Source organism: Pinus tabuliformis, chromosome 5_1, assembly GCF_031772625.1.
Source record: "Pinus tabuliformis cultivar Carrire ecotype Pingquan chromosome 5_1, CPIR1, whole genome shotgun sequence".
In the NCBI taxonomy this organism is placed as follows: domain Eukaryota; kingdom Viridiplantae; phylum Streptophyta; class Pinopsida; order Pinales; family Pinaceae; genus Pinus; species Pinus tabuliformis.
Genome location: NC_142305.1, coordinates 742,704,652 through 742,776,740, shown reverse-complemented (window position 1 = coordinate 742,776,740; position 72,089 = coordinate 742,704,652).

Sequence of the window (72,089 nt, the reverse complement as noted above, 5' to 3'; positions counted from 1 at the left end):
TTTTTCCAATTAGTAAGGCTAGGTCAAGAGAGATTCTTGACCTAAGACATTCAAATGTGGATAGACTTATGACTTCATTATTAGGCAACACTTATTATGTTTTATATATTGAGGATTCCTCATGGAATATTGAAGGATAACACACTAGAAGAAGCATTTACAAATGTGATTGTAAATATCACGTTTCTGTGTCATTAGTTGTCCTATATATATTTGTATTTATGAGGAGAAAAGAACTAAGGTGGAATTTTTCAATTTAAAGAGTACAACAAGACTTCTTAGGATTACAAAATTCACATTTTGTCTCTAGATAAAGATAATTGTAACTCAGATGTCAAGTTTGATGAGGATGTTGGGTCCCGTAAGTCTCAAAACCCTCCATCAAAGATTGAGGAGGTTGAAAAACTTGTGACCCAAATTCTAATCCTCAGATTCATGGGAAATTGAAGTAAGATCAATGAGATTTTGGTGCATGCATAAAGAGCATTTTTCCTTCCACTTTAGTAAGAAGGCCTAAATGGTTTACCTAGATAGTACGAGAAGCATAAGGATAAGTAGGAGAGCCTAAGATTTCTTTTGAAATTAGTCACCCTACCAAGAAGTTTCCTAATTCTGGTGCTTGGTATCTTCTATTATTAATGTAGAGCCTTTTAGTTTTGAGGTGGTAGCAGGTGAGAGAGTATGGTAGGATACCATGGCAGAGGACTACAAATTCATTCTAAAGAATGATGTTAGTTAGATGGTATTGAGACTAGTAGAGAAGCCAATGATTGATTCCAAGTGGTGATTGAATACACTAAACCTAACCCTAGGTCCCTGCTAATGATATTTAAAGAGGTCCCCACCCTCCATTTCACTCATACAATTCATTGAGGAATTTGGAATTTTTGAGTTGAGCCTTGGGTTGATTTGGAGTGTTTTTTGAACTCTTGAAGGGTTGTTTTGAAGAATTTGTTGGGCTGATTTGGAGAGTTTTTGAGCTGAGTTTCTTGGGCTGATTTGGACCTGATTGTGGGGTTTATTTTAGAATTTCCTGGGCTAGTTTGGAGGTGATTCAAGGGTTTATTTTCATAATTTCTTGGACTATTATGAAGATGTTTTTCCTGTTGTTAGGAGGTGTTAATTACTATATAGTCATGTTGAAGATGTAGATGATGAGAATTCAGATGATTCTCTCCTATGATTAGATTGTACAGTCTAGAGTATATACTATATTTGATATTTATTAATTAATACTATTTTTATTTATGGACTCTAGAGGCCATTCAAAGCCTCTTTGTTGTTGTATTCTGGTTCAGATTGGATTTCTCTTAGTGTTATATTGGTTATATGCACCCGCGCTATATACTCGAAAAACTTTGCATATTTGTATATAATGGTTTGGATTCACATGGATTCACATGGATGCTTATTAGATGCTACCATCATTAAATCATTATTACATGCATTCATATAAGGAGGAGAGCTTCACAATTTTGTCTCTTCCCACTGTAATTAAAAATATCATATGTAGAATTTGATTGGGATTGTAAATAGAATATAGAGGGTGTGCACAATGCTAGGAGACTACAATGATAGGATATTTTTTATCAGTGCCCTTCCCACACTCTACAATTTTGAGACCGATATGAAATGATGAACCTTTATTTGTTGATGAAGAAACCTTTACTCTGTCTTTTAAGCAACATGTGACCATGAGGCCCTGCTGTAGGATGAAGTGATACCCTTCCTAATTATTCTCCTACTGTAAGAGGTTCATACTTGCTGAAATAGGAATTCATGTAACAGATGATGAATTTCTCAACTGTTGGACTACTCTTACATTACAAGTATTCAATGATTGTTTTGAAGAGAGTTCCACTGAGTATTGATTTAAAGTCTACTTCTCATACTTAACAGAACTTCTTTAGGTGACATGGCACATATGTAATCTTTATCAATCTAGTGGTAGGCTTGGCTGGGACTTCAAGTATGCATATAAGACACCTACAGTTAATCCAATTCCATGCATATTCTAGAAGAATTTGGCAATTTGAGCACTGATTCAAGTGTTGTTCTTAAACTTTGACCATGTCCACAGAAATTATACGACTCAAACAAACCTCAATATTGCCAAATTCAAATAGGAGCTAGTTGTCTATAGGAAGGCCTTGAATGCCCTACAAAACTAGAACAGTCCCTAGGAGACTACAATGATAGGATATTTTTTATCAGTGCCCTTCCCACACTCTACAATTTTGAGACCAATATGAAATGATGAACCTTTATTTGTTGATGAAGAAACCTTTACTCTGTCTTTTAAGCAACGTGTGACCATGAGGCCCTGTTGTAGGATGAAGAGATACCCTTCCTAATTATTCTCCTACTGTAAGAGGTTCATACTTGCTGAAATAGGAATTCATGTAACAGATGATGAATTTCTCCACTATTGGACTGCTCTTACATTACAAGTACTTAATGATTGTTTTGAAGAGAGTTCCACTGAGTATTGATTTAAAGTCTACTCCTCATACTTAACAGAACTTCTTTAGGTGACATGACACATATGTAATCTTTATTAATCTAGTGGTAGGCTTGGCTGGGACTTCAAGTATGCATATAAGCCACCTACAGTTAATCCAATTCCATGCATATTCTAGAAGAATTTGGCAATTTGAGCACTGATTCAAGTGTTGTTCTTCAACTTTGACCAAGTCCACAGAAATTATACAACTCAAACAAACCTCAATATTTCCATATCCAAATAGGAGCTAGTTGCCTATAAGAAGGCCTTGAATGCCCTACAAAACTAGAACCCTAGGAGACTACAATGATAGGATATTTTTTATCAGTGCCCTTCCCAACTCTACAATTCAGTTTCTTGCAAAACTCAAATCCTGGTCTAGTCTCAAATTTGGCTGTGTCTATCCATATTGATTCAGATATCATTTTTGGACTATTTTTTCTTATTCCATCATCCAAAACCCCATAAATCTAATGAATGCATATAAAGGTAAGGTAAAATTTGATCTATTGTCAATATTATTTTTCTAAAGAGAATCTAGAAGTATACATCAAAAAAAGACAAAAAAAGTGTGAGATGCAATTCTAAACTTTGTTAAAGCATGCCATGATACTATGGTCACCCTTTCATAGATATTCTAGTTTTTATCTAAGAATCCCTTTGTAGAGGAAAAACTAGTGCAAGATTTGGAGGAAGTGGAGTGGTCACATGGGAGATTTAGCATAATAGACCATCATGATGGATGTGATTTCTTGGAGAAATATTGACATTTCCTAACTTATGACACACTGAGCATGAGCAAGATTTGCTTTGATTTAAAAAGACTAGGTCCTTACTGTCATGATAAATCCACAAGCACAAGATCCGAAATACAGAGAAGTCAAGCCAAAATAGAGTTGTGATCTGGGAAAACTATTGGGATGAAATCCAAGGTGGAGATGGGAAGAGTGACTGGGTGATTGAGAAATAATAGTGTTATTAAGAATAAATTCCTTATAAACATAGTAAACAAACCTTTCATCATTGATCAACAACCAATGAACAAATCACATAGCATATCAATATCTCTCCAGAAACAAAGATCTGAGAAGGTGTTTGGAAGGATCAGACAACACCATGATGTATTAATGATAATCACAAAACCATGAACCAATTACTTTTCTCAAAATACATTTGTCCATGTGTTAGCGCTTGAATTTGCCTCAGGCTGAGGAAGGCAGAATCCAAGGCAACATCAAACCACTTAGCCTCGTACCTAGCCCTACGGGGACAGGAGAGGGCTCTCTCCGGGTCTATCTCAGCAAAAGGTATTCAAAGGGCTGAGATGACCAATAAAGAACACTGATTTTAGGCTAGTAAACTGATAGGGAAAATTTGATTTTAAATTTTTAGGGTTTTGTTGGAAAAATGAGCACAACAATTTTGGGTGCGGGGATGAGACACAGTTTTTGCAGAGGTCTTTTTGGGGCAAGGTAGGAGATTGTCTTGATGCCTTTGAAATAAGTGAATGGATAGATATGACCGGTGAGGAGTTAAGGAGAGCAAGAAACCATCGAGAGTTCTCCTTAAACAGATGAAAACATAGATATTAAGCAAACTTAAAGGCAGAGCATAGAAACCATGAATTCTACCTTAACACTTCATTTACTTAATTTGCAGAAGAGAAGAGTAGGAAAATGGTACACATAACAAACTTACAAGTACATGAGAGAAACACACCATCAACACAAATCACCATAGGAATCCCAAATAGTGCTGCAAAACCCTGGTCTTTCCTTTGCCAAAATTGCAGAGATACAAAGAGTAATACAGTCTAAGCTTATCCCTCAAAAGTCCAACCTCTCCAAACATGAAAATGATTTAGAAAATACATAATATAGACCATGCCAACCCATTCCCTAGCCTCTAGGGGTCGAGCTCATCATCCTAGGAGCTGTTTCAACCAATTCTAAACTGAGCACTACAATCTAGGCAATCAAAACAACTTGCCTCTGTAAGTTAGGAAACCAATTCATTCATTAATTTTTTGCCATTTTATGAATGAATCTTCTAGAATAGGTTAAAAAGTGTCATGTCAACATGAAATTACATCAATTACATCAAAGAGGATGAAAAATCCCACCAAAAAGTCAAAACTAGTCAATGTTGCGTTTTCCTGAGCTGAAGGTGCAAAACTGGCAAATTTTCCAAACGCGTAGCACGCCATTTCTCAATGCATAGCGCGCCTTTTAGGCCACTTTTGAGGCACTTACCGACATCCAAATGAGGCACAAGTGGGCTTGTTGGAAAGGTCTGGATGTCTACTCTCTCTCTCAAGTGGAATTTCTCAATTTGGTGGCCATTTGCCCCTCCAAAATTGCAATCTCCTAAGACTGCTTCCTGTGTGTCCAAAAAGTGGCAGAAAGTCATTTTTTGCTTGTTTTTTGACCTTTTGGGGGCTCAAATCTCCATGAAATGTCTTGGCAGTGGCTGAGCAAGTGTAATTTGTCATGAAAAATCCAAAAATGCTGAGTTTTCATGAAATGGACCTCCCCAACTTAAGGGTAGCGCGCGGCGCGCTACGCGTTGAGGGCAAAAACCTGTTTTTTAGTGCAAAAATTCCAAAATGTCAAAAATTTCTCCAAATTTCTTGAAATTTGGACTGTAGGTTCTTCATCAAGGGCAATGATGAGCCAAGGATGCCTCAGCCAATATCTAGAGTCCTTCATCCACTTTTTGCCTCCTTGAAGCTCTCTTTACCTTTGCTTTCAAACTTCTGATTCTCGCTTTGTACACCAAGTTTCGGGACAAGTAATGATATTTCTGCCACCTCTATGAAGCCTCATGAGTGCATGTGAGTGACTTTGGGTTTCCACTTCATAATCGGATGAATGACTAGATGACATAACTGTTGTTGCACGACTGCCTTGGATGAATGCTGATATGTGAAATTGTTGTATGACTTTTCAAATGCTGCAATGTGCTTGAGAGAAAAATCGATTTGATGGCTTGCTGGCAGTCTGTTGAGTAGAAAACCCAACACGTAGCGCACCTTTCCCAACGCGTAGCGCCCCTCTGACGCGTAGCGCACGTGCAAAATAACACTGAGAAAAGCTCCCTGACACGTAGCGCGCCCTTCCTGACGCATAGCGCGCCTTTCAGATGCTTTTTGGAGGCCTTCCTAGTGTCCAAATTGGTCACAGGATAGCTTGTTGGAAAGGTCTCTGAGTCTACTTTCCAACACAACTAGAATTTTTCAATTTGGAGTTCATTTGCCCTAAAAAAAATCAAATCTCCCAAGACTGGTCAAAATGTGCCAAATGAGGCTGCCTCAAGGCAGAGTGCTATTGCAGTCAACTTTTTAATGCCTTCCTCAACTCAAAATTGAGCTCATAATAGCTCATTGGAAAGATATTTGTGTCTAGTTATCATTTGGCTCATCACGAAAGTCATTTGGCAAACAAAGCTAGGAGAAAACTTGATTTTCCCAAGGTCACTTCAGAGGTGCATTCGATTCTCCTGAGGCAACGATATTTTTGACATTTCTCTAAAACCATGACACCTGTGTAAAACGTGAAGGAGGTTTTTCTTACTTGGCATGTTGTGGACAAAAACCTCTCTCATTTTTCCAAAATTCATCTTTTATTGCTCTGAAACATCTTTTGAATGAAACTTATCCCGATGTGTGGAACAAGGGATTTTGTCGAAATGAAGCGAAATGAAGGGGATAGGGGGCTTCTAAATTCTTGAGAAAATTTTTGGAAGTAGGGAGGGATGTTAAGAAGCAGGGGAAAGTGGAATCTCAGAGATTGAGTGAGGGGAAGGGGTCCAAAAGGGCAAAACACAGCCCAACCCTAGAAAATTGCCAGGTTGTAGCAAGAAACTAGGGTTTGTGGAAAAATGAAGAATTTGGGGGATCTCAGTGATGGGAAGCATTTGATAAGGTACATGAAGGATAGGGGAAGGTGTATGAACATCTGGATACAAGTTTTGTTGATGATTTGACCATCCAAGAGAAATTAGCTTTCAAAACCCTAGGAGAGGGAAATGACCTTGCCTAGGTGCAACTGAAGCATGAACAATGTGTAAAATGACTCATTAGACACTGATATGATAATGAAAACCCTATGAATGATGATAGACTCAGCAGAATGATGACATGGACCGACATTTGGACAACTTTAGAAGGAGTGAAAGCAAACCCTAGACCTAATGCCTAGTGACCAAATTTTGCTTGAAGACTCTTTGAAATGACAAAATTTGACCTTGACACTCTAAGACCACTTTGTAAGAGCATATTTGATCACTGGAGGAAGGCTGGAAAGACTGACACTAACATTGGCTCCAATGGGGATGGTAGCTCCTTGGAGGTGCCAAGAACGACAGATCTTTGGGAGAGCAGACCAGCGCCTTATCCATTGGGCAATGGAGTCAAAAACTCAAACTAAAATGCATGACTGAAAACTGATGACTCGGATGACACAAATTGACTCTCACTCAACTAAAAACTGACTCAATACTTAAACACAACCAACAAACTGGAAATGATGCTCAAAGTGGAGCTTATTCATCAAAACCTACTCTAACAGTTTCATTCATCACCTGATCAAGTGAAATGAAACAACCAATGCAACCAAGTAAGTATTCCGTCTGCTGTTTGAATTCTCCGCAAGTGCTCACTTATGAACAACAAGAGAGAACTAATGAACTGCAACTCCCATGATAGCTTAGAAACAGATTCGTTGAATGATATGAATTCTCGATCCGCCTCCAAAAACACTACATAAGGATCTTGAAATTCATGCACACTGGGACTTAGCTCATCCAATGGATTACTTCTCTTCTCCTCATACCATGAATGCAAACTTTGATCTGAGCCTTGTGATGAGACCTCTGCTAAAAATGACAAAGAAACCGGCTGCCGGATCAAGTTCATATTAACACATGTTTCAAGCTCACATATAGACAATGGAGAAAAACTTTGACTGCAAACCTCATCCAAAACATCAACTATTGGATCATGAAAAACTTGAAAAGACTGTTGCAACCTATTTTCTATTGGTTCCAATGTTATTACATGATTGCCTACATGCTGCTCATTCTTCACTGAAGATGTACTATGCAAATTTCCCTTCAAAAACTGAAATGATTCGAAACAAAATGGTATGGAATCATCTTGCTGAACATATGTTTCAGCTTCCAAGTCTTTATTTGCAACTTGACAATCAAGGGCATTCGAGGACTGCAAATCTGGATATGAGAAGTCTTGAACAAGGTTTTCATTGCCCTCAAGATGGTCCAAATCAAGACTTGGCGAAAGCTGATTTCTGATTGCATGGAAGTTGTCTCTGATGAACTGACATGAATCAAAACAAAAAGGCAAAGATCCTTCACTTACTTCAAAATTTGTTGCACTTTCCTCGTCGCTGTCATAGCTGATATGTGATGGCTGAACATTGTATTCCAGCTACTGAAAATGAACTTCTTCCTCGCACAAACTAGCTGCTTGTTTGATTGCAAGATTAGCTTCTGTTTGGAGAACATAATCATCATCATACTGATCAAACTGAGGCAAATCATTGGTATAAAACATATCATCAAGCATGCAGGTCATATCACCAGATCTCTCTTCTCCAAGGTGATCTACAAAACAATCATTATCAGATCTATGACAACTAGGATAAGAAACAAAATGTTTTGGATCAGCAACTTGTTCTTCTTCAATCAACGAGCCATGAGCTTTAACATCATAATCATTCCTTGTGGTGACCTTCTGCATCATCTCTTCTACTGCACTGACCAAAATGTCAAGCTTCACCTCTAGAGATGTTGATTCGACCGGATCTATGTTTTTCATCTCTTCTTCTTTCAACCTTGCCCTTCAGATCAGCAGTTGGACCTCTACATTTACTGCACTGTTTTGCATCTCATGAAGCGTTGCAATATCCCTTTCTCTCAGCTGAAACTCCATCTCCGGATCAAAGGCACCCGGATAGTGCAAGAGAGCAGATCTAGGAGTAGGCCTTATATCAACTGGCATCGAATAATAAACTTGGTTAAATCTGGCTGAAAACTATTGTACTATCTCCCCTGGCAACCTTTTCAGCTGGTTATACTCTTCTACAATCAAGAAAAGGTTCTGTCCGATCATCCACCTGTCGAGAAAAACTTTGACAAACTGCTGGAAATCTGAAATGCTTGCATCAGGCAGGGCTTTGAACCAACTCTTCACTTTGGTTTGCAAAGAAAGAGCAAAAAGCCTTATACTAACATCTTCGCTATCAACTTCAAAAAGGTCAAGAAAAGACTCAAAATTCTGCACATGTTGCTCAGCGTTGACATTCTTACATTCACCATCAAACCTCGGCAGGTATAGATCATAATTTTTGGGGAAAGCATGGAGAACAGAAGGTAAAACAAGAGGTTTATACCGATCTGGAATTTTACAAGGTGTAGGGGTATGTACAGCAGGTATAGAATCAGTCTTGGTCTCTTGAGATTCATCAATTTGAATATGGTCATCACAAAATTCGGAAAAATGATCTTGATCAAGCTCAAAGGCATGCAAATCTTTGGTATTCACGATCTTCAAAGGGAAAGAATCAACTGTAGGCCGAGGATCTCTTCTCAAATACAATATACTTTGCAAAGCCTTCTTGACATTCTTGGGAAAAGAGAAGAAATAATTTATGACAAAGAACAAAATGTCTTGGATGAAATTCCAACTTGAATACCTGATCTGTCCATGTTGTCCTTTCATGTTTTTGCTGGTCGGGATCATCCTCCAGTGGAGTCTTTGGATCTGATCTCGAAAATGATTTAGAATCACCAGGTGAATGATTTTAGCCTTGCCAGTGTCTGATTGTTGTCCACCATCAACAATCAGATCTGAACTTGATACATGTACTGGGGTAATTAACAAGTTAAATGTCACGTTTACAAGCTAGACCGGAGATTGACTGAAGCAGCGTTTATCTACTTCCGCTAATGCAAAGCAAAAGCGTTTCGAAGGCTACCTGGCATAACTTCAAGCTCCGTCTGTAGCTTATAAAACAAATGACATCAACCAGCAAACCATTTGTTCTTCCCCAGTATGGTCGCCAATATGTTAGCGCTTGAATTTGCCTCAGGCTGAGGAAGGCAGAATCCAAGGCAACATCAAACCACTTAGCCTCGTAGCTAGCCCTATGGGGACAGGAGAGGGCTCTCTCCGGGTCTATCTCGGCAAAAGGTCTTCAAAGGGCTGAGATGACCAATAAAGAACACTGATTTTAGGCTAGTAAACTGATAGGGAAAATTTGATTTTAAATTTTTAGGATTTTGTTGGAAAAATGAGCACAACAATTTTGGGTGCGGGGATGAGACACAGTTTTTGCAGAGGTCTTTTTGGGGCAAGGTAGGAGATTATCTTAATGCCTTTGAAATAAGTGAATGGATAGATATGACCGGTGAGGAGTTAAGGAGAGCAAGAAACCATCGAGAGTTCTCCTTAAACAGATGAAAACATAGATATTAAGCAAACTTAAAGGCAGAGCATAGAAACCATGAATTCTACCTTAACACTTCATTTACTTAATTTTCAGAAGAGAAGAGTAGGAAAATGGTACACATAACAAACTTACAAGTACATGAGAGAAACACACCATCAACACAAATCACCACAGGAATCCCAAATAGTGCTGCAAAACCCTGGTCTTTCCTTTGCCAAAATTGCAGAGATACAAAGAGTAATACAGTCTAAACTTATCCCTCAAAAGTCCAACCTCTCCAAACATGAAAATGATTTAGAAAATACATAATATAGACCATGCCAACCCATTCCCTAGCCTCTAGGGGTCGAGCTCATCATCCTAGGAGCTATTTCAACCAATTCTAAACTGAGCACTACAATCTAGGCAATCAAAACAACTTGCCTCTGTAAGTTAGGAAACCAATTCATTCATTAATTTTTTGCCATTTTATGAATGAATCTTCTAGAATAGGTAAAAGAGTGTCATGTCAACATGAAATTACATCAATTACATCAAAGAGGATGAAAAATCCCACCAAAAAGTCAAAACTAGTCAATGCTGTGTTTTCCTGACCTGAAGGTGCAAAACTGGCAAATTTTCCCAACGCGTAGCGCACCTTTCAGGCCACATTTGAGGCACTTCTCGGCATCCAAATGAGGCAAAAGTGGGCTTGTTGGAAAGTTATGGATGTCAACTCTCCAGCCCAAGTGGAATTTCTCAATTTTGTGGCCATTTGCCCCTCCAAAATTTCAATCTCCCAAGACTGCTTCCTGTGTGTCCAAAAAGTGGCAGAAAGTCATTTTTTGCTTGTTTTTTGACCTTTTGGGGGCTCAAATCTTCATGAAATGTCTTGGCAGTGGCTGAGCAAGTGTAATTTGTCATGACAAATCCAAAAATGCTGAATTTTCATGAAATGGACCTCCCCAACTTAAGGGTAGCGCGCGGCGCGCTAGGCGTTGAGGGCAAAACCCTGTTTTTTAGTGCAAAAATTCCAAAATGTCAAAAATTTCTCCAAATTTCTTGAAATTTGGACTGTAGGTTCTTCATCAAAGGAAATGATGAGCCAAGGATGCCTCAGCCAATATCTAGAGTCCTTCATCCACTTTTTTCCTCCTTGAAGCTCTCTTTACCTTTGCTTTCAAACTTCCGATTCTCGCTTTGTACGCCAAGTTTCGGGACAAGTAATGATATTTCTGCAACCTCTATGAAGCCTCATGAGTGCATGTGAGTCACTTTGGGTTTCCACTTCATAATCGGATGAATGACCGGATGACATAACTGTTGTTGCACGACTGCCTTGGATGAATGCTGATATGTGAAACTGTTGTATGACTTTTCAAATGCTGCAATGTGCTTGAGAGAAAAATCGATTTGATGGCTTGCTGGCAGTCTGTTGAGTAGAAAACCCAACGCGTAGCGCGCCTTGCCCAATGCATAGCGCCCCTCTGACGTGTAGCACACGTGCGAAATAACACTGAGAAAAGCTCCCTGACGCGTAGCGCGCCCTCCCTGACGCGTAGCGCGCCCTTGACGCATAGTGCGCCCTTCCTGACGCGTAGCGCGCCTTTCAGATGCTTTTTGGAGGCCTTCCTGGTGTCCAAATTGGGTGCAGGATAGCTCGTTAGAACGGTCTCCGAGTCTACTTTCCAACACAACTAGAATTTTGCAATTTGGAGTTCATTTGCCCTGTCAAAAATCAAATCTTCCAAGACTAGTCAAAATGTGCCAAATGAGGCTGCCTCAAGGCAGAGTGTTGTTGCAGTCAACTTTTGAATGCCTTCCTCAACTCCCAATTGAGCTCATAATAGCTCATTGGAAAGATATTTGTGTCTAGTTATCATTTGGCTCATCAAGAAAGTCATTTGACCAACCAAGCTAGGAGAAAACTTGATTTTCCGAAGGTCACTTCAGAGGTGCATTCGATTCTCTTGAGGCAACGATATTTTTGACATTTCTCTAAAACCATGACACCTGTGTAAAAAGTGAAGGAGGTTTCTCTTATTTGGCATGTTTTGGACAAAAACCTCTCTCATTTTTTCAAAATTCATCTTTTATTGCTCTGAAACATCTTTTCAGTGAAACTTATCCCGATGTGTGGAACAAGGGATTTTGTCGAAATGAAGCGAAATGAAGGGGATAGGGGGCTTCCAAATTCTTGATAAAATTTTTGGAAGTAGGGAGGGATGTTAGGAAGTAGGGGAAAGTGGAATCTCAGAGATTGAGTGAGGGGAAGGGGTCCAAAAGGGCAAAACACAGGCCAAACCTAGAAAATTGCCAGGTTGTAGCAAGAAACTAGGGTTTGTGGAAAAATAAAGAATTTGGGGGATCTCAGTGATGGGAAGCATTTGATAAGGTACATGAAGGATAGGGGAAGGTGTATGAACATCTGGATACAAGTTTTGTTGATGATTTGACCATCCAAGAGAAATTAGCTTTCAAAACCCTAGGAGAGGGAAATGACCTTGCCTAGGTGCAACTGAAGCATGAACAATGTGTAAAATGATTCATTAGACACTGATATGATAATGACAACCCTATGAATGATGATAGACTCAGCAGAATGATGACATGGACCGACATTTGGACAACTTTAGAAGGAGTGAAAGCAAACCCTAATTTTGCTTGAAGACTCTTTGAAATGACAAAATTTGACCTTGACACTCTAAGACCACTTTGTAAGAGCATATTTGATCACTGGAGGAAGGCTGGAAAGACTGACACTAACATTGGCTCCAATGGGGATGGTAGCTCCTTGGAGGTGCCAAGAACGACAGATCTTTGGGAGAGCAGACCAGCGCTGTATCCATTGGGCAATGGAGTCAAAAACTCAAACTAAAATGCATGACTGAAAACTGATGACTCGGATGACACAAATTGACTCTCACTCAACTAAAAACTGACTCAATACTTAAACACAACCGACAAACTGCAAATTATGCTCAAAGTGGAGCTTATTCATCAAAACCTACTCTAACAGTTTCATTCATCACCTGATCAGGTGAAATGAAACAACCAATGCAACCAAGTAAGTATTTCATCTGCTGTTTGAATTCTCCGCAAGTGCTCACTTATGAACAACAAGAGAGAACTAATGAACGAAAACTCCCATGATAGCTTAGAAACAGATCCGTTGAATGATATGAATTCTCGATCCGCCTCCAAAAACACTACATAAGGATCTTGAAATTCATGCACACTGGGACTTAGCTCATCCAATGGATTACTTCTCTTCTCCTCATACCATGAATGCAAACTTTGATCTGAGCCTTGTGATGAGACCTCTGCTAAAAATGACAAAGAAACCGGCTGCCGGATCAAGTTCATATCAGCACATGTTTCAAGCTCACATATAGACAATGGAGAAAAACTTTGACTGCAAACCTCATCCAAAACATCAGCTATTGGATCATGAAAAACTTGAAAAGACTGTTGCAACCCATTTTCTATTGGTTCCAATGTGATTACATGATTGCCTACATGCTGCTCATTCTTCACTGAAGATGTACTATGCAAATTTCCCTTCAAAAACTGAAATGATTCGAAACAAAATGGTATGGAATCATCTTGCTGAACATATGTTTCAGCTTCCAAGTCTTTATTTGCAACTTGACAATCAAGGACATTTGGGGACTGCAAATCTGGATATGAGAAGTCTTGAACAAGGTTTTCATTTCCCTCAAGATGGTCCAAATCAAGACTTGGCGAAAGCTGATTTCTGATTGCATGGAAGTTGTCTCTGATGAACTGACATGAATCAAAACAAAAAGGAAAAGATCCTTCACTTACTTCAAAATTTGCTGCACTTTCCTCGTCACTGTCATAGCTGATATGTGATGGCTAAACATTGTATTCCAGCTGCTGAAAATGAACTTCTTCCTCACACAAACTAGCTGCTTGTTTGATTGCAATATTAGCTTCTGTTTGGAGAACATAATCATCATCATACTGATCAAACTGAGGCAAATCATCGGTATAAAACATATCATCAAGCATGCAGGTCATATCACCAGATCTCTCTTCTCCAAGGTCATCTACAAAACAATCATTATCAGATCTATGACAACTAGGATAAGAAACAAAATGTTTTGGATCAGCAACTTGTTCTTCTTCAATCAACGAGCCATGAGCTTGAACATCATAATCATTCCTTGTGGTGACCTTCTGCATCATCTCTTCTACTGAATTGACCAAAATGTCAAGCTTCACCTCTAGAGATGTTGATTCGGCTGGATCTATGTTTTTCATCTCTTCTTCTTCCAACCTTGCCCTTCGGATCAGCAGATGAGCCTCTACATTTACTGCACTGTTTTTCATCTCATGAAGTGTTGCAATATCCCTTTCTCTCAGCTGAAACTCCATCTCCGGATCAAAGGCACCCGGATAGTGCAAGAGAGCAGATCTAGGAGTAGGCCTTATATCAACTGGCATCAAATAATAAACTTGGTTAAATCTGGCTGAAAATTGTTGTACTGTCTCCCCTGGCAATCTTTTCAGCTGGTTATACTCTTCTACAATCAAGAAAAGGTTCTGTCTGATCATCCACCTGTTGAGAAAAACTTTGACAAACTGCTGGAAATCTGAAATGCTTGCATCAGGCAGGGCTTTGAACCAACTCTTCACTTTGGCTTGCAAAGAAAGAGCAAAAATCCTTATACTAACATCTTCACTATCAACTTCAAAAAGGTCAAGAAAAGACTCAAAATTATGCACATGTTGCTCAGCGTTGACATTCTTACATTCACCATCAAACCTCGGCAGGTATAGATCATAATTTTTGGGGAAAGCATGGAGAACAGAAGGTAAAACAAGAGGTTTATACCAATCTGGAATTTTACAAGGTGTAGGGGTATGTACAGCAGGTATAGAATCAGTCTTGGTCTCTTGAGATTCATCAATTTGAATATGGTCATCACAAAATTCGGAAAAAGGATCTTGATCGAGCTCAAAGGCATGCAAATCTTTGGTATTCATGATCTTCAAAGGGAAAGAATCAACTGTAGGCCGAGGATCTCTTCTCAAATACAATATACTTTGCAAAGCCTTCTTGACATTCTTGGGAAAAGAGAAGAAATAATTTATGACAAAGAACAAAATGTCTTGGATGAAATTCCAACTTGAATACCTGATCTGTCCATGTTGTCCTTTCATGTTTTTGCTGGTCGGGATCATTCTCCAGTGGAGTCTTTGGATCTGATCTCGAAAATGATTTAGAATCACCAGGTGAATGATTTCAGCCTTGCCAGTGTCTGATCGTTGTCCACCATCAACAATCAGATCTGAACTTGATACATGTACTGGGGTAATTAACAAGTTAAATGTCACGTTTACAAGCTAGACCAGAGATTGACTGAAGCAACGTTTATCTACTTCCGCTAGTGCAAAGCAAAAGCGTTTCGAAGGCTACCTGGCATAACTTCAAGCTCCGTCTGTAGCTTATAAAACAAATGAAATCAACCAGCAAACCATTTGTTCTTCCCCAGTATGGTCGCCAATATGTTAGCGCTTGAATTTTCCTTAGGCTGAGGAAGGCAGAATCCAAGGCAACATCAAACCACTTAGCCTCGTAGCTAGCCCTACGGGGACAGGAGAGGGCTCTCTCCAGGTCTATCTCGGCAAAAGGTCTTCAAAGGGATGAGATGACCAATAAAGAACACTGATTTTAGGCTAGTAAACTGATAGGGAAATTTTGATTTTAAATTTTTAGGGTTTTGTAGGAAAAATGAGCACAGCAATTTTGGGTGCGGGGATGAGACACAGTTTTTGCAGAGGTCTTTTTGGAGCAATGTAGGAGATTGTCTTGATGCCTTTGAAATAAGTGAATGGATAGATATGACCGGTGAGGAGTTAAGGAGAGCAAGAAACCATCGAGAGTTCTCCTTAAACAGATGAAAACATAGATATTAAGCAAACTTAAAGGCAGAGCATAGAAACCATGAATTCTACCTTAACACTTCATTTACTTAATTTGCAGAAGAGAAGAGTAGGGAAATGGTACACATAACAAACTTACAAGTACATGAGAGAAACACACCATCAACACAAATCACCACAGGAATCCCAAATAGTGCTGCAAAACCCTAGTCTTTCCTTTGCCAAAATTGCAAAGATAGAAAGAGTAGTACAGTCTAAGCTTATCCCTCAAAAGTCCAACCTCTCCAAACATGAAAATGATTTAGAAAATACATAATATAGACCATGCCAACCCATTCCCTAGCCTCTAGGGGTCAAGCTCATCATCCTAGGAGCTGTTTCAACCAATTCTAAACTGAGCACTACAATCTAGGCAATCAAAACAACTTGCCTCTATAAGTTAGGAAACCAATTCATTCATTAATTTTTTGCCATTTTATGAATGAATCTTCTAGAATAGGTAAAAAAGTGTCATGTCAACATAAAATTACATCAATTACATCAAAGAGGATGAAAAATCCCACCAAAAAGTCAAAACTAGTCAATGCTGCGTTTTCCTGAGCTGAAGGTGCAAAACTGGCAAATTTTCCCAACGCGTAGCGCGCCATTTCTCAACGTGTAGCGCACCTTTAAGGCCACTTTTGAGGAACTTCCCGGCATCCAAATGAGGCACAAATGGGCTTTTTTTAAAGGTCTGGATGCTTGCTCTCCAGCCCAAGTGGAATTTCTCAATTTGGTGGCCATTTGCCCCTCCAAAATTGCAATCTCCCAAGTCTGCTTCCTGTGTGTCCAAAAAGTGGCAGAAAGTCATTTTTTGCTTGTTTTTTGACCTTTTGGGGGCTCAAATCTCCATGAAATGTCTTGGCAGTGGCTAAGCATGTGTAATTTGTCATGAAAAATCCAAAAATGCTGAGTTTTCGTGAAATGGACCTCCCCAACTTAAGGGTAGCGCGCGGCGCGCTACGCGTTGAGGGCAAAACCTGTTTTTTAATGCAAAAATTCCAAAATGTCAAAAATTTCTCCAAATTTCTTGAAATTTGGACTGTATGTTCTTCATCAAGGGCAATGATGAGCCAAGGATGCCTCAGCCAATATCTAGAGTCCTTCATCCACTTTTTTCCTCCTTGAAGCTCTCTTTACCTTTGCTTTCAAACTTCCGATTCTCGCTTTGTACACCAAGTTTCGGGACAAATAATGATATTTCTGCCACCTCTATGAAGCCTCATGAGTGCATGTGAGTCACTTTGGGTTTCCACTTCATAATCGGATGAATGACCGGATGACATAACTGTTGTTGCACGACTGCCTTGGATGAATGCTGATATGTGAAACTGTTGTATGACTTTTCAAATGCTGCAATGTGCTTGAGAGAAAAATCGATTTGATGGCTTGCTGGCAATCTGTTGAGTAGAAAACCCAACGCGTAGTGCGCCTTTACCAATGCGTAGCGCCCCTCTGACGCATAGCACACGTGAAAAATAACACTGAGAAAAGCTCCCTGACGCGTAGCGCGCCCCTGACGCGTAGCGTGCCCTTCCTGACGCGTAGCGCGCCCCTGACGCGTAGCGCACCCTTTTTGACGCGTAGCGCGCCCTTTTTGACGCGTAGCGCGCCTTTCAGATGTTTTTTGGAGGCCTTCCCTGTGTCCAAATTGGGCACAGGATAGCTCGTTGGAAAGGTATCTGAGTCTACTTTCCAACACAGCTAGAATTTTTCAATTTGGAGTTCATTTTCCCTGTCAAAAATTAAATCTCCCAAGACTGGTCAAAATGTGCCAAATGAGGCTGCCTCAAGGCAGAGTGCTGTTGCAGTCAACTTTTGAATGCCTTCCTCAACTCCAAATTGAGCTCATAATAGCTCATTAGAAATCTATTTGTGTCTAGTTATCATTTGGCTCATCAAGAAAGTCATTTGGCCAACCAAGCTAGGACAAAACTTGATTTTCCCAAGGTCACTTCATAGGTGCATTCGATTATCCTGAGGCAACGATATTTTTGACATTTCTCTAAAACCATGACACCTGTGTAAAAAGTGAAGGAGGTTTTTCTTACTTGGCATGTTGTGGACAAAAACCTCTCTCATTTTTTCAAAATTCATCTTTTATTGCTCTGAAACATCTTTTGAGTGAAACTTATCCCGATGTGTGGAACAAGGGATTTTGTCGAAATGAAGCGAAATGAAGGGGATAGGGGGCTTCTAAATTCTTGAGAAAATTTTTGGAAGTAGGGAGGGATGTTAGGAAGTAGGGGAAAGTGGAATCTCAGAGATTGAGTGAGGGGAAGGGGTCCAAAAGGGCAAAACACAGGCCAAAGCTAGAAAATTGCCAGGTTGTAGCAAGAAACTAGGGTTTGTGGCATGGAAAATTTTAGGGGCTAATGTTCGCCCAGTGGGCTAATTTTCCTTGATTTTTCCAAAAAAAGATTCGCCAATTACCAATTTTTATAAAAGATGATTCGCCCAAATTTTAGAATATAAAATTATTTTACCTCAAAAATCGCCAACATTATATAGAGACTATATATAAAATCATTATAGATTTGAATAATTTTACAAATATATCAATACAAATTTTATAGTTTGCATATTAGGGCTTAGTGAGATTCGCCAATGTTTTTAAACTTCTAATTTTAGGCTAGTAAACTGATAGGGAAAATTTGATTTTAAATTTTTAGGGTTTTGTTGGAAAAATGAGCACAGCAATTTTGTGTGCGGGGATGAGACACAGTTTTTGCAAAAGTCTTTTTGGGGCAAGGTAGGAGATTGTCTTGATGCCTTTGAAATAAGTGAATGGATAGATATGACCGGTGAGGAGTTAAGGAGAGCAAGAAACCATCGAGAGTTCTCCTTAAACAGATGAAAACATAGATATTAAGCAAACTTAAAGGCAGAGCATAGAAACCATGAATTCTACCTTAACACTTCATTTACTTAATTTGCAGAAGAGAAGAGTAGGAAAATCATACACATAACAAACTTACAAGTACATGAGAGAAACACACCATCAACACAAATCACCACAGGAATCCCAAATAGTGTTGCAAAACCCTGGTCTTTCCTTTGCCAAAATTGCAGAGATACAAAGAGTAATACAGTCTAAGCTTATCCCTCAAAAGTCCAACCTCTCCAAACATGAAAATGATTTAGAAAATACATAATATAGACCATGCCAACCCATTCCCTAGCCTCTATGGGTCGAGCTCATCATCCTAGGAGCTATTTCAACCAATTCTAAACTGAGCACTACAATCTAGGCAATCAAAAACAACTTGCCTCTATAAGTTAGGAAACCAATTCATTCATTAATTTTTTGCCATTTTATGAATGAATCTTCTAGAATAGGTTAAAAAGTGTCATGTCAACATGAAATTACATAAATTACATCAAAGAGGATGAAAAATCCCACCAAAAAGTCAAAACTAGTCAATGCTGCGTTTTCCTGAGCTGAAGGTGCAAAACTGGCAAATTTTCCCAACGCGTAGCGCGCCATTTCTCAACGCATAGCGTGCCTTTCAGGCCACTTTTGAGGCACTTACCGGCATCCAAATGAGGCACAAGTGGGCTTGTTGGAAAGGTCTGGATGTCTACTCTCCAGCCCAAGTGGAATTTCTCAATTTGGTGGGCATTTGCCCCTCCAAATTTGTAATCTCCCAAGACTGCTTCCTGTGTGTCCAAAAAGTGGCAGAAAGTCATTTTTTGCTTTTTTTTTTGACCTTTTGGGGGCTCAAATCTCCATGAAATGTCTTGGAAGTGGCTGAGAAAGTGTAATTTGTCATGAAAAATCCAAAAATGCTGAGTTTTCGTGAAATGGACCTCCCCAACTTAAGGGTAGCGCGCGGCGCGCTACGCGTTGAGGGCAAAAACCTGTTTTTTAGTGCAACTTCCAAAATGTCAAAAATTTCTCCAAATTTCTTGAAATTTGGACTGTAGGTTCTTCATCAAGGGCAATGATGAGCCAAGGATGCCTCAGCCAATATCTAGAGTCCTTCATCCACTTTTTTCCTCCTTGAAGCTCTCTTTACCTTTGCTTTCAAACTTTCGATTCTCGCTTTGTACACCAAGTTTCGGGACAAGTAATGATATTTCTGCCACCTCTATGAAGCCTCATGAGTGCATGTGAGTCACTTTGGGTTTCCGCTTCATAATCGGATGAATGACCGGACGACGTAATTGTTGTTGCACGACTGCCTTGGATGAATGCTGATATGTGAAACTGCTGTATGACTTTTCAAATGCTGCAATGTGCTTGAGAGAAAAATTGATTTGATGGCTTGCTGGCAGTCTGTTGAGTAGAAAACCCAACGGGTAGTGCGCCTTGCCCAATGCGTAGCGCCCCTCTGACGCGTAGCGCACATGCAAAATAACACTGAGAAAAGCTCCCTGACGCGTAGCGCGCCCCTGACGCGCAGCGCGCCTTTCAGATGCTTTTTGGAGGCCTTCCTGGTGTCCAAATTGGGCGCAGGATAGCTCGTTGGAAAGGTCTCTGAGTCTAATTTCCAACACAGCTAGAATTTTTCAATTTGGAGTTCATTTTACCTGTCAAAAATCAAATCTTCTAAGACTGGTCAAAATGTGCCAAATGAGGCTGCCTCAAGGCAGAGTGTTGTTGCAGTCAACTTTTGAATGCCTTCCTCAACTCCCAATTGAGCTCATAATAGCTCATTGGAAAGATATTTGTGTCTAGTTATTATTTGGCTCATCAAGAAAGTCATTTGGCCAACCAAGCTAGGACAAAACTTGATTTTCCCAAGGTCACTTCAGAGGTGCATTCGATTCTCCTGAGGCAACGATATTTTTGACATTTCTCTAAATCCATGACACCTGTATAAAAAGTGAAGGAGGTTTTTCTTATTTGGCATGTTTTTGACAAAAACCACTCTCAATTTTTCAAAATTCATCTTTTATTGCTCTGAAACATCTTTTGAGTGAAACTTATCCCGATGTGTGGAACAAGGGATTTTGTCGAAATGAAGCGAAATGAAGGGGATAGGGGGCTTCTAAATTCTTGAGAAAATTTTTGGAAGTAGGGAGGGATGTTAAGAAGTAGGGGAAAGTGGAATCTCAGAGATTGAGTGAGGGGAAGGGGTCCAAAAGGGCAAAACACAGGCCAAACCTAGAAAATTGCCAGGTTGTAGCAAGAAACTAGGGTTTGTGGAAAAATGAAGAATTTGGGGGATCTCAGTGATGGGAAGCATTTGATAAGGTACATGAAGGATAGGGGAAGGTGTATGAACATCTGAATACAAGTTTTGTTGATGATTTGACCATCCAAGAGAAATTAGCTTTCAAAACCCTAGGAGAGGGAAATGACCTTGCCTAGGTGCAACTGAAGCATGAACAAGGTGTAAAATGACTCATTGGACACTGATATGATAATGAAAACCCTATGAATGATGATAGACTCAGCAGAATGATGACATGTACCGACATTTGGACAACTTTAGAAGGAGTGAAAGCAAACCCTAGACCTAATGCCTAGTGACCAAATTTTGCTTGAAGACTCTTTGAAATGACAAAATTTGACCTTGACACTCTGAGACCACTTTGTAAGAGCATATTTGATCACTGGAGGAAGGCTGGAAAGACTGACACTAACACCATGTATATGGAATATATTACATTTGTCCATAAATTTGTCTCCCATACAAAAAATTGTAATCAATGCTTGTTGGGGAAAAATAAAACATTAACAGGTTCTTCTTTAGTGAAAGAACCATGCTATGATAGGCACAAGAAAAATGATAACAACAACCCATTCGCACAATGGGGATCTATATTGATGGTGATCAATGATTTCTGTTGCAAGGGATGGTGATCCTTTGTCATATTTGACATCTACATATGTGCTTAAAAATGCTCTAGACATTATATCAGTGGACATCTTTTCAATATTTGCAGAGTGATTGATGGTAAAATGCTGAAATTGGCAACTCCAATTTATTGCTTCCTTATGAAGAGGTTTTAAATTGTCCTTCCAAACCTGATAGATGCCTTTCATCTGATTACATATCAACTCCGAGTTGGTGAAGACTTCAATATCATTGACATCATGTTGTTTTGCCTCTTTTATCCCTTCAACAAGGGCAATGTAATATGCCTCATTGTTTGTCATCATTCCAGGCACTTCTCTCTTTCCATGAAATAAATGATTTGTTGCCATATTGTAAAGGACGAATTTAACAACTACTCGACCTGGATTTGGAAAGCAGGACACTTCAATGCATAAACGCCACTTTTGCACCATTTTTTACACTTCAAAAACCTAAAAAATAAGATAACAATAAATTCATGTTAAAAAAGTAGAAAATTATCTATTTCTTAATACTCAACATGTTTTTCAATCATATATAATTCAAAAAAGTAGATAATTTTTTTCACAAATTCAATGTAAGACTGACTGACAAATTTTGTTGGAGTATCAAAACCAAATTGAATGCTTTCGATATTGTTAGATATAAGTATCCCTATGACTGTTACAATGTCATATTTCCTACTAGTAGTTATAAGGTGGAGCTAGAAATTCAATTTCAGAGCTTGCAAGAATAATTTTCAAAACAGTAAGATTTCTTAAGTGCACTGGTCTTAAAAAGTTCCCGCATGCTCATAAAGATAAATTAGTGCGATATATGTTGTGTGATGACGTTATGGGGTATATAGTGCAATTTAAGATAGCCTCATGACACCTTTTGATTATTTGAGTAGTTTCTCTGATTTACAATTCTTTCTTTGCAACATTCTAACTAAAATTGAAATTAATGTTCGAGAAAAATGGGAGAGTCCTAAAAAAGTACATAAATTGGTTGCACCATAATGTATCCTAGCAATAGGTTACCATGAGTACCTTTGCTTGCGTGGTGGTAGTGATTTGAGAACTAGAGAATGGAAAAGTGAGGAGCTGTCTGCTCCTACCAAAGTCTAGAAAATGAATTTGTCTAGCTTTTTTATTGCTGCTCCAAATAAGCATATATAGAAGAAACCCCTTGCTTGTTCAAGTCAGGAAAGGCCCAAACAGTGATAAAAGGGGGTGACATTTTCCCTATTTAGGTATATTAGATCACGCCGTATGTTATATTTTTCTTGTAGACAATTTATAGAGGTGATTCCCAAATTATGAGCCACCCATATACATTCAAGGTACACTCTTATGCAAAAATCAGCCCTAAAAACCCTAGTCGTTTTCCTAGCAATATAGATGAGAGAAAGAGAGATAAAATTAAGTTATATGGTCATCAACACACTCTTATACCATTAGACCAACACCTTATCCTAGTAGGGTTAAATGGAGTCTTTTTGGCACAAGTTCAAAGGAAAGATATTGATGGAGTAAGAGGGGTACCTCAGGCATCCACTTCTAAAATCATAGCTATTACTCCTATGAGGGAAGAAATTAGATATAGGGTCTGCACATTAAGAGTTTCCCTATAGGCCACAAAAGGGACAATTTTACATGCAATGTTGAAGCAAAATTGCTGCAATGATAAAACATTAGTCATGGAACAATTGAAGCCCTAATTTGAACATAAAGCATACAAAATATCAATAATAAGACAATAAAATGACAAAATTATCAACAAAAAGCACTTCTTTCAATCCTAGTACAATTTCTCCGTGCAAGTTGCACCAAAAAGATCACATTTTTCCAAAGTAGTGAAAAAGGCTAGCTCCCACTCTCTTAGATAGGAATATAATTCAATGTGTGATGATGACATAAAGAAATGAATGGAGGCTCTATTTATACCCATTTTTACAATAATTAGACTAAGAATCCCTATTGACAAACTTTAAGTTTTCCACAAGAAATAGGTTACAAGCCAAACTCATTGCTCAAAAACATAACAAAAGTGCCATAAATGCTCAGCTAGTTTATATAACTGCAAATAGTGACAATAAAGCTGCAGACTTTTATAAAGCCATACAAAAAAACCTGTAACAGATTAACATTTGATTTGAATTTTTGTAGAAACTACACATACAACTATAAAGCTTCTGCAAGGTTGTTTAAAAGCAATGCAGCTTTAGAAAGTTAGGGTGAACTTAGTATAAAAAGAGGATGTGGTTTATAGAGTTTATACATTGAACAACTTTTCAAACTCATGACCTGCAAGCTCTTCACCTTTTCAAACTTAGTAATCTGCAAGCTCTTCACATTTTCCCGGAGTACTGCTGAGAACCCTTATTTACATGGACAAACTGATAAAAACAGTGATAAAACCTAGCTGGTGATCCCTATGATATAACCCTCGATGGCCCTTCAACGTATGATGTCTTATTGGACCTGTTCTCTGTTCCTACGAGCAGTGTTAGGATGTAACTACCTGACGAAGTACTTGGAATTTTGGTACTATCTCCAACATCTACTAAATCAAGTGAAAGCTCGAAAAATTCTACAAAAGGCCCTCTCGCTAAACAAATTTTCGATGACACATGCATTTTGGCTTCCCTCCCACTGCGCCACCCCCATCCCAAGCACGGTTTAAAGAAATACAATCGGCAAAAGAAATACTGTAAAGAAAAAATATTGCCAGTACTAATTTTTTAAAGTAGAGAAACACAGAAATATTCATAATTAATTGACAAAATATGTTTGCCAGGCTGTGGTCTAGTCACAAATTTGTAATGATGACCCAGGTTCAAATATCAAGTTTGGAGGGCATGCCCCTGTCTGGTTTTATTTCAAGACTAGTTGGAGGAAGGGCTTGATAGACCATCCACACGACATAGTCACAGTAAACAGTAAACATTTCCAAGCCCTGCTGCCCCTTCAGTTGCATGGCAGCATGCAAGAATGAGATTAAAATCAAGCTCTGCTCAACAAAGGATGTTAATTATTGAATAAGAAAAATATTATTCATATTAGGTTCAGTGAATAAGGTTCGTTAGTGTTTTCGTGGTTAATGTTTTTTTTCATGGTCAAACTTTGAGTACCAGTTGTCCCAATTTTGCAATTTTCTACCCATCTTAAATTTTCTTTCCATCCAAAAATATGTTACTTCAGAGACTTGCATATGAAATCAAATTTTCTTAAAAAACCACCCATAAAACCTTTTATCCTTTATACAAACCTATAGTGGATACAAAATCTTATTATATCACTACCTCAAGTGATTTACTGTCAGTCACAAATCCAGGAAACAAAATAGAAACCACTGACAGAGTGTAAAAATTGAACCATTGAACCAGCAAAAAAACTACCAAAATGTAAATTTTTGATGTACATACAAACAAAGATTGGATGAGAAGATAGGCATGCACATGAAACTTATTTCATATCAGGAAAATGAGAGAAAAATCAATTGTGGGTCATAACATATTTCCTTGTCTTGTCAAAGTAGCTGAGATGTTGACTCAGAGCATTGATTCTGAATGAAAAAACAACCCAAAAACATGAACTGTGCCTATCAGACATACCAAACAAACATGTATGGTACAGTAAAACATAAGTAAGGATTCATACATGGAGTTGGAATGGTGAGAATGGGTGGCCTGACATGTAAGAGGTTCAGAGTTTGGTTTGGAGACATAATTTGGTCCAACACCCACCCGACAGCAGACGTGCTATTATTTCCCTTCTTAATAAAGCACGTTTAACACCAAAATCAAGAACATTTGAACTTGGCAGAGGCTCCCAAAACATGAGCTTTAAGTCCTATTTTCAGATCAAAAGAATCAAATGTAGAATATGGGATAGATTGCCATGTGTTGAAGGCCCGAAAATCAGGTCTACAACAAGGGGGATAACCACCCGGTCCGGACCTTGAAAGTAGCTCCTTTTCCATTTGGAATAGTGGCTCCGACTAGGGGTGATGGGACTAGTTTCCCAATTTGATTATGATGATATGCTAACGATATGATGTTTTTCTTTCTAAAGGTTTATGGGAGAATTCTTTATTCTAAATCTAATTTATCTATTAACTAACGTATTCAATTTTATTCTAATGAAGGAAAACATCTAATTTTAAACTATCTTGGGAGTAACACTTCACTCATGTGATCTAAAATAATTTCCAACAGCGATTGGTAATAAAAATCATTCAATCACTATGAGAAAAGAATACATTTAATATGATTGTTCCATATAATAAATTAGCCGAAACAATTATGATAAACACGTCGCATAATAATTCATTCATACACTCAGCATAAAAAGAATAGTTATCACCGTACAAAAGTGCAATAATGACAACTGAACATTCAGGCTTTCATATATAAATAACTGAAAATAATATATCACTTGGCACATAAGCAAAAAGTATTAGGAGATAAAAGTACCATTGGTAATAGGTCCTACTCATGAGCTTCAGCAATATAGATTTATCTTCAAATAATTCAATATCCACTAAGAGTACAAAAGTGCATTTCAGTAGCAGACATCAAACTCAGATGTAAATAAATCTCGTTCCATTCATTTATCAAAACCTCCTTAGTGGGGGGCAAACTGCACGTTCTGAAGAATTGTTTTTGACAAATTTCTGGACCCCTCTCTAAATGCATGAGAGGGGTTTAAATACTACTCTAATGAAAACTAAAAATAGTTATTACAAAAATAGATGAGGAGGTTCAAAATGACCATCCTTATTTTAAGCAAAAATAAACTAAAATTAAACTAAAACTGTATCTATGCTAAATCATGTATCTGTTCTTTTAAGTTGCAAATGTCCAGCATGGGCTTCAAGAGCGTCAGTTGGCCGACTTCAGCTTTCAATTGACCTACGAATATGGAATCGGTGAGCGCTGGCGCTATCTTCTCGGCGGAGGTTATGAGGCACTTCAGAGTCATCCACTAGCTATGTGGTTTTACCAGATATTGCCAGTAAGTGTCCTAGTTTAACTTGCTTATCTGCTTAATTGACTCTGCCTTTTCTTCTGCCATTTGCTTCCACCTTGTTTGCAACTGCTGTGCCTTTGGGAGGAATCCTAGAGTGGTTTCTAATATTAAATTTGCTTTATGCATATTTTCATTGATGCAGTCGATGACGTTTCTTGTTGTTATCGCTACCTCCTCCATCACTTGCTCTAATTCCTTGAGCTGTGCATCCCATTTCGCAAATAACATTTCTTTGTGGGATTCATCAATCCTGGGAAATTCTGCTCTTTTTCCTTCCTCTGATTTCTTCCAATTCACAAAGTCAGAAACTTTCTTAAAAACTAAATCATAATCAAGTCGTAAGTCTACGACTTGATTTGTAATGTAGTCGCTTTTTCCACAATGGGAATTCCATTGCAAGATCCTTTGGCAAAGCATTTCTTCCTGTTGTAAGAGCTGGTCATTGAGGGCAAGGGCTTCTGTGACGAATTCTTCAATTTTAGGATCATCCTTATGCAGTTCTATTGTGGCCTGTAACTGTTGTTCTTTATCAGCCAGATTGTTTTGATAACCCAACTGCATTTGCTGGAAGTCTTGTTGTAGCTTTGCCAATTGTACCTCTGCTTCTCGGCTGACGCTAGCCTATTGTAGTTGCTGTTCCAAAAATAGGATCTTATCCTCCTGTTCTTTTAATAGCATTTGAACTTTTGACACTTTATCAATGGTTGCAGAAGCATATGCCCCTGCAATTTGAGAGAGCCTAGTTAGGTTTTCTGTTGGATCGGTGGTTGGGTCTTGCCAAAGAACATCTAAAGGTTCAGCCTCTGGAGAAAGTAAAGTATCTATTTTTCGTTTCTTTCTTTGTCTCCTGACAATAGCCTTATGTTGTGGGCTATAAAATACATCCAGAGGAGGAATTTCCTCTATTTTCAGCAAAATTTCGGATGACGGAGCAACAAGAATATGCTCTGTCTCTTGAGTATTAATAACCTCTTCTATTATCATCTTTATGGTTGTCTCCCCTAAGTTTATCAGTGGCCCTGCATTCTATTCCTTGGTGTTGATTAGTTCATTAAAATTCTCCCACTCCTTTTCTAGGTCTACTACAATTGGACTTGTTGGCTTTGCGAGGGGAGCGAGAGTCTCGGCCTGTTTCGGTGACAAAACCTGCTGATCAGGCTTCTTTGTGGACTGAGCTGTATCTTTGATTGACCCTTCACTTCTGTTGTGTTCACTCTTTGACTGCTTATTGGATTTTTCAGCTGATTCCCTTTTGGACTTTGATTTAGACTTCTCTTCTCCTGAACTTCCACTTATGCTAATACTGGGAGTGGGCTCCCTTATTGGTTCAATGCACAATTTGTCCAATGGGACATTTGCCAATCTTTGTTCTCTGTAATGATTAAACTCTTGAAGTTTTCCTTGGTCAAACTGAAGTTGTGCCATATGTAGAATCTCTCTGAGAGTGCTCTTCTGCTGAAAGACATCGTCGAAGAGGTCATCTTCTTTAGTAAACACTTTTATTTTGACCATCATTGTAAAATTCTTTATAACATCAAAGGGATCGTACTGCCTCCCTCAAAACTTTGGTAGCTGTAGACTTAGCATATTATCAACCTCTTTAAAAGCATGCCCTAAATCAAATAATGCAAAAGCCCCGCAGACTACAGGGAATTGAGGCCAAATGGCCTTCTTAGAATTCTTGAGTTCTCTGCTCATTCCCCCAATACCACAGGTCTGGTAAGCTATTTCTCAGGCCATTAGTTTGTCGGGGACATACAAAGGAAGTACGTGAGGTGAAGCAATGCTCCCAAATACCCTAATGTATGTGAAAAACTCCTCCCCGAACCACCTTCCCATAGGGAGAATGTCAATTTCAGCTTCTGGGGAGAATCTTGGGGCGTCTTTGTTATATAGCATTTTATGAATAGGAAGCATCACTCCATGACAAATCTTGTAGAAATGTGGGATGAAATTGGATTCCCACAGTTCTTTGTGATAAACCTAAATAGGCAGAGGGTTTTGTACTGTCCATTTCCACCCCATGATAGGGAAATCAGAGACGAAACAAATGGCATCCATGACGTAGGCAGCTAAAAAGAATGGAGGGTAAAACCTCTGAGCAAAACTTCTTTTAGTTCGATAATTTAAAATAGTAGAAGCTAAATTATCCGATAAAATTTGGGCCCAATCCATTATGGTGGCATTGGTGGCCGCATCCAATAAAGGCAACCATTCTGATGAAAACTTATTGATATCTGGCTTCCCAAATAGTCTACACAACATTGCAGCAGTGAAACAATAAGGAGAAGAGAGGGAGCCAGTGGTGTACATACCATTTTTATCCTTCTTTAATGGTTCCTCCTTTGCGGACCAGCTCTTTGTGCAGTCTGCCAAATCCTCATTCTCTTTGGTGAATTTTTCCACAAACTGTTTGTTATAACTAGCCTGGGGTTTTGGCAGGTGATACATACGCCTCAAATTACTTGGGGTAAATGACCCCATGACCTCCTGGTTCCATGTCTTGAATTCCCTGTCGGATATATCAGCATGGTCTATAATCCATTTTACCATATCTGTGTAAGGGAGTATCTTCGGCCTTGCTACAACACGGTGTAGAAATGAGCATGCAAGCTCTGTTAGTGATGCTTCGGATGACCCACATCCATCTGCCATAATTGTAACCTCCATAACTCTCGGGTTTTCTTCTTCTAACAGTCGGTACATGCCTTCCCAAGTAGATATCCCTGCTTCCTTGGTACAAGTGGTGTCTGTAAATAACGAAGTCATCTCTGATTTTTCAGATGCGGGAGCTTTGCCTTTCTTCCCCATTACGTTTTGCGTACTGCTCCTGAAAATAGTAAGCAGAGAACAAAGATACAATAAGGATGATGGTGAATAATGAACAACAATAAGGTGACGGGAAAGCTTTTAATTTTTTAAATCATATCAAAGATATCACCTTACGTGAGATGGTCCTTTAAACCAGATCTGATTCGTTTTTAATAAATACCATCAATGGACCGTTAAGCTAACATTTAATGCTCATAACTCTTGCATCGAACGACGGAAAGTACTATCATTGAACTCTGAGCCCTTAGATCTGCGATAAAGCGATTTTGCAATTTGCTTCGCAATATCGCAGATCATGATATCACAAAACCTATTATCTTTAACAACCATTTGTTTCATCGTGCGGCTGCGAGATGCGATTTGCGAGAAGCTTTATCGCATTTCGCAATATTTGGGCGTTTTGTATTAAGTGGCATTGTGGTCAATGGAATCTGCGATATGTGATGAGTTTGTAAGGCTCGCGATCTCACATTCTCGCATTCTCTCTTTTTCGCATTTCAAAGAGTTTCTTTGTAAAGGATGCCCGCCATTACCCTTTTTGTGATGCGATGCTTATCATTAAAAGAACGGGTTTATTAAGGTTTTTCTTAGTACTCAAGACTTTTCCGCTTACAAGGGTTTTCCTAGCTTTTGTGGTTGTATAGCGCTTTTCATAAGGAGGCTTAACATTTATAATGTTTTTAATGTGCATGAAGCATGAAAAGGTAGGAATTCATATTGTTGGGAGTTTTGCTTTGATATCATGTTTTATTGAAAACAAAAAGGCAATCTTAAGTGCTAAGTTTTGATTTTTTAGAAGGGTCCCCATTTATTAATGTTATTGCTAACACTAATAAAAAGGGGGGTTGTTGATGGTCACAACACCATGTTAGCAATCATTAGAGTTATCATGTAAAATGAAATCAACTGTATCAACTTACATTTAGCATATCAAAAGTACATCAAAACTTAAAATAAGTAGGTAGAAAATAGCAGCAAGTTTTGATAAGAGTAGTTAATAGCATTAACGGCTTCAAATTAGGAAGTCATGCAGATTAAAAAAGGGAAAATCTCTGAATGGGCTCATAAAAAAATTAAAATGCCTTAGCTTCAATACATAAGAAAACAACAAAACTAAAACTCAATTCAGTGTAAAGCAAATAAAATGCATTGCTAGATAGACTAAATTACAGTAAAGGCTTTATATTGACAGATATTGGCCACTGTTAGCAAAAATTGTAAGCATCTAAACTATGATCATTGAAAATTTTTCAGTAGACAGTGCAGACCTTCCACCCCCTGGTGAGAATAAGGGTGCCCAAAGCATGGACTTGTGTATGAGCACTGAACTTCACCAGCTCAAATTCAAAATCACAAGCATTTTGGCAAATTCTCAACATTGTAAATATAAGATGGGCAGGTGATAACAGAGTGAGGATTCAAGGGTATATGTTTAAGTTGGGCATGATAAAAATAACATTGGAAAATACAGAAAGCATTCTAGATCCATAGATCCTATCGCCCCCAAAAATGTGGGTAAACTGGCAGGGACAAACAAAAAGAACAGATCATATTAGGTGTAAAGCTATGAGCGGTCACCTCTATGAATAGGATGGTTAGGATACATCGTCATGAGACCTAATTTTGGTTTTAGAATTGATGATCATATTCACTTCTTCTATCTCAAACATAGGAGGTGCCATTGTAACCCTCTCATCCACTTCTATGTGCAATGTTTTCTAGGATTTTCATTCTCACAGTTAATTGTAAGCATGGGTGGACATGTATGTTTGTGTATTTATGTAAGGCATTCTTCTATGTTCCCACAGAATTTTCTATGTTCAATGAAAGAGAAATTTGTTCCAAAAGTATATTACAAGGTTGTGCCTTATTCACCTACCATTCACAATGATATTAACTGTTATAACAAAGCCTTTCTGAATAATGCCAATTTCACTTTGTAGTGTACTTTTCCTTGATTATACTCCTCAGGAAATGGTGATATTTTCTTAGATGAGTGAGAATTGGGAATCTTATGGCTGGCAGGCTATGGCTATATGAAGCCTAACAAAGCGATACACCATACATCTTGTTTCATTTTATTCAATTTGGCACTACTACATATACAATCAGTTATTTCTAGAGGAACCTCGTTGTGCTAGAGTCTAGTTGTCCTCTACCACCAGCGCAAAGCCTTCAATGTGGACTTAACCAGAAACTATAAATGTCCTATTTCGTTTGATTTTCTTGAAATGTCACTACCTCTATGGATATGACTGTAAAAATCAGCCTTGGAGCAAGTTGTGCTTTGTGTAAAAGGTTGCATAAAACATTCAACCGTTGCCCCCAATAGATGGAATTGAACAAAGTTACCAAACTTGTCTTAATGAAACCAGAAAGTATGTGTTCAAATTCCAGAGGCCAATTCCATTTCAAGGAAGACGAACTTTATTTTATAGCAACTCCATAGCCCATGTACTCTCTGCTGACTACTTCCATACCATCTGTAAATGGATAGAAGTTAGAACTATATCTATGCAAAGTTTTTTTTACTGAAGTTATTTTAGCTCTAGCTTTAGCCTCTACCAAACTTTGAAGTTCTTGAAAATTTTGAAGTAAGCCACAGTCACCTACCATTCCAAAAGTATATTACAAGGTTGAGACTTATTCACCTACCGTTCACGGTGATATTAACTGTTATAACAAAGCCTTTCTGAATAATGCCAATTTCACTTTGTAGTGTACTTTTCCTTGATTATACTACTCAGGAAATGGTGACCTATTCTTAGATGAGTGAGAATTGGGAAGCTTATGGCTAGCAGGCTATGGCTATATGAAGCCTAACAAAGCGATACACCATACATCTTGTTTCATTTTATTCTATTTGGCACTACTACATATACAAGCAGTTATTTCTAAAGGAACCTAGTTGTGCCAGAGTCTAGTTGTCCTCTACCACCAACATAAAGACTTCAATGTGGACTTAAAAAGAAACTATAAATGTCCTATTTCATTTGATTTTCTTGAAATATCACTACCTCTATGGATATGACCATAAAAATCAGCCTTGGAGCAAGTTGTGCTTTGCATAAAAAGTTGCATAAAACATTCAACCCTTGCCCCCAATAGATGGAATTGAACAAAGTTACCAAACTTGTCTTAATGAAGCCAAAAAGTATGTGTTCAATTCAAGAGGCCAATTCCATTTCAAAGAAGACGAAATTCCTTTTATAGCAACTCCATAGTCCATGTACTCTCTGTTGACTACTTTCATACCATTTGTAAATGGATAGAAGTTAGAACGGTATCTGTGCGAAGTTTTTTTTTACTGAAGTTACTTTAGCTCTAGCTTTAGCCTTTACCAAACTTTGAAGTTCTTGAAAATTTTGAAATAAGCCACAGCAACCTACCATTCCAAAAGTATATTACAAGGTTGAGCCTTATTCACCTACCATTCACAGTGATATTAACTGTTATAACAAAGCCTTTTTGAATAATGCCAATTTCACTTTGTAGTGTACTTTTCCTTGATTATACTCCTCAGGAAATGGAGATCTTTTCTTAGACGAGTGAGAATTGGGAAGCTTATGGCTGGCAGGCTATGGCTATATGAAGCCTAACAAAGCGATACACCATACATCTTGTTTCATTTTAGTCTATTTGGCACTACTACATATACAAGCAGTTATTTCTAGAGGAACCTAGTTGTGCCAAAGTCTAGTTGTCCTTTGCCACCAGCGCAAACACTTCAATGTGAACTTAACCAGAAACTATAAATGTCCTATTTCGTTTGATTTTCTTGAAATATCACTACCTCTATGGATATGACTGTAAAAATCAGCCTTGAAGCAAGTTGTGCTTTGTGTAAAAAGTTGCATAAAACATTCAACCCTTGCCCCCAATAGATGGAATTGAAAGAAGTTACCAAACTTGTCTTAACGAAGCCAAAAAGTATGTGTTCAACTCCAGAGGTCAATTCCATTTCAAAGAAGACGAACTTTGTTTTATAGCAACTCCATAGCCCATGTACTCTCTGCTGACTACTTTCATACCATCTGTAAATGGATAGAAGTTAGAACTGTATCTATTCGAAGTTTTTTTTACTGAAGTTACTTTAGCTCTAGCTTTAGCCTTTACCAAACTTTGAAGTTCTTGAAAATTTTGAAGCCACAGTCACCTATCGTTCCAAAAGTATATTACAAGGTTGAGCTTTATTCACCTACCGTTCATAGTGATATTAACTGTTATAACAAAGCCTTTCTGAATAATGCCACTTTCACTTTGTAGTGTACTTTTCCTTGATTATACTCCTTAGGAAATGGTGATATTTTCTTAGATGAGTGAGAATTGGGAAGCTTATGGCTGGCAGGCTATGGCTATATGAAGCCTAACAAAGCGATACACCATACATTTTGTTTCATTTTATTCTATTTGGCACTACTACATAAACAAGCAGTTATTTCTAGAGGAACCTAGTTGTGCCAGAGTCTAGTTGTCCTCTGCCACCAGCGCAAACACTTCAATGTGAACTTAACTAGAAACTATAAATGTCCTATTTCGTTTGATTTTCTTGAAATATCACTACCTCTATGGATATGACTGTAAAAATCAGCCTTGTAGCAAGTTGTGCTTTGTGTAAAAAGTTGCATAAAACATTCAACCCTTGTCCCCAATAGATGGAATTGAACAAAGTTACCAAACTTGTCTTAATGAAGCCAAAAAGTATGTGTTCAATTCAAGAGGCCAATTCCATTTCAAAGAAGATGAACTTTCTTTTATAGCAACTCCATAGCCCATGTACTCTCTGTTGACTACTTTCATACCATTTGTAAATGGATAGAAGTTAGAACTGTATCTATGCGAAGTTTTTTTCACTGAAGTTACTTTAGCTCTAGCTTTAGCCTTTCCCTAAACTTTGAAGTTCTTGAAAATTTTGAAGTAAGCCACAGTCACCTACCGTTCCAAAAGTATATTGCAAGGTAGTATATTACAATCACCTACCATTGAAGTAAGCCACAATCACTTACACGTAGCATTTAAGCAATAAAATTTCTTTATCAAAAGTAGTGTTTAAGCAATAAAATCAACGAGAATCGATCTCAGGTCGCACAACTAAGGGCAGGAAAAGAACCACTACTTATTACTCGACTGGCCTAATCAGAGAAACTAAAGGCTTGTTACATGAATATCACAAGTCATCCCAGGCTAGCCATAACAACCATGATTCCTCGTGGTCATTCTAGTTCGCACAAATCCAACAATATAAAATTAGCGAAAACCTATCATTGAGATCTGCGTTTCCAAATTTTGCTACTGCGAAATGTAAACTATAATAAGTGGAAAAACCTTTGCAAGAGATCGTCCTTGAGGCCTTTACAAATATTCTTTAATAATATGGTTTAGCGACGTGACCTGTGCAGGAAAAATGCAGAATCTAGTGTATCTGTGAGTGGTGAAAAATGCAGAATTTGCAGTATCTGTGAGTGGTTTAGGCTTTGTCTGGTTGCAAGTTCTGAAGGCGCACGATGGGGGCTCCGCGCGCGGTTGAGGCCTCAGTTTGAATTTCGGCAACCAGATGCAGACGCCCGCGGTGCGACGTGACCCCGAATCGTCCGGACAGGAGGATCTATCAGACAGATACCAGTCAGAGTTAATGCGGAAGGGTGGCAAAGGAATGCAGAGTTGGCGAAAGTGGTGGAGGGTGGCGGAGGGAATTCCCGATTGCCGGAGCCGGAAGTTTTTCCGGGCGGCCCCGGAAACCGAGCAATTCCTCCGCCTAGTTAGACTACTCCAAGTTTAAATACCTCACACTAAGTTTATTGTAATTATCAAATTTTGTGTAATTAATTGAAAAGTCAACTTTGTGTAGCTCTTGTTATTGTGTGCATTAATTATTTATGTTATTTTATGTCTTACCTCTTCTACCTTTCTAATAAATTAATATTAAAACTTAGCAATCACAGGATCCATGGAACATGCAAAAATAGTAAGAAAAAAATAAAGTGAAAAAAACCAACCATTTTTTTTTTTAATTATGTTAAAAAACATCAGAATGTTAAGTATTAAATATGGCCAAGAGGAATTCATAGTGCAAAAAATGCGACAGTTTAGTCACAAAAATTGCGCAATTTTACTGTCGGTTTTGCCCCATGAGGTATTAAAAAAGGCTAAGCACGTGAGCATTAATTCAAGAGGAGCATTAATTCATAGTGCAAAAAATGCGACAGTTTAATCACAAAAATTGTGCAAATTTACTGTGTCGGTTATTCCCCTGAGATATTAAAATAGGCTAAGCACGTGAGCATTAATTCAAGAGGAGCAGTAATAAGTGGTTGGAAGGCAAAGTCATGTGGGTTTGAGTACTTCATTATTGAAATAGTTTATTAAATAAGGCAGTATAACTAACATTTTTTACCATTTAGTTTAATTATTGAATTTTTAAAGGTGAAAAATATTATTTATTATTTGGAAATTTACAATATTTAAACATATTTATAATATCTAAAGAGTAGCCAAAAATGAAATAAAATTGAAAATAGTTTATTAAATAAGGTAGTATAACTAACGTTTTTTTACTATTTAGTTTAATTATTGAATTTTTAAAGGTGAAAAAAATATTGTCTATTACTTGGAAATTTACAATATTCAAACATGTTTATAATATCTAAAGAGTAGCCAACAATAAGAAGATAAACGTATGACGTGGATAAGATTATTACTTAAATGTGAAAGTCTCAATGTTATTTTGCATTGCAATTCTGCTAACTAGAGCTACAATATATATATATATATCATCAATTTCCATTTTTGTACAATATTGCAATTGCACAAATACATCCGAATATGCTAAAATATATTTGTATCTGGTAACTCTCTGACACCCACCATCGTTAAGAAAGATGGGCATATAGATTTGAAGGCATGGCCATATTGCCTTCATTCATCAATCTGTAATAGCTATGAACCATTAGAATGCCAAAATAAGGGTTTTGTTGATTCATAAACTTGGCATGAAATTTTTTCCCATACATACTACACATTATATACACTACATGGTTAAAAAGGTTGTCAGCGCACTAACAGTCAAAGCCCCTTTAAATTTTGTGAAAAAGCCCTATCAGTCAACTTTGCATTGCGCTATCAGTTGCAGTCACCTTTGCATTGTGTTGTCATTCCTCCACAGAGTTCCAGTTTGTCCATTGCACTGTCAGTCTTCCACAAAGTCGAACTCTTTGTTGTAGTTTTTAAAAGGCCACATGGAAAGCCTAGTTAGCAGAGGCAAAACAAAAGGAGGAGAAGTGGTTCGTATTGAGCCAAGGAGTCTAGACATGGTGAACTCTGACCCAACCATTAGAGCATCATTTGAACTAACAGGGTGCATATATTTTTGTGAAAAAGTCCAGACTCATGGCCATCATTTTCAACTTGCAAGCATGTTTGCCCTGAACTTCAAAGGTGATAAAATCAAAATTGGTGACCTGGAGTTTGTAGTGTCTGAGGAAACCATTTCTCAAGCTACAACAATTCCTTTATGTTGGCTTGTTGGGGCCTAACCCAGGTTCAGAAGTGTTTTAGCCAAACAAATCCCGAAACTACCGGCCCTTTCGGCAACAGTCCGCGGAGCACAGACTGAGGTCTCACCCGAGGTAGTATGGGAGGGTGCTGGAACCAGGTTTCTGCACCCTAGGGATGTCTTGATGAGGTCTGGAAGGTTCGCGAACTGATCCTACACGCTGCACTATTTCCACGCAGCCATCTATTTAGTGCAACTACCTTCGTGCGGCTAGGACGATGAGCGCGAATGTTCTTTACCCTTTTCTGTGCTTAGTATTATTATAGATCTTGAATTAAATTAAGTAGGCCCAATACTTTCAGTTACCATTTAACATAAACAGACATGTGTGCAATCATAAACCATAAACAGATGCATAAACTAGAATATAGAAATAGATACGCAATATTCCAAAACCGACTTATCTTTATTAATGCCTTTTCCAGTTACAATCCACTTCCTACCCTGCGCACACAGCTGCAGACTCTACCAGGCCTCCGTGCACACAACTACGGAGCCTCTATTTCCTATTACAACCCAAACTCGAACTTACAAACTCAGATCGAATACCGCATTCAGAAAGCCATATTTCTTCTTAATATCAAAAAGCTACCTTCTACACTTAGAGCCTCGCTCTATTTATACATTCCCATGGTTCGCAGACCATGGGTAGGCCGACACATTCTAGATTAAATTACAATATTTTAGGGTGAACTACCCTTAGACTTGACCCATTACAATTCGCGCTCTGCGCACTTAGCGGAGCCTTTACAATACCAATACCCCAAAATTGTGGGCTTTAAGCCCCAAAACCGTTACGCGGGGGATCTGCTTTCCAACAGGCCCCCAACACAATCATCGTGACTCATCCCGAGTCACTCGTCGGTGCGGCGAGACGCGTTGCCAAGGCTTCGCGGTTCACCATCCCTGTGAGTGACGCACTACGCTCTGTTGCTCCATCCTTGCCTCCTGCAATACTTCTTCAAGCTCCTACTCCATTGCCCCTCCTAATTCGCGTAACCGATGATGCTCATTCTGCTCTGCTCGGTTAACACAAAACGACCCCTCATAGGATTTTAGCTCTAGCTGAGATGTCAAAGGCGTGAACTCTTTGTGCAAGAGCAGCAATCTTGTGATCTTTGGTCCAGTATACTCAATGTTTGTTGAAGCTTGTGTTGCATTTTTGCAAGAGAGATGTTGTTGTCCGCGAGGTCCCAATCTTCAAGTTTCGTCGTAGGCATGCGGCCCAGGGACGCACTTTTCAATGGAATTCTGTCTTTTATCCCAAGCTCCACCATCTTGCCCTTATCTTTCATAGGTCGCTTACCAGACCACAGGTTTCGCGGCAACACCCAGACTGGTCCTGTTATCTGTCTGGGAAGTTGCGGTACATCTCCCACTGCTGGCGTTGGGCTCGGCATGGCGGCCTTGGCTGTCGACATTACGCTGTCCCGAAGGTCCTGCGTCTCTTTTGGCAATGTCGCAGCCACTGGGCTTATTCTCAAAGCATCGAAGTTGGATGGGTCCATATCTATCGGATAGCGCAATAACTTAAGTCTCAAGGTGCCATGGTTTGTTTGGTGGATGACTAGCTGTGATTTATAGGCCTGTGGATTTTCAAATTCAATCGTTCCCTCCTTTTCTAGCTCATTAATGCGATACTGGCGGTAGATCGTTTCAAATCCAGTTTTGACTCCATGTCTTAATTGCCTGCCATCCACTCCTCGTTGTCTTAAATTAACCATCTTGTCATGAACAATGACCTCAATGGTCACTTTCCAGCCTGTCTATGTAACAGCACAGCCCCTTATGCGCAACCGCGATGCCTTGTGATAGACTCGCCCTACGCAGAACCCTGTTTCCGCGCAACTTTCCTACAGACTTGTTTATAGTCCCGTGCCTTCTTTCAACTACTTGGAGCACTGAGACTGTGCTCCAATCAGTTAGTCAGGCAGCCGGCCCACTCGTGTAGGGCTTCAGGTGACTGCCATTTACTCTTCCTGGGAAGGGCTCTCCATTAAGCTTACTGAGCTGGACCACGCCTCTGTCTGTGACCTCTTTGACTACGTATGGTCCCAACCAATGCATTCGGAGTTTCCCAGGGAATTTTTTGAACTTGCTGTCATACAGCAATACTAAATCGTTTACTTTGAATGTGTGCAACTTGATATGGTGATCGTGCCAAGCTTTCTCGCGCTGTTTCTGTACCTGCTGATGGAATCCCGCCAGAAACCATTCTTCCTCAAGTTCTTCCAGTTGTGCGAGCCTCTCTTCCAAGGCTTCGCAGTCTGCCATGCCTGTCATTGCTGCTATCCACAAACTGGGTACAATGTATTCCATTGGCATGACGGCTTCTGTGCCGTAGACTAACCTGAAAGGTGTCTGACCCGTCAATTTCTTACATGTGGTTCGGTATGCCCATAGCACGGCAGGTATGCACAAATCCCAATCGTTTCGCTGCGTGTTACATACTTTGGTCAACGCAGTCTCCAGAATCTTGTTGAATGCTTCTACTATCCCATTCGCTTGCGGATGGTACGACGTACTTTGCTGATGATACACTTGGAATTCCTCAGTGAGTGCGCTGATAGTTTCATTTAGGAAGTGTGTTCCGGGGTCACTCATTAGAATATTCGAGCATTCAAACAGTGTCGTTGTCGAATAAAAATTTCGCAGCTGTAGCGGCCGTGCAGTCCTTAACCGGTTGTGCTTTCACCCACCGAGTCAAGTAATCTATCACAATGATGATATAACGCGCACTCGTCTTCCCTTGAGGTGTGATGGGCCCCACAAAGTCTATCGCCCATTTTTCGAATGGTTGCAGCGTCACCTGTGGATTGAGTGGCATATCATCCCTTCGCAATGGTTTCCCAGTTTGTTGACATACGTCACAGGCTCGACAGTATGCTTTCGAGTCTTGATGTAGGGTTGGCCACCATAGTTCGGCGTGAAGAATCTTCTATGTTGTCACTCGTCCTACATAATGTCCTCCGACAACCCCCCCATGTGCTTCTGCGAGGATATGTCCTTGTTCAAATTCAGGTACATATCTTCGTAATATTTCATCATTTCCCATTTTGTAGAGGTGCCCCACGATAACAAAAAAATCCATCGCGCGTACCACCAATTCTTTCTTCTGTTGAACTGAATATCCTTGCAGCGTAGTCCCTGTGGTTAAGAAATGGATTATATCCTCGAAGTGGCCTTCCGCGACACGCACTGCATAGAGTTGTGCATCAGGTAGTCCTTCCTCCAAATTTTTTGGCTCCTCACCGTTCTCAATTCGCAATAGGTGATCTGGGCCTGCGTTTAGGCATCCCGGCTTTACGATGACCTCGAAGTCATATTCTTGAAATAGTAACAGCCATCTACAAATGCGCCCCCCCAACATAGGCTTGTTCACCAGGTATTTCAATGTGGAATGGTCGGTATACATCTTGAAGTGCCCACTAAGTAGATAGTGGCAATATTTCTGGAGCGCATATACCATTGCCAATCCCTCGCACTCAGTAGTAGAGTAGTTCTTTTCGGCTTTGGACAACCGTCGACTTGCGAACGCGATCGGGTGATCAATGCCTTCCGCTCCTTCCTGTGTGAGTACAATGCCCAGCGCGATACACGACGCATCAACATGTACATGAAATTCGATGTCCCATTTTGGGAAAACCAAAATGGGAGCGGATGCCATTTTTTCCTTGAGAATCTCCAGACTTTTCTTACAATCATCATTCCAACAATATGTAGCGTCCTTTTTCAACAACTGTTCCATTGGTGCCGTGATTTGTGCATAGCCCTTAATAAACTTTCGATAGTAGCCAGTGTGCCCCAACGTGGTGTGGAGTTGTTTGACACTTCGCGGTGCTTCTAGATTGAGTATGACAGCAATCTTCGTAGGGTCCACCATCAGGCCTTGTCTGTAGACCACATGGTCGAGCAAATTTCCAAAGGGGACGAGGAAGGTGCACTTCTTAATATTCAGTGCAATCTGGTGTCGGCAAGTATCTAGCATCAACCATAAGCTCGCTATATGTTTCTTGACTAACCCAAATACAGTCCAATCGTCAAAATAAACTTCCAAAAACTTGTGGATGAATTCCTTGAACGCGGCCACCACTACGCGCGAAAATATCACTGGCGTGTTCTTCAACCCAAAGGGCATAACAGTGTACTGAAAACAACCCCATTTGGTCGTGAAGGTTGTCTTGCTCCTATCTTCTGGCGCGATCTTGATCTGATGGTACCCTGAGAACCCATTCGTGAATGAGTAAGCTTCTTGTCCGCCAACATTCTCCAAGACTTCATCTGTAAATGGTGTCGGGAATGGATTGTGAACACATGCATCATTAAGTTTTCTGAGGTCTACGCAGATTCGAATTTCACCCTTCTGTTTTTTCTCCTGCATTATCATAGGACTCACCCAGTCGGACTCTTCCACTGGTTCAATAATTCTTGCTGCAAGCATTTTGTCCAATTCTTTGCGGACCTTTTCCTTATACTTCATATTCAAAGGTAAGGACACTGCTTAACTGGCTTCGCGTCTGGTTTCAAAGTTATCTTCATCATCCCTAGGTCACCGAGGATCCCTTTTAACTCTGTGATTTTGGTTGGGAATAAGTCTTGATATTCGCGAAGTAACTCGACGACCTTATCCACCGTGGCATCATCCCAATAGTCCCCAAGCGTTGCATACTTCGGCTCCACATCTGTACCAATGTTTACCTATTTCATTTTCAGTGGCGTAGTGATGTCGGGGTCCTCGATTGACGGTCCACAAACTTCGCGACTCCCTTCTGTTTCTGGAATATTAATATTTCAAGGGTCATCATCATCATCCTCTACTTGCATGTTGTAACATTCTAGGGCATGGCTTAACTGAGGTGACCATACTGGTTGAACTATTTCCTATGGTTCCTATGGTATTTTGAAAATGGCAGCTTTCACAACTTGCAGCACATCGTCAACAGTATCCACCCATAGGTCTTCAAATGAGAACGTTAAAAAAAATCTCACGTGCAAGATATCCCATTCGCCCGTACCATGTCGGAGTTCTATCTCGGTATACCAATTTCTTGGGATGACATCCAGGGTATGATAAAATAAGTGTACCCATTCAGGCTAGGGTTCTTCTCCATAGGCTTTGGTCCATTTTGTGAGGTGCGTGCATGGGTCATCGTGTCCATCGTACTTCTCGGTTATTCATAGTTCCGACTTCCCAAACCTTAGCTACATCATCCTCCTGCAGCCGCGCTAGTTTTCAAAGTTTCCTTCATGTGTTCCCCACCAACGCGCAGGTGTCGTGCGCAGTGCCCACTTTAATGCATCGAACCTCTAGTGCTCTGGTACTACACTCTCAAACTTGTTCAAGAATTCATCCACCGCTGTCAATCCATCATATGTGGGTAGATCTCGAGCCTGGGCGGTTACGCAACGCAGTGACTTGGTCATCATATTACAATTTAGCATCGTCACTTCACTCAACTGATTGTGCCAGCATTCATCTTCTTCGTCTGAATCCGAAGGGCAGGAACCTGTGCGCTCCCACGAGACCCTTCCACCTGCAGTCGGATTTAGCCAATCCTGGTTTCGCGCGGTTATCTTGTATATACAATGTAGCTCCTCTTCATCTCCATCGTCGCGCACGGGTTTAGTGTAGCGCTCTCCTTCAGCTGGATCCAGCGGAACTACTACGCATAGGGACTTTTTCTTGAATATCATCTTCCGCTTTTTTAGGTTGATGACTCCATTCATATCCATGGCCCGGTCTATTCCTAGCAACGTGGGGTAAGGGTTACTGTCATCTACAATCTCTATTACCTCGAAGTCTATCTGCGTGCTCGCACCTTCAATATCCACTGTTACCCCTTGCAATCTCCCCATGGGAAAAATCTTTTGTTGGTTCACCATCCGTAATTGAATAGGAGACCATTGTAACATGGTTCTGCCCATGCGTTCCCAAGTCTGTTTTGGTAACACGTTCGCATCTGAACCCAAGTCTAGGATTACCTGATCCATCTCATATTCGCCAATTTGCGCTGTCAACCGCATTTCCCTCCCGGCGCACAAAGCATGCTTCCCCATCTTTCGAACTACGCGCGATTCCCCTGACCCTGCGCACCTAGCGATCAGCTCTTGTAGTCCTTTGACTGCCTTATTGTCACGTAGCAGCTTCATGCATGTCTCTAAAAAGGTAGTTAGCATAGAAGGATCCAGTCCTGTCTCTGGGTGATCCTTACTACCTGAAGTAGAGGCCTCCGCGAAGCTTTTCTTAGCTTCCATAAATGTTTCCTTGGCACGTTCCAAGTCAAACTCAGGTTCCTTTGTAGGAGCCTTGCATACCCAGGCATCTTCCTCAGGCTGCTTCCCCTTATCTTCCCCTATGGTCGCGCCACTTCTGAGCATCATGTTCACATTGGGGTCTTCTTCGCATGGTTCAGACCTCATCATTTGGATATTTTGCATCGGAGTAGGCTGTAGTACCCCTTTTTCACGCATTTGTGCGATCAGCGTCGGAAAATCTACCATTTCATGATCAAACTGCTCACAGTATAGGCAAGATATTCTCGTTGGGTTGGTACAATCATGAGCATAGTGCCCGGGTCCTCCGCAATTGTAACAGATTAGCTATCTGCAGCCCCTTCTGGGCCCCATTCCTCCTCGTCCTCGACCTCATCCTTGAAATCCACCCTGCGCTATTGTTGCGGATGGATCGAAGCCTCGCGTTTCTGTCTGCATTCGATAAGCTGGGGTCCTATCCATCATTAGCTCATAGCTCCGACATGTCCGCTCATCGTGGCCCACTGATCTACATAAATTACAATACAGCTGCTGCGGAGTCTGTGTGTACTTCTGCAACAAGTGATAGTTGTCCATCATGTGCTTTCTCCCACTTGACAGATCGCGCACCAGAGCACAGGTGCCACACTTGGGCCCACCTGTGCCTCTGGTCTCAATGGCATTGGTCCCCCTCCCGCCAAATAGTTCGCGAATACTGGACAGTGATCCTTATCGTGGCCCTGGCCTTTACATTTTATGCACCACACTTCTTCGCGCGCTTCTAGCCGGGGCGCCCTATCCTGCTTCAAACTCTGCATCTCCAAGCATAGGTTTTGTAGCTGTGTGTGGATTTGTTGGACTCCCAACCCCGAGTCCTGTATCGGTGTTTCATGCAACCTCATCACCATTTCCAATGTTTCTACTTAGGTTGAGAGCTTCTGTTGTGATAGTGCCATCCTTAAGTGTGGTGTCAAAGATGCCACAAACCACGCGTAGTGCTGCACATCTGTCAGTGTCATATTAGCCTCGTGGATCATACTTTTCAGCCCCTGATCCAGATCCCAAGGGGTTTTGCCTGGAAGCATCGCGATCTCCTTAAATCCAATGATCGACTGCGTCTCTGATTTCGGCCGGCTAAACTCTCTGTTCAACGCAATCTGGATTTCTGCTATTCCGGCGTTCGGGTGATCATTCGAATGCTTGATATACCATGTCAGCGTGCGATCCTACAGTGCACTTACCAATGTGGCCTTCTTAATGTTATCATCCATAACCCCATGTGCTTCCCACACTGCTCTTACTACGAACCAAAACTGATCTGGATCTTTGTTCCCTACTCCTCTGAATACAGGCAGCTTGATCGCACTTGCCATGCTAAACTACTGGTTTGGTGGAGGTGGTGTGGGCGAAGATGGAGGTGAAGGAGGTGACACGAGTGGTGGCGTTAGCGGAGATGATAACTGTGGAATGCGTTGCCTTATCAAACTGACCGCACTCCTTGGAGAAGCCCAAGCGCGCTCTTCCTTGCCCGCTTGCGGAGGTGAAATTAAAGGACTATTTCCTAACCCTTCAATACCTTTGTAGACCTTTCTACTCCACGTCGTTCCACTCATTAATGGATTCACATCACCTGTTTTTCACATAACAACATCTTAATCTAGGTATTCAAAGATTTGATGTACTTACCTCGTAGTCCCTTGAGAAAACGTCTTTCTGCTTCGCTGTAGTTGACAGTCGTGTCTATAAAAAATTCAGTGATAAACCCTCCTATTATCTGATCCAGCCAATGGTCTACGGCCCACGCGATCTTATCTTCAGATGCCTCTAGCCTGTGCACCAACTCTAGAGTCCACACTATTGGTTGATCGAGCTTGCACCTTCCCTGGCTGTTTGCTAGCCTCGTGATCCAATCATATAGCTCTGAAGAGAAGGTCGCGAAGAAGATCTCGTGGATTTCCATATATATGAAGTGATCCAACCACCTCTTTTCGGATATCTGCGGGGTTTTGTTTTCCTGTATTACAAACTCGTGAAGCTTCTGATCCAACCAATATTCAATTTCTTTCTTCGTAGGGTTCCAATGTTTCGACATCAGACATCCCTTAGGCAGATCCCAATCCCGGCAACAGAACCATTTGTTGGCTTGTTGGGGCCTGACCCAGGTTCAGAAGTGTTTTAGCCAAACAAATCCCAAAACTACCAGCCCTTTCGGCAACAGTCCGCGGAGCACAGACTGAGGTCTCACCCGAGGTAGTATGGGAGGGTGCTGGAACCAGGTTTTCGCACCCTAGGGATGTCTTGATGAGGTTTGGAAGGTTCGCGAACCAATCCTACACGCTGCGCTACTTCTGCACAATCATCTATTCAGTGCAACTACCTTCGCGCAGCTAGGATGACGAGCGCGAATGTTCTTTACCCTTTCTGTGCTTAGTATTATTATAGATCTTGAATTAAATTAAGTAGGCCCAATACTTTTAGTTACCATTTAACATAAACAGACATGCGCGCAATCATAAACCATAAACAGATGCATAAACCAGAATATAGAAACAGATACGCAATATTCCAAAACCAACTTATCTTTATTAATTCCTTTTCTAGTTACAATCCACTTCCTACCCTGCGCACACAGCTGCAGGGGTCCGCGCACACAGTTGCGGACTCTACCAGGCCTCCGCGCACACAACTGCAGAGCCTCTATTTCCTATTACAACCCAAACTCAGACTTACAAACTCAGATCGAATACCACATTCAGAAAACCATATTTCTTCTTAACATCAAAAAGCTACCTTCTACACTTAGAGCCTCGCTCTATTTATACATTCCCATGGTCCGCAGACCATGGGTAGGCCGACACAGTCTAGATTAAATTACAATATTTTAGGGCAGACTACCCTTAGACTTGACCCATTACAATTCGCGCTCTGCGCACTTCGCGGAGCCTTTACAATACCAATACCCCAAAATTGTGGGCTTTAAGCCCCAAAACTGTTATGCGGGGGATCCGTTGCCCAACACTTTACATTGTGAGAGTTGGTTCAAAGTGAAGGAATGAGATGCCTCACACTTCAAAAATTTTGTAAAGCCTCAGTTCAAAAACAAATATGATACCACATTTCCAAGGACTTATTTGTTGGATCATTACAGTCAATTGTTGAAGGTTATACATAGACATTTTACATGTGAAGGTCGTTTTAGAAAGGTGTATCAATACCACATTAGATTTCTTATGCATTTCACTAGTAAAAGGAGTTTGAATTTTCCCTATTACCTATTTAAAAGCCTAGGCAAGATGTCAGAGAGGGTTCAACCAAAAGGGGACAAACACTTGCCTAGCCTTTTTCACTTTTCACTGATCAAACTACTGGTTTTGCATGAGATAGAGAAGAGAAAGATGTCTTGGGATAACTTCTTGCCAACTTCAGGTTTGCTGGCTCATGTAGACATTTCTCTAATGCAAGCACATAAAGAAGAACCTAAAGCTAAAGAGACAGAGGAATCTAAAGCCAAAGTGACAGTGGAAGAAGCAGAGGTACCTAAAGCTGCAGAGACAATTAAGGAAACAAGGAGGGATAAGAGAGCAACAAGCAAACAGAAAAGCAAGATACCAGTGGAAGAAGTAAAATTTATACATATGCCAAGGACTAAGCTGAGGATTAGATTTTCTGAAAAGCAATTGATTGAGGAGCCAACTCTTCAAGTTGATATCTCAGAGGATATGCCAGAATAGGGTACAGGGGAGGAACAAGATGTTAAGATGGAGGAAGACAAAGATCTTGAACTCACAAAATTGCAAGACAATCTTGCCAAAGCCCGGCTTCAGATTTCCTATTTGCAAAAGGAAAATAAAGAACTTAGGCACACAACAGAAAAGGTAGCACAACAAAAAGAAAGTGACTTGTCCAAGAGGCCTTTTAGGCTTACAACTCAAGAAAAAGGAAAGCAGGTAATTTATGTGGAGGAGATAAAAGAACCTAGTATGCCACTAAGGAGACCTATCACAAGGTCAACAACTAAAGGGAAAACTAGATGGAAGAATATTTTCAAACAATAGAGAAGCCAGTGTTTGATGAATGGAAGGAGTATCAGAGGCTGTTTGAAGAGATTGAAGTCTGCCAAAGGCAAGTTGACCAAATAGAAGAGAACAATGAAAAATACAAGAAGGCCATCAATGATACTATCAAAGAAGTTGATACTCAAATTGCAGAAGCTTTGGATGCAATTGATGGAGCCAAACATTTCATGAAATGGACTCTTCCCCTGTGCAAAAATCTAAAGAGTTATTACATGAGAAATCTGATTTTGAGGAGAAGATTGAGGGTGATGAAGCATAAACTAGAAAAGGCTAGGAGACGGCTCAAGAAAGTCAAACACTCCAAACAACCACCTAGTGACTTGCCTACAGTAGTATAACCAACTAAGGAAGTTAAAAACAATCTCCAGTAAAGAGGCCAAATCATCATCCAGCAAGGCCAAACCATCATCCAACAAGAAGAGAAAGAGGTAGATTGGGTGCTTGATAACATACTCTGTCTCATTTACTAAAAGTTCATTTTGTGTAGCTAGGCTCATTTTGTAGTTACCTAGGGTTACATGTTTTTGGGGAAAAATATGGAGGATTTTGGTATTTTGATGCTTGTTGGGATTCATAAGGTACATGGTGATGAAGTATTAGACATTGTTTTGTTTTGGAGAGGGAAGAGAAAGACAAACTCAGAAATTTAAAATTTTGATGCGCAAGTGCTGACTGGGAAGTTTTGAGCTTTGCACGCGTGGAAAGAGGAATCAGATGGGTCCTACTCCAACTTAGCATCCTTGTCATCATCCTCATCGGCTTGGTTTCACTAGGTGCAACCCATGTCTATGCTAAGTTGGAGCCTACTATGCAACTCATCATTCAATTTTTTTGTCTTTTTAGTCAGTTTTGGACCTTGCTATCGTGAGGTTGGTGATATGGATAGAAAAGAATGGATAGAGATCAGAGAAGTAGATAAGATAAAACTGATTTTATCAAAAAAGATGTTTCGGTTTTATTTTTAGATTTAACTTAGTTTTATCTTTTAAAAACTTGATGTTTCTAAGTTGAGATGATTCGATCCTCTTAGTGGATGAAAGATACATTGTATCTAATTTTGATTTTTCATTTTTCCTAATGTATTTAAACTGAACAGAACAAGAGAAAAGGGTTCAGATTGGGAGAAGGCCTCTGTATGTATTTTCTTTTACTGAAATAAAATTATTAGTGCAGTAAATTTGCCACTTGACCAAAGATTCTTGTGGTATGGATTTCAAGTTTCTGTGACCTTTCTTATGTGTATGTTATTCAATGTGTCTTTTTTCAATATTTCACTTTTAAATTGGCCATAGAACAGTTTTCAGAATTCATCTATGCAGATGATTTGAATGACTGATCTCCTTTCTACACTATAATGGAATTCACCTTTAGCTACGTTCTCCTTTATAGTATTATTCTAGATATTTTATCATGAAATATATGTTTCAGAATTCAGTTCATGCTCTGTTACATGTGTTTGGATATCTCTGTGTGATTTCAAGTTATTTTCAAAACTTATCCTATGCTATGACAAATGTTGTGACTTGAAATAATACCTTCCCTGCCTCTGTTTTCATAAGTGTCTCATGTGAAGCTATGATAATTTTATATAAAAATATAAATGATGGATCCATGCTCAGTGACCCTCCCTCTCAAGTCTACCAACCATCTTCATTAAATCCTATTTACCTTTACAGATCTAGCCTTTTTCAAATGTCCTCAAGCATTATTGTTTACATAATTTGACCTTATTTCAAGTGAGGGAGCCCCCTTTTGTTGGAAAAGGCCAATTTTCTAGCCAAAAGAGGTTTGTGGTTACCCCTATAAACATTTTCTCAGCCTAGAGGTTCAAATACAGGGTGCTAACACATCCCAAGCCTTTTAGAAAGCTAGCTTGTAATTATTTTGCTCATAGTGAAACCTGGCCTTCCTAATAGCTTCCTCCAAGGTTTTGCACTCATAAAGTATGACTTTATCATTGTAAAACGAAAGGAATCCACTTAGAACTATTTGTATTATGACCTTCCTTTTGTTGGGAATCAAAGAATACTAGGGGAGGGGGTGTGAATGAGTATTATACAAATTTTACACTTATTTACTCAATTATTAAATCAAATGTAATAAAAAAAAAACACCAAAGAACCATTCAAATGAAATTTTGTGCACAAAGAATTAACGTGAAAACCCATACGACAAAAAACCACAGAGTTTGTTTTGATTATGATGTAATCATAAGCTCCAACTTTTGATTACATCAAGTTTTTGTGAGAACAAACTCACAGGAGGCTTCATCCCCCTTAGATATGCAAGCCCCAACTTGTTAGAGGCACCAAACTCTAATCTTTATAGGCACCAACCTGCAGTAGCCAGTGAATCTATCCTTCATTTATTTTTATATTGAGATCTCTGGCCAATTATGTCCATCTGATTCAACTAATATATATCAAAGCATATTCACTATGTCTTGAGTAGACTCCTTGATTTCTCCAATTGAGAATATTCACTCACACTCATATACAACAACCTGCACTCTTCACTTTCATTCTTTGCTCCAATTATTCGCACCTTAACTCTCTACTCCAATTCTCTACACCAATTCAATCTGCTTCAATTCATTGCATCTATTCAAATGCCAATAGTTCTGCATCAATCCCTCTTAGCATGAAGATCCCTCTACTTCTCGTATAGACCGAGATAGTTGTGTGAATCCACCACAACAACTTCCACCATCAGTTCTACCTCTATTGTGCATGAGAACTACAACTTTTACATCATAATTATGTCTTATTTATTCATCCTGTGCACACTTTAATTTAATTTACCAAATTTGGCACATAAAAGCCAAAATTCATTCTTAGCACCTACTACTAGCTCCTTTTCACATAGGACCACATGCCTCAAACATTAGGCTTAATTCTAAAAATGTTGTTTAGTAACTCGTCCATAGGATCAGATCACATGACCATGTTCTTAACTATCCAAGAGAAAGAACTTCTATTGACATCATGAAAACATCATCATGCCATGTGGCGTCCTCTGGGTGATGCCATGTGTCATCCCAAATCAACCCACTTAGCCAACCAAAAATCCCAATTTTGCATGCCACTTGTCACCTATTGTACTCTGCCATGTGTCTGTTGATGTCTAGTATACACGTCACCTTTCCTACTATGCCATTAAATAAACTTCCACCTGACAACTCATTCACATCTCCTGATCATATAACAATGGATTTATTTGACGCTTGCTTGACTAAAGGTCATTATCCATCCCCGGGCTCCTTCACATGTTTGACGGTTAATGGAGGGGGGGGTCTAGGGTTTGTCTCTTATGCGACTAACATTCCACCATCTTCACCAGGTGCACCACAAAAATACTACCATCCTCACAGATTGAGTAGCTGATATTTATTTTGTGGCCCCCTTGCTTACACAACATTTAATGAGAGGGGGTCTGATTTTTGTCATTTTGTAGACATGGATCCAAAACAAAAATGAAACCTTGCCATGACACTTCTACCAGTCCCCACCTAGATTTCTAGCTCTCCTGCCAAATCATCATCATCATCCACTTAGATTCTACCACCTGCCATTGCTACCACATCATCATCTACAACCAGTTAGGATTTTCCACTTGCAGTTGCTACACATCATCATTTGTTGATCGGAAAGTAATAAGACCAAGTGGAACCATGAGCCTTGGAACCTTATTGAAACTTCAAACCAAGATAACTCATGTTCCCTTAGGAGTTATACCAAGTTCCATGTATCATAGGAAAGGTCTTTGAAAAGACTATCCGAATACACACTTTGCATGAGTATTTGAACATATCAATTGTAGACAAAATTCTTTCAAATATAGGACATTAGATCATACATCCAATAGTCTAAAACCACCAAAGGACACTACAAACACCAAAAACACATCAATAACAACATCAATGAACTCCCCTTCTATTTGTAGTCCATTGGAAATAATGACTAAGCTTGACATCAATGAAAACCAACTTCCAATCTACTCAACAATCCCCCCTTTGGCATTGATGGCAACACCACCAAACATTGTAGAATCATTGATGAAAAACTCCCCCTAACACCTATTAGGATGTTGTAAAAGACACAAACAACTTTTTCATTCATTATTCCACTACTGCTGAGTAACTAATTGTTGATAACTTTCCCATTGTGCACAAGCTCAGGCTACATAATCACACTAATACTAGTTTCCCAATGTGTGCTTGTGCAGATCCCCCTTTTCAAGGAAATTACTACTGCGTTGCAAGGAAATATCATTATCCCTTATTGTAGGAAACATAATCATCCTTGGAAATTTTAGCTACAATGTTAGCTCACACTCCCCCTTTGACATCAAGGGAAAAGGGTCTGAATACTAGCATTTGAACATCCTTTCTAATGGACAACATATTACTCCCCCTAAAAAATTGCTATATTCCTAAATCATGCAATACACCTAAGCCTTCTACCAATTATACAAAACCCATACATATCCTGTTGAGAATGCAACAAGATGATGGAGCTTAGTGGAAAGAAGTCGCCTTCACTAAGTGGGCCCGCAGGCTATTTTTGGCGCAAAGTCTATTTTTAGACATATGGATCATGGTCTATGAGTTGCAGGATCCTATTTGTGGATGATTGGTCATGTTGGTAAAAATAGATGGACTTCTATTTTTAGACATATGGGCGGTTTCTATTTTTAGACTGCCAGGCTAAAAATAGAACAGTCGAATATTATTAGCTCATAATAATATTTGGACTATAAACATTATCTTATCCTCTTGGAGCACTTCAGTTTGAGCTACAGATGTGGCACATGCATCTGTCAGAAGGAAATACACTTTTCTTATGAGTCAGTTGAGCTATTGCATGGTGGACTTCAGTTAGAACTCATGTGGTTGAGTTTGGTGGAGTTGATTGAGGAGTTGATGGAGTTGTGTTCAGTTTGACTTGGTTAAACTAGTTGTATTTAGTCTAACTGCATAATACACTAGTGATGAGTGATGTGAATTAATTGTTAATTAATTCACTAATTATTAACTCATAAAGCAACTAAAGAATACATCAGTTAACTCAGTGCATGGACAGTTCAGTGGAGACAAGTGTTAGAGGTTGAGATTGCTATCAGTTGTGACTATAGTTGTGCATGAGATTTTGGACATGCATGGATTGAGTATTGCCAATGAGGATTGCATGGTTCAGCCAAGGAAATACGAGTTTTCTTCAGCCATTCATCATTATTCTCATGCAGGATTGCGTAGTGGAGGCAGGCAAACAATGGAGGAGATTTGAGGCATCAGATCTGAGCTAGTTTGTGTGTAACAGGTGGAGATAGTACTAAGTACTTGTGAGGAGTATTGTACTATGTATTGTTACATGTTCTCAATCAATATAATATACAGATAGTTGGGGTTTTTAGTTGTATGCTTTCCCCGGGTTACATACTGTGTTAATGTGCGCATGCGATTGATGTTTCATTATTTTTAATTCTGCTAAATTGATGATCAACGTAGAGGAGGTTATGTATTGTGCATGTATTCCACAATAGTGTATAATCAGGATAATCTCTGTGAATAAGTGTCATATTATTCAAAATTTCTACATGGTATTGGAGCTGTTGATCATCAGATCTATTATTCAGAAAGTGTTTACATTTTATTTCTTCAGGCAGAGTCTGTAATCGGGCCAGGTAGCCTCTGGATTCATCCTTCCTTTGGAAGGTGAGATATCCGGTAAAAGCCCATATAGTCAATCTCTGTACGAGAAATACTTTGTTCTCACAAATTTTAGATCAGAAGCAGTTGAGTTTTGAGCTGGTGGAATTCGAATTTGCAGCAGTGTTTTCTTGGTGTCAAAGTTGAAATGTCTTTCAATGGATTGCGATTGGAGTATGCTCTTGAAGGCAGCTCGAATTATATTGCATGGAAAGACAGGATGGAGGTGGTGTTAGATGATAATGGGCTGAAGGAGTTCATAGAGGCTGAGGTCCCAAAGCCTACTGATACTGCACAAGTTGATGCTTGGCAAAAGAAGACAACAAAGTGTCGAAGGATTTTGTTGGAGGGCGTGAAGGATCACATTGTGTCCAGCCTGCATGGAAAGGCTTCTCCATACTTGATGTGGAAAGCGTTGACAGATCTATTCCAAAGCAAAAGCGACTAGAGGAAGTTGGCGCTCAAGGATAAACTCAGAAACATTAAGTGTGAGAAGGGAGACAGTATGCCCAAGTATCTCACGAAGTTCACTCAATGTCAGGATGAGCTGGGAAGTGTGGGGGTGATTGTCGATGATGAGGACTTGGTGAGCTTGGCTCTGCTTGGTATTTCGAAGAGTTGGCATTCCTATTAGGACTCTGTCAATGGTCAGGAGAAATTGCCAAGATGGGAGAGACTTTGGTCAGATCTTGTGCAGGAGGAGATCAGGCGGAATACCAGGGACGGATCTTCATCAAAGGCAACTGATGAAGAAAATTGCGCTTTGGCTGCCAAAGCAAAGAAGGGGAAGAACAAGAAAGCTTCTCAGTCTGGTGCGAAAGGCAAGAAGCAAGACATGTCCAAGGTGAAGTGCTTTCACCGTCACCAGCACAGACACTATGCCACAAATTGTTCGCAAAAGAAGAAAAATAAGCAAGCTGCTGGATCTGCAGCGGGAGAGGCCTTAGCCTCGCAGTTTGAGCTTTATTTTTCGTTGATCGCATGCTTGGTATCAAGTGTGATGGGATCAGTATGGTTCTTGGACAGTGGTGCATCTTTTCACATGACAGGAGATCAAGATTTGTTTTCTGATCTGGAGGAGAAATATCTTGGAGTGCACATCGAGATGGGCGATGATGGTAGATACAGTGCAATTGGTATCGGTACCATTTCCTTTGAGAGGGAGTCTGGTAAACCCTTTGTATTGAAGGAAGTGATGCATGTTCCAAGATTGAAGAATAATCTTATCTCTGTGGCGATGTTAGAAGACAAGGGATATGATGTTGTTTTCAGCGAGGGAAAAGCTTTCCTGCGCAGTAAGACAATTGGAGAAACCCGGAAGATAGGGGTTCGAGTCAGGAACCTTTATCAGTTGCATGTAGATGGCTGCGTAGCAATGGCATGCAAGCTAGAAGGATTGGTGAGCCGGGATGATGGTGAGCTGTGGCACAGGAGATTGGTCCACCTTCACCATGGAGCCTTGAAAATACTGCAGCAGATAACTATTGGGCTTCCTAAAGGCACTTTTACGCAGTCAGATCAGTGTAAGGGGTGTACTTTGGGAAAATTTGTGAAAGCCACCTTTCACGAGAAAGATAGTCATGCCACGACGATCCTTGAGAGAATTCACACAGACATGTGTGGACCTTTCTCAGTAGCTTCAAAAGCAAAGCACAGGTATTATGTGATTTTTGTTGATGATTTCTCTCGAAAGTGCTGGATCTTCTTCATGCAGAAGAAGAGCGACACATACTCAAAGTTCTGTGAGTTCAAAGCACTGGTCGAGAAGGAGTCAGGGAAGAAGGTGAAGGCTCTTAGGAGCGACAATGGTGGTGAATTCATCTCTGGCGAGTTCAAGGACTTCTGCAACGCAGAAGGGATTCGAAGAGAGCTCATAGCTCCCCATAACCCACAACAGAACGGGGTTGCTGAGCGGAAGAATAGAATGATCGTGGGTGTTGCACGGGCGATGTTGCATGATCAGGGCCTACCCCTTCACTTGTGGGTGGAAGCATGCAATACTGCAGTATATGTGCAGAACCGTTGTCCTCATAGGATACTTGGCATGAGTACACCTGAGGAGGCTTATTTTGGTAAGAGGCTTGATCTTTCTCATTTGAGGATTTTTGGTTCTAACGTTTACATGCATGTGACGAAGGATGCCAGGAAGAAGCTGGAGCCGACCGCAGAGGTTGGGATATTTGTGGGGTACACTGATACACCCCACAACTATCGTGTGTATTTGCCAGACAGTGGCAAGACTGTTGTGCGACGGGATATAAAATTTCAGGAGGAGAAAGCCATGAAGTGTTTGTTGGAGAGGGAGCCACACTTGCATGCAGATGAGGAGCTATTAGTTCCTAAGGATGAGCTTCAGGACATGGATCAGCCACATGACGAAGTTCATGGAGTGGAAGAGACCACTCATGCAGTGCCAACCATCAGAGGGCGAAAGCGCATTACAGAAGCTGAACGACTGGCTCAAGATGCAGAGAAGGTTGTAGGACCACCTACAGCTCAATGTAGACAGAGACAGTCACCTGATCGGTACACTAGATACATGGCTCTTGTGAGCAAATGTGTTGTGACTGAGCCATCCTCTTTCGAGGAAGCTGTGGAGGATCCCGCATGGGTAGATGCCATGGTGGAAGAGTATGATTCGATTGTCAGAAACAGTGCATGGGAGATTGTCCCAAGACCGGAAGGGAAATCAGTGGTGGGTTCGAGATGGATCTACAAAGTGAAGCAGGCAGCTGACGAGAGTGTGGAGAAGTACAAGGCAAGATTTGTTGCCCGAGGCTTTTCACAGATAGAGGGGATCGATTATGAGGAGACCTTTGCACCTGTCGCAAGGTATTCTTCCATACAGACGATTCTTTCTCTCTCAGCGCAGATGGGGTGGCACATTCATCAGATGGATGTGAAGACTACGTTCCTCAACGGAGTCATTGAGGAGGAGGTGTACATAGAGCAGCCCGAAGGTTTCGAGATCTTCAGCAGCGAGTCACATGTGTGCAGGCTCAAGAGAGCGCTGTATGGGTTGAAACAAGCACCACATGCTTGGTACACATGGATAGATAGTTATTTCATCGGACTTGGATTCTCCAAGAGTGAGGCGGATCCTAACCTATACCAGATTGTGGTGGAGGGTAAGTTGCTTATCATTGTACTTTATGTAGATGATTTGATTCTAATAGGTGATGAGTTGTTGATACTTTCATGCAAGGAGGATCTTGCTAAGGAGTTTGAGATGAAGGACTTGGGCCTCCTTCATTATTTCCTGGGATTGGAAATTTGGCAGCGCAGTGATGGACTATTTGTTTCTCAGGGTAAGTATGCTCGGGAGATACTGGAGAAGTTCAACATGCATGGCTGCAAGCCTGTTGATACTCCTCTTCCTGGAGGTTGGAGGAAGGAGAATGCTACTTCGGCGGAGGTAGTGGATCCCACTGTTTATCGACAGTTGGTGGGGTCGCTTATGTATCTGGTCAATACACGACCCGATATATGCTATGCTGTTAACCAACTTTCACAAGCTATGGTTAAGCCAACCATGCTCTTCTGGAAGACAGGCAAGAATGTATTGTATTATCTCATAGGCACATCGGGATATGGATTGTGGTACAGACAAGAGGATGAGGTGAAGCTATGTGGCTTCACGGATGCAGATTGGGCAGGGAGCCCAACGGACAGAAAGAGCACATCTGGAGGGGTCTTCAGTATTGGGTTGATAGAAGTTTCTTGGTACAACAGGAAGCAGAGATCCGTGGCACTCAGTTCAGTAGAGGTCGAGTATATGGCAGCAAGTTTGGCTGCATGCGAGGCTATATGGATGAGGAAGATCCTGGTCGGGTTGTTCGATTCATGCTTGGAGCCTAAAGTGATTTATTGTGATAACCAGAGTTGCATTAAACTCTTGGATAATCCAGTATTTCATGATAGATCTAAGCACATTGACATCAGGTACCATCATATCAGAGATTGTGTGCAGCGGAGAATCATGTTACTTTCATACATTCCAACGGAGGATCAGGATGCTGATATCTTGACGAAGGCGCTCACCAGGAGCAAATTCGAATACCACCGAGGCAGGATAGGGGTTGCTGATAATCCATATCTTGTTGAGAGGGAGTGTTGAGAATGCAACAAGATGATGGAGCTTAGTGGAAAGAAGTCGCCTTCACTAAGTGGGCCCGCAGGCTATTTTTGGCGCAAAGTCTATTTTTAGACTATGTCTATTTTTAGACATATGGATCATGGTCTATGAGTTGCAGGATGCTATTTGTGGATGATTGGTCATGTTGGTAAAAATAGATGGACTTCTATTTTTAGACATATGGGCGGTTTCTATTTTTAGACTGCCAGGCTAAAAATAGAATAGTCGAATATTATTAGCTCATAATAATATTTGGACTATAAACATTATCTTATCCTCTTGGAGCACTTTAATTTGAGCTACAAATGTGGCACATGCAGCTGTCAGAAGGAAATACGCTTTTCTTATGAGTCAGTTGAGCTATTTCATGGTGGAATTCAGTTAGAACTCATGTGGTTGAGTTTGGTGGAGTTGATTGAGGAGTTGATGGAGTTGTGTTCAGTTTGACTTGGTTAAACTAGTTGTATTTATTCTAACTGCAGAATACACTAGTGATGAGTGATGTGAATTAATTGTTAATTAATTCACTAATTATTAACTCATAAAGCAACTAAAGAATACATCAGTTAACTCAGTGCATGGATAGTTCAGTGGAGACAGGTGTTAGAGGTTGAGATTGCTATCAGTTGTGACTATAGTTGTGCATGAGATTTTGCACATGCATGGATTGAGTATTGCCAATGAGGATTGCGTGGTTCAGCCAAGGAAATACAAGTTTTCTTCAGCCATTCATCATTATTCTCATGCAGGATTGCGCAGTGGAGGCAGGCAAACAGTGGAGGAGATTTGAGGCATCAGATCTGAGCTAGTTTGTGTGTAACAGGTGCAGATAGTACTAAGTACTTATGAGGAGTATTGTACTATGTATTGTTACATATTCTCAATCAATATAATATATAGATAGTCTGGGGTTTTCAGCTGTATGCTTTCCCCGGGTTACATACTGTGTTAATGTGTGCATGCGATTGATGTTTCATTATTTTTAATTCTGCTAAATTGATGATCAACGTAGAGGAGGTTATGTATTGTGCATGTATTCCGCAATAGTGTATAATCGGGATAATCTCTGTGAATAAGTGTCATATTATTCAAAATTTCTACATATCCTCTGTCTTCTCCTACAACACACATCTTGAATTTCACCAAGTACAAAGCAACTTCTAATCTCCACACTAACTGAGTCAGTTTGTAGGAGATACCACTCCTAGTTGTTGTAAGAGATATTCAAATGGTTCTCGAGGAAGTATTTTGGTGAATAAATATACAATTTTCTCATTAGTGGAAACATATTCAAGCCTACCAACATGGTCAACAACTTGATCTCTCAAAGAATGATACTTAGTTGGGATGTGCTTAGTTTTTTAATGCATAATAGGATTATTGGAAATACTTATTACACTAGTATTTTCACACATGGTGGGAATATGATCATTAAATTGAACCTTGATATCCTTGAGTATTTTCTTAATCCAAATGATCCAAATACAACAAGTAGCTGTTGCTATATGTTGTAACAACCCTGGGTTAAACTCCCATGTAAATAAATAATGTATGGACATTATAAAATAAAAAATCAAACCAAGGTCATGAGACACGTATTCTAAGCTGAATGGAGGGGAAAAACATTATATTGGTATCCACTTGTGGTTAATTATTTATTAGCTATGGAAATTGGAATTGGCATTGGCATTGGAAAAATGAAAAAGGAAATAAATGACAATTAATACAAGAAATAAAGGAAATTAAGAGAAAACAAAGATAAAGAGACAATAATATGCATGCAAGGGAAAATCAAGTAAAAGGAAAAAGAAAAGAAAAGAAAAGAAAAGAAAATAAAATAAAAAGGAGAGAAAACATTCTAGCATTCTCACTTGGACAAGGGAAACAAGAGAGAGAGAGCACTTGGACATAAGGAAGACACAAGCAAGCAAGCAAGGAAAGCAAGGGAGTGCAAGAAGAAAATTGGACATTAGTAAGCAAGGGAAAAAATCAAGCAAGGAAAGAGAAACCAACAAGAGGATTTTGAAGGCAACATGTTGCATATTTGATTATCTTGTTGGGATGTGAATGCATGGTTTATGCATTGGTTTATTGGTCATGTTTACTATCATTGACATGGGATTTTCCTGGATTGAAAGTGATGTACAACCTTTCCTTTTCCATTTCCTGGATAGACATGGTATAGTGGGTTTTCATTTTAGTTGAGATTTGGATTGCCTATGGATTTGGATTTGGTTGAGGTGGTCTCAGGAAAATCCCAAGGGTTGAGGGTGGAGATGGTTTTCTTTGGGAAGCTCTTGAAAGGTGGGTGGAGACAAGAAAAATCCTCTAGGTATGGTGACAAAATCCTGAGACATCCAAGATTGTGTTAGTTTTGGTGATTTCTGGACTGATTTAGGTGAAATCATTATGGCTTGAGGGTGGAGGCGGTTTAACCTCTGGATTCCCTGTTTGGTTATGTTTGATTTATCCCATGTGATCCCACATTCATGCTTGGAATATGGCATGGGGGTGATTGGGCTGGAAGAAAGAATTGGTTCAGTCCCAATCTATGGTCAGGTGGTACATGGAAGCTCTTGACTTGTTGGTACTTTTCTTATGTTATTATGTGTTATTTCTTATTGAGATTAATGAGCACATGTTCTGGTTTAATGTGTGATTTTATGATTGGTTTATCCTGGTTTCATTCTAGTTAAATGTTGGTTACATGCATGGTATATTTCTCATCATATGATGTGCTCTTAGTGTTGATCTTGTTCATGGTTAACAAGATATTGGATAGTTTATATGAATGCATGAGCTAATATATGTTTGTTACAACTAGCATGAGAGGGAAATAAGCCTTTTTGATGAACCTTTGTTGAAACTAATGGAACAACGAACATATATGCATTTATGACCTACGTGTACTATGTTTACAAAGTGTTTGTATAATAATTATCATGAACTTGGGAAGCTTGAGCAAGAACAAGGCCAAGAATAGAGGATGAAGACTCCTACATGTGGTTGAGGGAGTTCTGGAAATCTTTGAGAAAATCTGGGCTATTGGCCCATAAGCTATCCCTAAAAATACTGAATAGCATTTGTGGCCACACTCTAAGTTCAAGGAATTTTCAGCCACAACCACACTGAGCTAAGTTATTCATGTGGCTAAAGCCCTCTGGCCACACTGGCAAGATTGCATGCATGTGGATAGGCTGTAAAGCTTGGTTGAAAGTGGTTCCAGCTCAGGGAAAAGGTCACGAGTGGAATCAGGCTATCAAGTGTGTGATCTTATGTCCCTGAGTCATGTAGTAAGTTTTGTACAAGTTGGTAAGTTAGGCCCCACTTCCTAATTGGATCTTGGATTTGGGGTCATGCATAGCAACTCTCAGCTCATGTTTACCCTAGTGAGCTTGTAAATGTGGGGTGAGGTGTTATAGAGTGGTGTCATAGCAGGTTCACAACACTAGACCTCGAGGTAAATGCAGATTGTTATCCGGATCTATATGGATGACATGCATGGCTGTTAGTTATATTATTGTTTTGGACGTGCCTTAGTTACCTATATGTTTGTTTATTGTTATTGCTATTATATCCATGTAGATGATATGCTTGTATCGTGCTAATATGGATTGACATGTGTAGATGCAATAACCTCACCAATAGTAAGTTGAGGTAATGCTTTTGATTTTATCTAATAGTGTTATGTTGCAGGAAATAGAAGGCCAAGAGATGAAGAGAAGAATGAACATAGTTACCAATGAAACGAGAAAATTATCAATCACCTGATTTTGAAAAATGGTTATTCAGAATACACCTTTTTTTAAGCATATTTTTGACAATTTAATTTTTGTTATGTAACATTTTTTTTTAAATGTTAGTGATTTTCATGCTCATTTTGAAAAGTGTTGATGCAACATCAACCCATTTTTTTAGAGGGGTTATTTTTGACAGTTAAATTTTTTTATGTATCAAGTATTAACATTTGTTTTAAAATGTTATTGATTTTCATGCTGATTTTGAAAAGTTTTGATGCAACATCAACCCTTTTTGTTTAGAGGGTTTATTTTTTACTCTTTAAATTTTCTAATGTAGTAAGTGTGGATAATTACCCTTTTTGTGTAGAGGGTTTATTTTTTACACTTCAAATTTGCGTGGATATTTTTTTTTTAAATGTTGGTGATTTTCATGTTGGTAAAAAAAAAGACAAAAAAGAAATCAAATATAAAAAAGGGCTACATAGTAGCTAGTACCTGTGGATTAGCTTAAATATAACATAATTAAACTAAAAAATAATAAAGACAAATTTCATCACAAAAATAAAACAACTAATGAAATATTGTATTGTTGAATGTTATCACCAAAAATTAAAAAATATGATTAACTAATATTGTTTATATTAACATATATATGTGTGTTTTTTTATTTTTTATTAATATATAAAATTTTTATAATTAAATTTATTAAAATATGTTTTTAATATAAAATAAGACATATTAAATTGAAAATATGAAGAAAAATTTATAATTCATGTAAATAGAAAAAAAAATAAAAACAAAAAAGTTAAATAAAAACAAATAAAACAAAAAACAAAAAATTAGTAACTAATAGAAATGGAAGTTATTAAACAATCCATAATAAGACTTCAACCAATAGATTCCATAGATTGATCCGGTATAGGGATCCCCCCTTCAAGATGTGGAATCTCATTATCAAACTCTTGAAAAGAATCTGCATGTCCAAATCTATCCAAGTGATCAAGTTTTTGCTCAACAACATTGTCAGTCTTGGAAGATTCAAGAAAGTTCACATCTCTAGATATCATAAACTTCTTATTAACTTCATCATAGAGACGATATGCTTTGGACGTATTTGAGTACCCCAAGAAGATACATTTGTGACTCCTTGCACTGAGTTTGTTTCTTTATTCCTTTGGTATCAAGGCATAACAGGTGGAACTAAAAACCTTGAGATGCTTCAATGAAGGAATGTGGCCATACCACATTTCATAGGGAGTCTTGTTTTTGATAGCATGAGATGGAAACCTATTATTTATATACACAACACATAGAACTACATCAATCCAAAACATCAACTTAACATTCTTGAAAAACATCATTGAACATACCATATTTAAGATTGTCCTGTTCATTCTTTCAACTACTCCATTATGTTGGGGATTATAAGGCACAATTGTTTGATGTTTGATCCTATGCTAGCAAAGATAGTTTTCAAATTCATTTGAAGTGTATTCTTTTCCATTATCAATACGAACAAAGCCAATATCATATTGAGAATCTTTTTCAATTCATGCATGAAAGTTCTTGAATGTTTCAAAAGCTTCATATTTTTTCTCCAATAAATAAACCCAACACATTGTGGTGTAGTCATCAATAAATGTCATCATATATTTATTACCATTTGTAGAAGGAACATGCATTCAACCACATAAATAAGAATGAATGAGTTCAAGTTTTCTATATGCTCTGGAATGAGAATCATGAAATTATTGTTTGTTGTTCTTTCCTAAGATACAAGCATCACATTGCTTAAGTTTCTTGGGAATTGTAGGCAAACCAGTAATAACATTTTTCTTCAACAAACGAAAGCTATCATAGTTTAAATTTACAAATCTAACATGTCATAAAAGACTTGATGGAAGTGTACCTTCATCATAATGAGAATTGTATGAATTTTTTTATGCACGAGTAGAGGTTCCTTGCAACTTCAATAATATTTCTTCTTTTATCCTAGTCATGACAAGTGAGTGATATGATGATTTTATGACCTCAACCTTGCCATCAAATATGTGAATGGAGTTTCCTTGCTAGCGGATGTGGACCAAAGACAACAAATTTATCCTCAGTGTTGGGAGGTATAGAACATCATGTAAAAGAAAGTCTGGAAGACCAGGAAGTTTGAGCCTAATGGTGCCAAGCCCTGATGGCTTGAGTTTTGACTTGTCTGCAATGTAGACTGCTCCATCAACATTGTTAGTGAATTCTTCAAAGAAATATCTTCTGAAATTCATGTGGAAAGTTACTCTTGAATCAAGAAACCCAACATCTTTCCATGAAGCAAGTGAAGCATTGAAGAATTCTCCAATTACTCCAATGTTGCAATGTTCCACAACATAATGAGTGGACTCTGGTGCTTTTCCTTTCCCTTTACTAGGTGTTTTACCTTTTTCTTCATTTCTTTCCTACTCGGTTCTGCCCCAAGGCAGCTTATATGTGGAAGCATCATGTCCATTTCTATTGCATCGTATATAATGAAGATCAAACATTTTTCCTTGGAAATGTCTACCCCATCTACTTCTAAAATTATTCCTTCCTCTTCCACTTTGGCCACCTCTTGCTGGAAAATGTAACTAGATTTGGTATTCATTAAATGTATTTGAGTTATCTTGTAATGTACTTGTCAAAAGAATAAAGAAAATTATTATTATTATTATTATTATTGTGACTTATTAAAGCATGGGTTTCATGCCTGGGTCACCATGTTTTAGGTCAAAGTCCCCATTGAGGATTTTTAGGATTTATTCTGAGTCAATAAAGTCATTTTACTTTTAAAGAGACCCTTCTTGGGCTTTTGAATCATGTAAAAAGGTTTAGTGTTGAGTCAAATATAATTTATGTATCCTCCACATCAATTCGGTCTAAAAGAGATCAAGTCAGCCTAAGGACATCAATTCGACCTCCCTTGAAGCCTATAAATAGAAGGAAGTCGAATTCATTTGGAGCATCTCATCTCAAGCTAGTTCGATTTCTCTAAGGAAGCCGAAGAAGTGCGAAGTGGGTCTAAGGAAGCCAAAAGAAGTGTGAGTTGGGTGGAGTCTAAGGAGAAGAAAAAAATGAAAATTTGGTGCCTCTCTCTCTCTATGTAAGTGGAAAGAAGCATTTTGTCTTTTAAATCTAATAGCTTAAAAGATATTTGAAAAAGAATTTCCATTGAAATCCACACATTTTGTAAACAAGTTTCAAAATATACTCTAGGAAATTATAAACCTCATTGTTTTGAGAAAATGTAACAATCCAAAAATAAGTTAAACAATAATACTAATGAAAACACATTTATAAAATATATGTTGTATATTAATTTTTCATTATTCTATTTTTTTTTAATCTCTTTAGAATTTTATTTAAAAAATTAAAATAATACCAGTTTTGAAGCTACTATGGTTCTAGTATTATTATGGTTAAAAACTATCATGCAAACAAACTGATCCATTTATGTGGGAGACAGTGCAAAAGTATGCATTTTGAAAAACACTTTCCATTGTAAGATTTGAAATCCAAACATTTCATAAAAAAGTTTCAAAATAAACTCGAGGAAATTATGAACCTCTATTGTTTTTAGAAAATGTAGCAAACCAAAAATAAGTTAAACAATAATAGTAATAAAGAACACAATTATAAAATATATGTTGTATATTAATTTTCCATTATTCTTTTTTTTATCTCTTTAGAATTTTATTTAAAAAATTAAATAATACTAGTTTTGAAGCTACTATGGTTTTAGTATTATTATGGTAAAAATATAATCAAGAGTCATGCAAACAAACTAATCCATTTGTGGTAGACAATGCACAATCATGCATTTTCAAATATGTAAAAAATTATAGTAGAAAGCTAATCAACAATCATGCACAAAAACTAATCCACTTATGTGTTGGACATTGCACAAACATGCATTTTCAAATATGTAAGACTTTCAAAACAAAATAAAAAATTAAGATAATACCAATTTGAAGTTTGTGCTATTTCATTGTTAAGATTGTAAAAGCTTAATATCGAAAAAAATTAGATATTTTGCAACTCTAGAAATTTGAAAAAACATGTTTAAATGTTTTGTATATTGCTAGACTTAAAATAAGAAATAAAAAACTAGGATAATACCAATTTCGAAGTAAAACTTCTATATATTGTTAGACTTACACTACAAAATAAAAAATCAAGGTAATACTAATATTGAAATTTGTATCTCTTTCAATATTATTATTGTAAAAATCTAATCAATGTTTATGAACAAAAACTAACATGTTTAAAACTAAACACTTTATTTAATAAAAAAAAATTAAAAACACTTTCTAGGAAATCATAAATCTCACTATTTTGAAAAAATGTAACAAACCAATAATTTAACAATTTGTTGAAATCTAGTTGAAAATCCAACTAAAATCCCATCTACATTGTGGCTGCTCTTTTATAAAAAATGTGTTGAAAACTATAATTTACATAAAAACTTGTTAACTACCTCGAAAAGTGATTAAAAAAATACAGTTAGCTAAAAAACAACTTTGTTTCTCTTCACAACTTCTAAATACATGCTTTCATTAAATTATTCCATGCTTATTGTGAAATTGAAAATAAAACTCATCGCCATATGAAATGAATAATTACTATTGACTAAAAACAATGTTCTCAGCCAAATCATCTCAGAACCGCTTAGATACTTCATTTATTCCATCCAAAATTATTTTTGAATTTCTACAATACTTTTACAAAAATTTCACCTATTAATGGGATTTATGCAACACAATAGTGGTTGGGCACAAGTGCCTTTGTCACTCCATGGGATATTACTGCACTTGGGGGGATAGTCATCAGTGTGAAAATTTTTAGCCATTGTTAGAGGGTTTGCAAATAATAAGAAAATAATGAGTAATTGAAATTTAAAAATTTAATAAAAATCCAAATAAATAAATAAAAATTACAAAGATTGCCAACTTCAACTTCACAAGTTGTCATTTTCCAAATCTATAATATTGAGTGACCACAATAATGGCAAGAGGTCTTTAAGATTTGAATTAGAATGAAAAATGAGATGTGTTTATATAACACAACGGAGAAAATTACACTCAAATTTTGTTTAAAGTTTATTAATTTCTTATTTTTAGAATTGTTTTTTACTAATTTAATTATATTCATTGAAATAGAAGGTAAAACAAAAAATATATATATTGGAAAATGTTTTTAAAATATTTTTTCCTTTTAAATTCAGTTTTGCTTTTGAGTGGATATTAGTTTGTCTTTCACCAAAAATTTATGGCACTTATCAATAATTTAACATTAATAATTTATTTTTTATAATTTATTATTATTATTATTATTATTATTATTATTATTTAAATTTATTTATTTGTAAGGTGGTTGGTTGAGGTCTTATTATGGGTTATTTAGTAACTTTCATTTCTATTAGTTACTAATTTTTTGTTTTAAGTTTTATTTTCATTTTATTCATCTTTTTGATTTTTTGATTTTCATTTTTCTATTATTTCTATTTTCATGCATTATAATTTTTTTCACGATATTTTTAATTTAAAATGACTTAAACTGACTTTTTTTTCTATTAGTTACTATTTTTTTTCTTTTTATTTAACTTTTTTATTTTGATTTTTTTCCTTTTTTTCTATTATTTCCATTTCCGTGATTTATAACTTTTGTCCATATTTTATGACAAAACTTAAAGAGGAAAAAATATTTTAAAAATATTCTGCAATATTCTTTTAGTTTTTTGGTCTTTTTCTTTAGCCTTTTTTTTCTCTCTCTCTATTTTCAATATCAATTTCATTAATCATAGTTTTTTTTGCTTGTTAATTTTTAATTTGATTTTATTTTTTTTCCTTCACCTTTCTATAATTTTGGAAGCAACAAGTATATGATAAAACTTCCATTTCAATGAATATAATTAAATTAGTAAAAAACAATTCTAAAAATAAAAAATTAATAAAATTTAAACAAAATTTGAGTGTAATTTTCTCCATTGTCTTATATATACACACCTCATTATTCATTATACTTCAAATCTTAAAGACCTATTGCCATTTTTGTGGGCATTCAAATATTATAGATTTGGAAAATGACAATTTGTGAAGTTGAAGTTGGCAATGTTTGTAATTTATATTTATCTATTTTGATTATTGTTAAATTGCATATTTCAATTAATCCTTATTTTCTTATTATTTCCTTGGACTCTAACTATCGTTTTCTTATTATTTGTAGGTCCTGGACTCTAACAACAACTAAATTTTTTCACACTGATGACTATCCCCCAAGTGCAATAATATCGGATGCAGTGACAAAGGCACTTGTGCCCAACCATTATTGTGTTGCCCAAATCCTATTAATAGGTAGAATTTTTGTAAAAGTATTGTAGAAATTTAGTCGTTATTACTCATAAAATTTGTCATTTAAATAATGGATGGGGAGTAACTTTGTTTTAAAAATAGTTTTGGATGGAATAAATGAAGGATCTAAGCTGTTTTGACATGATTTGGATGAGAACTATTCATTTTATATGGTGATATGTTTAGTCAATAGTAATTATTCATTTTATATGGTGATGAGTTTTATTTTCAATTTCACAATAAGCATGGAATAATTTAATCAAAGCATGTATAGAAACCGAGAAAGATTAATATTTGATTGGTGTTACGATATGCATATGAGAGAAACAAAGTTGTTTTTTAGCTAACTGTATTTTTTTAATCTTTTTTGAGGTAGTTAACAAGTTTTTATGTAAATTTTAGTTTTCGACCCATTTTTTATGAAAGAGCAGCCACAATGTAGATGGGATTTTAGTTGGCTTTTTCAACTAGATTTCAACAAATTGATAGATTATTAGTTTCCTACATTTTCTCAAAATAGTGAAATTTATGATTTCCTAGAAAGTGTTTTTATTTATTTTTATAAGTAAAGTGTTCACTTTTGTCTTTTAAATTTTAAAATCTAAAGTTTTTTTTTTTTTACAAAATGTGAAAGAGCTGAGAGGAGCATTTTGTATTTAAGTTTAACTATTAATAAGTTTTAAACATGTTGTTAGTTTTTGTTCATGAAAATTGATTAGATTTTTATAATAATAATATTGAAACAGATACAAATTTCAATATTGGTATTATTTTGATTTTCTATTTTGCAGTGTAAGTCTAACGATATATAGAAGTTTTACTTCGAAATTTGTGTTAAACACATACATGACGGAGGCGGAATATGAATGATAAGCATTGAATTGCATATCTTATTCACAATGATACATATTTATAATACATAGGAGTGACCTTTGGTTTCATATTCCAAGTGGTCCCTTGGACTCCCTTTGGTTGTTCAGCTTCCACACCAACCCTTAGAGGATTAGGTGTCCAACATTGCCCCCCTTAATCTGAAGTGGTATGTATGAGTCCAAGAAGAGAGTTGTAATACAAAATGTGCAAAAATGCATGGTAGCACTAGGATGAATGTGCTCTCTGAAATGTTGGTATAAGGGGGGTGGCTTAAGGATGACCACCAACACTGGAATGCTTAATGGAGTTCCTAGAACTCTTCCAAATCTGGCATGAAGCTGAGGTCTTCTACTAGAGGAAGTGCTCCTCATGTTTTGAAGAGGGAAACCTTCAACCTTGAAAGGGAGGTCTCACCCCATATAAAAAGGGAGAACATCAACCTGAAAAGGGAGGTCTCCTGTGATGGTTTTAAAAATGACCAACAACTCTGGAATGCTTAATGCAATTCCTGGAACTCTTCCAAAACTAGCAAGAAGCTGAAGTCTTCTGCTAGAGGAAGTGTCCCCAATTATTTGAAGAGATGTCTCAACCCCACATAGATGGTTTAAGGCTAATCATCAACCGAAGGAATGCTCATTGACAACTTTGTCTTTGGCTACAACTATGAATCTGGTATGGCAGGTTGTGACTCAGGCTCGCTTGATGTGGCTTTGAAGCCTGTAGATGACCATCATTTCCCCCCTTGTCGAATACAAGGTGAGAAGATGGCGAAAACTCAATTGCAAGACCTTTTAATATTCTAGAAGAAATTCTGACATATGACTAAAATATCTTCTTGGTTGTTGAGGCCCATTGCCAAGAAGCGATCCATCCAAGATGAATCTTTGTTCTTGCAGGAGGCTTGTTTTTTAAGCATCTGTTTGAAGAATGACTGGTTTTATGACAATGCTTACATGGATGAAGATCAAAACAACGATATTTCATATGGACAACTTGGTCACAATGTTGGCATTTAACAACTTTTGGTTGTGAATGTGGAGGAGCAGAATCTGGAATAGGTGAAGGTGAACCATCATGAAGAAATCCAACACTTTGAAATCAAATTGGCTTGTAATAGTCTGGAATATGAAAGGAAACCTCCTTATCATATCCAAGACCTGTTTTGTGCTTGTTATGGACAAGCTCTTCCCAAGGTCTCATGACCGACTTGGGAAGTGCGGGCTGAATTTCTGCATCTGCATGTACAACTACTCTTGAGAGGGGCTCAATGATCTGATCAATTTATGATTGTTGATGGGAGTGTCTCAAACAAAGAATTTTCTTGAACAAAGACAAGTTCATAATCATGACTATACTTCTATAACTCCTCTTGCTGTAGCTGTGATTCAAGCTGCAAAAAATCATTTTTGTCTTGTGCATTTTGCAGACAAGTCTGAATGTCTGAAAGAGAGGCTTTGCTAATTTTAATTGTGCTGTCAGTAGCTGAGTGTATAAGAGTGTTGAGTAACTCTAATAATTCATCAATCCTAGCCTTTTTCTTAACAGTCCAAGCTCAAGAGATGAAAGATGTACTTCTATTAAAAATGCACCAATGAACTTACTAGAGGGGCTTCTTCGTTGCACTATCAAAACACATGTAGACATGCCCAACACTATGCTTGTCCAAAAAAATGCTTCATTGCACCAAATTTATAGGTTTTTATCTCATTTCATTCTATAGCAGCTACTAAAAAAGAATAACGCGGTGAAAATATTGCTTTGGCTTCGACCTTCATCAAATGCCCCAATTTTCACTCTCTTAAGAGATGCCAACCACTTCTCTACGTATTTATGGCTATCCTGCGACGAAATTTTGGGCTGAATCATGTCCAAGATGCGTGGCTTTTTAGTCTTTTTGCCGCAATAATTGACCACGTGACGTGAAGAGGGTTCGTAGCAGGGGACCAGAACCCTAAAACTATTCTCGGACTCTATGTCACTGGAGAATCCAGAAGAAAGAGGCTCGAACCATCCAATGGACCAGTCAGAGTCGTCAGAATCAGAACAAGACGTCCAATCTCCTACATCTTCCAGCACCACAAACCCATCAATTTCTGTGTCTGCTCACCACTTGTTGACTTCGCTGCACCGTTTGCGGCCATGTCTCATTGGTCTTTCGCTGGGAGAGAAGCAGAAGGCCTAGGTGACAAGTTCGACTTCGGAAATTTTAATCACATGCATTTCAAACCAAGTATTCTCAAGCATGGAGAGAACATGGTAAACAAGTGGAAGAACGTGTTGTTGGAGCTGCAGAAAATAATCACGGTGCTCCAGCAATATAGAAATAGTATTATGGTGCATTAGATCATATGATGAGGACTTCAATTAACGCAGGAAAACTAGGGCACAGAATAAACTATCGCACAAAGAATCAAAGATGAACACAACTCTATTCAACTCGGATGAATCACGACTTTCTCAATGCACAAAGATGCTTCAACGCTGGAATAGACTTAACAATATTGCCTGCTCTCTCATAGACACACTAGCTTTTCATCTCTTGGTATCCAAGAGATTTCAACGGAAACAGTGGAGGGAAGTCAAAACGTCTTTCCTGGATGAAGGCTACACAACAATAAATCTGTCATGTGCAGAGAATGCCTAGAATGATAGAGTGGGCACAAATTCTAGATTGAGCCATTACATTCGTACTCAAGAGGTAAATTGTCTTTTTCAAAATATTTACACTGTATTTGACTGAATTTCACAATAGAGATATTGTGAATTTAGGCATTGGTAAAGTAATGAATTTGACAAGAGGCAGAAGAAAGGACCATGCAACATAGATTTTACAGACTCCTTAGAGTGCCCAGGTCTAAGTGTAGAGCCCAAGAGGCAGTACTGACGATAGAGTCAGGATTTCATCTGGGCTGAGTGAAATTCGAGCGAAACGTACATCCAAAAATAATGCTGAGCAAATAAATTGACACAAAATTTCCAGGGGAAATGGTAGACCTTTAAGTAGAAATCATAAACCCAATCGATTCGTTCCTCAAAATCCACAGGAGTGCTTGTGCATTTTTTTCATCAAGTGATCTGCATATACCATGCACAGTCGACATATATTTGTCCTCCGTATGCATTGTGAGGCTTGATTCTCCTAATGAGTTCACGCAGATTAATAATCTTCAAAAAATGTTTAACTCACATACAGTATATACACCTGGGAAACACGACCAACGACGCCAACTTTGATATTATATACTGCAACACCAATACGCATGAGACAACAATGCCAAGCTCAAACACGTGAGGCAACAATGCCAAGCTCAAATTCGTGAGGATTCACTTGACTTCTCAATAGCTGAATATCAATGCATAACAACGCACTGAACAACACTTACATTGGAACATTGGAATGATAAGCATGCCTCTCGCAGTTGTACGACTTCCGTTGCATAGTGGGGAGAGGAATCGACAGATTTAGTATCTCCTTGCAGGTATAACCCTTCCCTTGGCAGTCATGAACTAAAGTGCAATGTTAACGATGTGCACGAATTTATTGATCAAGTGAAAAACAGATACATTGTTACAACAACCAAGACGTTCCTGCAAAGGCAGGGAATCAATGGATATTGACATATCATCAGAGTGATAGGTTTAAAAAAGAGCAGATGGCATAGTCATTACTCACCAGGCCTGACATACTAACCGATAGGGTTGACAGACCATAAATTTCATAATAAATATGGGATTTCATGTGAAACCGATGTGAATGCAGTAGAGGTAATGTTTGAATGTGGAATGGAGAAAGAGTGCACAACTTCTATTGGTTTGCAGGAGCAGA